Source organism: Chenopodium quinoa, unplaced genomic scaffold (genome assembly GCF_001683475.1).
Source record: "Chenopodium quinoa cultivar QQ74 unplaced genomic scaffold, ASM168347v1, whole genome shotgun sequence".
Classification (NCBI taxonomy): domain Eukaryota; kingdom Viridiplantae; phylum Streptophyta; class Magnoliopsida; order Caryophyllales; family Amaranthaceae; genus Chenopodium; species Chenopodium quinoa.
Window position 1 is genome coordinate 1832666 of NW_018744301.1, and position 72089 is coordinate 1904754.

At 38.0% G+C, this 72089-nt stretch overlaps 2 protein-coding genes and 1 long non-coding RNA gene across 3 annotated transcripts; 1 reads left to right on the forward strand and 2 right to left on the reverse strand.

Moving 5' to 3' along the window:
- Positions 1-18917: 18917 nt before the first annotated feature.
- On the reverse strand, positions 18918-27219 carry LOC110695508. Its single transcript, XR_002506084.1, has 2 exons — positions 26732-27219; positions 18918-19114 (listed from the first exon to the last, which is right to left on the reverse strand). It is a non-coding gene; the product is annotated as an uncharacterized LOC110695508 (long non-coding RNA).
- On the forward strand, positions 19250-22367 carry LOC110695506 (protein MAIN-LIKE 1-like). Its single transcript, XM_021872733.1, has 4 exons — positions 19250-19390; positions 20186-21523; positions 21604-22029; positions 22125-22367. Exons 1-4 carry the CDS (start codon positions 19322-19324, stop codon positions 22263-22265), a joined length of 1974 nt encoding a protein of 657 aa, XP_021728425.1. The 5' UTR covers positions 19250-19321; the 3' UTR covers positions 22266-22367.
- On the reverse strand, positions 22459-24443 carry LOC110695507. Its single transcript, XM_021872734.1, has 2 exons — positions 23231-24443; positions 22459-23142 (listed from the first exon to the last, which is right to left on the reverse strand). The coding sequence occupies exons 1-2, from the start codon at positions 24426-24428 to the stop codon at positions 22520-22522; spliced, it is 1821 nt and encodes a 606-aa protein (XP_021728426.1). The 5' UTR covers positions 24429-24443; the 3' UTR covers positions 22459-22519.
- Positions 27220-72089: the final 44870 nt, after the last annotated feature.

Here is a 72089-nt window from a genome sequence, read left to right on the forward strand (position 1 = left end):
AAGTTTGTGGCTATGGACTTTCCAATATTTAAGGTGACTAATAATCAACAAAATCATTTAATGTGTTTTACTGGCACTAAAGGGAGTTGATCCTAAGCTTTAGGCTTTGACTTTTACTTTATTACTACACCCAACCACGAGAGAGTGGTACTATGGGCTAGATCCGAAATTCAAGGCAACATGGGAAGATGTAGTTTCGGATTTCATTACCCAATATGAGAGTAATGTAGAGTTGAAGTCAACTTTACGTGATCTCGAGATGCTTAAGCAAGGCGACGATGAAGGTTTCCTTGCTTTCTATGGTAGATGGCGAGAAAAGGCGGCCCACCTTGCCCAAAGGCCTCCTGAACTCGAGTAGGTACAAAAATTCATTGAAAACTGTCATGAAAAGTACAACAAATATCTACGTTACCTTGATCTAGAAATTTTTCAAAAGGTCTATTCTAAGGCTACTAGGATTGAAGATGATCTTGCTAAAGAAAAAGCAAACAAACCTCATTATCATCATCAACCTAAGAATAACTACAAGAAGGGGAATGATAATGCATCATCCTTTATTGACGTATTTGCGACTTCCATGCAATACAATAACACAAATCGATATGATGATCCTAGAAAAAGATGGACAAAAGAAAGAAAATTTACTTCATTTCCTGTAAGCTATAAAAAATTGTTAAAAAAATTAAATGAAAGAGGTTTACTTGCGCCAACAGGGCCAACACCACCCACTCCTCCAGAAAGAAGATTTCCTCAATGGAATGGTAGTGCTTATTGTTCTTATCATAGAGGCGTTGGACATGATACTAAATGTTGCTATTTTTTAAAGCACAAAATAAAAGATTTAGTAAACGATAGGAGAATTCCCACGCCTAAACCTAACAATATTGTATCCCCCTTAGGGGTGTTTCACATCGATGAGGACCATAAGGGAAGTGATATGTTCAATCCTTTGGACTATATAACACCTATAGGAGAACCTCTATCAACAATACTCATAGGGGCAACTAATGAAGTATGTCGACTATGGGATGACGACTTTCAAGAGTTATATGTCTCTAAGTATGCCGCCGTCCCACCTCCATCTTGTTTACAAAATGAAACAAATGGAGCGTTTGATTGGGATCATTTCTTGGGGAAGTCGCAAGATTTATCGAATCTCTCCTTGGATGAACAATGACATCAAGCACAACTCATGGAACATCTTGAAATGGAGGCAAACCCAAAGCCTCTAGAAGAAAGTTGGTTTGTGAGCCCTATAACTAACCCAAACGAGATAGATCATTTAACTCGTTCTGGGCGAGTCTACCAAGCACCACCACGAAATGGATCTTCGACCACAAAAAATCAAACTCAAGGTCAAGTACAAAATCTAATACCACCTCAACTTGAGGTAGAAGATCCATTGGTCAAACAACTTCGCCAATCCAAGGCAAATGTTAGCATTTGGGAACTCATAAGTACTTCTAAAGAACGTAAGAATTCTCTCATGAACTCTCTAACGGCTTTGTCTGTAAGCATAGACACAATCCCTCAGGATCTCGTTAGCTTGCTTACTAGCGAGAAATCTGACAAATCAATCATTTTTACTAATGATGATTTTTCTTTAAAAGACACTACCCACAACAATGCATTATACGTAATTGTGGGATGCAAGGGATACAATATCCCTCTAACTTTGGTAGACAATGGGTCAGCTGTAAACGTATGCCCATTACGAACGACAAAATACATAGGCCTAAATCCAGAAAAAGATTTTCAGTCAACAACACAAAACATTAGGGCTTATGACAATTCGAGAAGATCGGTGTGTGGAACTGTTAAGCTACCAATTACCACAGGCCCAATTCAAAAGATGGTTAAATACCATGTTATAGACATAAAACCTACATTCAACTTTTTACTTGGACGTCCTTGGATACATGAGCTTGGTGCAATACCATCCTCACTTCATCAAATTATTAAGTTGAACTATCAAGGGCTTCCTATGACTATACATGCTTCTCCACTCAAAATAGCAATAAATGATCAATCACTCTTAGAAATAAACCATGATAATGATGAAGAGGACTTGTGAGGATTCGCCGTGGAGCCAATCTTCACAATAGAAATGGAAGAAGACTTTGAAGAACCATTCAAGCTTGATCCATATTCCGCTTGGATAGTAAACAATATCTTACTCAAGAGTAGTTACTTTCCTGGGATGCCTTTGGGATGGGAATGAAGAAATCCCTCTTACTTCCTATCCCAAAGAAAAGCTTCTCCTTTGGATTGGGATATAAACCAACCAAAGAAGAGTTGGAGTCTCACGATGCAAAAAACTAAGCACGTAGAGACAATAATAAGAAAGGGATAATCACTTTACTCCCATCCTATCAACAAACCCTTAATGGGCAATTCATTAGGGAGGGAGAAGATTAACCATGTTATGACTTTCCAGAACCCTTAGTTTTGGAAGGAATCAATAAGCCTGGATTTGAAGTATTTCATGATTTCTACTTCTTAGATGACGATTCTAGTATCGTTAAATCAAAACACCCAACTCCAGGGTGCTATGATGGGAAAGCTTTTAACTTGCTATTTGGATTAGAGCAAAATCATGTCGCTACAATCACCAATCAAAACGCCATTCAAGATGAAGCTTTTGACCCAACCTCGTTGATCAGCCATTCAAATGAAACTTTTCAGCATGGATGGAGGAAATCTTTCAAATGGACCAATTACAAAGGCGATAAGCTGAAAATCGTCACAGGCAAAGGGAAGATGTTTGAAGAATCGGACGATGAATCTATTATAGACTCTAGGGAAGCTGAAAATCTAAGCCTTGTGGCCATTACTGAGTCTTTATTTTCTAGTTCTAAGGACTAAGATCCCAAAAAGGATTCTTCTCTTGATGTTCTCTCTTTTGATTTTAATAATATGAGCTCTATTTCCGAGTATATGCCTTCTCTTGAATCTTTCAAATGCTGTAACAATCAATCTAATGAAGATGATAACAATAATAAATTGGTTGAACTAATGAATGAACGAGAACAAAAGTACCTGTAGGCGTCGCTCGAAGTGCGCCTACGTTAAAAAGCATGTTGTAAATATGCTTGGCACTCATAGGAAGTGGGAATTGACATTACAATTAGGGACAAATAAAGTAGGGAGCCACCAACAAGTTTTTAAGGAACTTGTAAACCGTTCACGGATCATAAAAGGCAACAACGAATAAGGGACAACGAAGGAAACAACGATTGACCCGTGAAGGTTACACCTCATTCATAATCCATGAGATTACTAACTCCATATGGTTCGGAACCACGAAAGGAGGATCGGGGATGATGGTACGAAGTGAGTCATGGAGTCACATTCGCCCGTATTGGCCTCTACTCGATTCTTATATTGAAAAACATTCCTGTGATCTCAAAGGCATACAAACAATAATTCAATTTTCTCCAAACTATTATTTAGCTAAATTGGTTTAAGATGAATGCACACATAATTCTAAAAATTTGGTGATCACTTCAATTAATAATAAGATTAAAAAGGATCCTAAACCGGTCGTCCAAATTATCTTATTAGTCGTGATTTTTAATTACATCTAGTGTTTAGGTTAATAGCATAGAGGAGAGAAAATAAGAATAATAAAATTCTGGTTGCCCCGTACATCAGAAATGAGGGGGTATTTATAGGGAAAATGTGTAGAGGGAGCACACGGAACCGTAAAATGATAAAAACCCTAAAAAAGTATCCCGTGACACGGTCAGACTGTACCATGTCACGGTCAGACTGTATCGTCAGACGGTACACTTTCCCGTGACACGGTACAGTTTTGGAGTGACGCGGGAAATTTTCAGAAAACGGAATGAAAAACGTGTTAAGGGTTTACGCGGAAAGGACACGGAATATCCCGTGTCACGGCAGACCTCCCGTGGCACGGGAAGTCCCACCGTCAGACGGGAAGGGTTCGCGTGACACGGTCAGACTGTACCGTGACACGGTCACTTCCAGTCCATTTTTCCGTCTAAATTCATTTTTAACCCTAATTTCTTTCGGCTTTTTAAGTGCCGATTGATAATTTCGGGCTTTTTTCTGACTTTTATTATTCAGGCCAAAATAAGAAAATAATAAAATAAAAATAAATAAAATGTTCGGGTCAAAAATAAATAATAAAATAATAAGGTTTGGGCTTAAAATTAAGGAAAAATGTAATCTAATAATCCCACCTTTAGTCAGTATTCTATAAACAATCCCACCTTTTGAAAATCCAGAAACAATCCCACCTTTGACATAAATCTTCCACTAACGATCCCATTGACCTACAACCTGTTAAACAGGTTGATTTTTTTTTTTTAAAAAAAAAAACATTCTTCTCAAGCCACCAGCCCACTACCATGGCCACCCCAACACTCACACCTTACCACCACCCCACCCACCAAGCCACGCCGGAATATTCTATAACCACCCCCAAAACCCAACCACAGCCCCGAAAACCCCACCCACAGCCCCAAAAAACCCCACTCAGCCCTGAAACTGAACCCTCAACCCCAAAATACTCTACCCTATCCCCGAAAATTCTACCTACAGGCCCGAAAAATGCCACCCATCTTGAAAACTCAACCCCCAGCCCTAAATACTCAACCCCGACAGCCCCAATTGCCTCTCAATTCGATTTTCGGTTTGAAATTAAAAGCAAATTATGATTTCAATCATCTGAAAAAATCGAATTGAAAGGAAAATTGATGAATTTAGAGGAGAGAGAAACGTACCCAAGAGAAGAGAGAAAGACAAGGAGAAAGAAGGGTTCTAGTGCTAGACTAGTAGCGTGCGAAGAATAAGAGCGAGATATGGGCTGCGGTTTTTGGGGGAAGCAAGGCGGCTACAGTAGGGGTTGGATTTCCGGAGAAAGTAAGAGCGGAGATGGGGAGGGGATACGATGGTTGGGATGGGGACGAGATATGGTGGCGTGGCTAAGGCTGGGGTTTTTGGGTTTTTTTTTTCTTTTTTAATTAGTTTTGTTTTTTAAATTATTATTAAATATTAAAATAAACCTATTAAAATCTAACACGTGTCTTATAACCTAAGAAAACCGGTTACTAAAATAATCCAACCAGTTAGGGACTGTTAGTGGAAGATTTATGTCAAAGGTGGGATTGTTTCTGGAATTTCAAAAGGTGGGATTGTTTATGGAATACTGACTAAAGGTGGGATTATTAGATTACATTTTTCCTAAAATTAATTAGGCTAAAATTAAAACTATGCTTTTACCAAACATCAAGACTAATCCATAGACCTTTCAAAAATATGAATTTAATAAAATACGATTTTTTAAGCACTCTCGGGATTAAATATTAAACCCGACCAATAGCGGCGGTGAAAGGTTATTTATCATCGGGTTTGGTTTTGGGGAGACATTTTTAGGTGTCTACAGAAGCCCCCACTTTGACTGAGTTTGTAGAAACATTAGTTTCGAAAACGATAGTCAAAGTAGTCGATAGGGACGGAGAATGATTTAAGACGTTCTGCGATCCTAAATCATTCTGTATACGCCGATACCTGCAGAAAAATGTTAATTCCGCAGATAAAAGAGTAAAGGGATAGAATACGTATCTAGCACCAGTGTGTCGGAGACAAACGAATTTGGCAGCTTCCTAAGCTTGAAGGAATCCACCGAGTGACATTTGTTGAAATGCTTCCCATGCTTGAGGAAAGCCGACTGAAGAGTTTGGTACCTTTCTAAGCCTGAAGAAAGCTACCGAATAATACTTTCCATGCCTGAGGAAAGTCGACGAACAAATTTGGTGTCATTCTATGCTTGAAGAAATCCACCGCTAATGCCTTCCATACTTGAGGAAAGCCGACAAAGGAATTTTGTGGTTTTCTATACTTGAAGAAAAATCCACTGATGATGCTTTCCATGCCTGAGGAAAGCCGACTTGGCGGTTTTCTATACTTGAAGAAAAATCCACCGATAACGCTTTCCAAACCTGAGGAAAGCCGACTTGGCGGTTTTCTATACTTGAAGAAAAATCCACCGATAATGCTTTCCAAGCCTGAGGAAAGCCGACTTGGCGGTTTTCTATACTTGAAGAAAAATCCACCGATAACGCTTTCCAAGCCTGAGGAAAGCCGACTGATGAATACGGTATCATTCTATGCTTGAAGAATTCCACCAATAATGCCTTCCATGCTTGACGAAAGCCGATTTGGCGGTTTTCTAAACTTGAAGAAAAATCCACCGGATAATACTTTCCATGCTTGAGGAAAGTCGAAAGATGATGAGATTGCAAGTCTCTGTGTATCGAGAACCTTGCATCATGAAATGATGGTGGTCCGCTTGTCCCAGGACGTGGGCTGTAGATGGTCCGCTTGTCCCCGGACGTGGGCTGTAGATAAGACCTGCAAAAATAAATTTGCCAATGGACTTGTATATACTGTGATTGACTTGACCACTAACTTGACCAAGTTTGACTTGATGTGACATGACATGTGTATGACTTGTGAGTGTGTGTGTGTGTATATGTGTGTGTGCAGACACAAGCAAACGAAGATGCAAAAGCAAAAATTTTCCGTCAATTTTTGTCATGAGTGGAGGGTACCGACTTTCTCCCGAAAAAGAAAGATGTGAAAACTAAACTTTTATTTTCGAACTTCCTTCGATGAAAACTTGGAAAAAGTTTTTTGAACTTCCCCAAAATTTTGAACTTCCTCCTCGAGCAAGACGAAATGATTCGTATGGATTAAATTGTTTGTCCTGAAAATAATGTATGCATGATGCATGTTCTTAGGCCAGGAGGCTAAGGACAATTACATCATGTGACACGATAGATGAATGAACTTAAGTCATGGAGCTAAGCATCATATATGGTGTAAAGAAGCGATTTTGAACGTCACTTAGGTTTGGAAGTTAAGCACGTATAGGGATTATTGCATAATGAATGTTTCTTAGGTCAAGGAGCTAAGCACGATATGCTTTGTATGATTAAAAATCATTGATATATAAATGTTTCTTAGCACATTATGCGAAACAATGAACATTGCTCAGGTCAGGAAGCTAAGCAAGTATGCAATGTTTCTTCTACTGAATGTTGTCTTTAAATATGATGAAGCATGCACAGTGTTGAAACAAGATTTCATGATAAAAGGCTCTTAAAGGGAAGGATGATTGATATGGATATGGATGTGTGAGTGAAGTGTGTGAATGTGATACTAAGGCTGACTGCAAGGGTTATGGCGATAGAAAGAGATGTAAGAAGAGTTAAAGATGATGACTCTTCAGGCTGGGTAAGCTAATGTGATTTGGGTTCAACCCCCCAAGTCTAGCTCTAAATGGGTAGGGATAAGCATTGGATATTCTTTGACTCGATCATGCATGGATATGAATATGAATGTGGCCGCACCTCGATGTGAGGTTGCCTACGTATCCGTTAGGAATCAGGCCGAACGTAGCTCTAACCGAACTTTGCACAAGTGTATGTACACCTCAAAGAGGTCTTTCAAGGGTTGTAATGTGGTTAAGTTGATGGTTTAAGGGAGAAAGGGGTTAAAGGCTCAAGACCCGAGAGAAGTCCCCAAGATGTGTAATTGTGAATTTGAAAATTTTGAATTTTGCAAGTTTATTTTCAACACATTTTTTTTTTGCTTTGAACTTTTTTTTTTCATTCTTTTGAATCAATGTAGGCAATCTCAGATCATGCGGTCCATCACTCACTTAGCATTCATGTTTCTCAGGCACGGTATCGAGCACTCGATGAGAGACACAATTTGAGACGTGTTCATATCAAAGACATTAGAACACTTGCCTTTAGACATTGTTTTATTTTTGCTTTGCTTCTTTTTTTTTTACTTGCTTTTTGAATGTTATACAATTACACATCTTCAAATCCCAGGGTTGAGTGAATGTGGGTTGAAGAAATGAAGGCCAAACGTTAGACGAGGCTCAAAGTGGTTGATGAAGAACTGGATATGTGATTGAGTGGTTAATGGGGAATGACAAGGTTGCAAAGGTGCCTCAAATCATTGGTGTACCTTGTGTTTAGTTCGGAAATTTTTTTTTTTTTTTTTTTTTTTGCTAATCACATGATTGAATGTAAGAAAGAGATGCTCATTTATGAAGAAGGTAAGAAATGTGACACATAGACACATGGATAATGGGAACCTATGCTAGACTTATTGGGGGAGAGGGTTGAAACAAAAGAATAAAAAAAAGCATGAAATCTTGCACGAAGGATCTGTGTGCCTTGTATTCATTACTTCTTGCCGCCCGGAGGGATAGGAAGTTTATTTGCATCCATCAAGTCTTGAATGGCGTCCTTCAAATTTCAACATTGCTCCGTAGTGTGGCCCCTCCCTTGATGGCACTTGCAATGGGCATTGGGATTGCATTTGGCGCTCCTTTCTTCAGGTTTTGGCCCTGGAAATGGCCCAATAGGTGTGATCAGGCCTTAACTGTAAAGGCGATCAAAGGTCGCATCATAAGTCATTCCTAAAGGAGTGTAAGTCCTTTTCTTCTTGGGCAATGGAGTATCAAGAGCTAACACTTCATTGAGATCAACTTGGCTTATATTGTTGGTAGTATTTTCGTGCTTAGAAGACGAAGAAGAAGGATGGTCGTTCTTCTTGTTTTTCCAAGTGTTATTATTGTTACTACCAGCAGTCTTTATTAGCTTATCCTCGATATTGATGCCGATGTCATATACAGCTTCGAAAGTGTTAAGTGGAAGAAATTTGAGATGTTCCCTATATTTATGAGTCAGATTTTGAATAAAGAGGTGAACCATCTCTCTTTCTTTGGGAGGATCTACCAAGAGTGAAGCCGTTTCCCTCCACTTGTTCAGATAAGCGGTGAAGCCTTCATTCTCTTTCTGTTTGAGAATGGAGAGTTCACATTCAGAAGTTTTAGTTTGAATGTTACACTTGTAACGATTCATGAAACTTTCGGTGACATCTTGCCAAGTCGCAGTACGCTTGGCATCTAGGGAATAGAACCATTGTTGGCAAGCATGTTCTAAGGAGAGAGGGAACACCGTAGGGAAGAGTGTTACGTCCAATCCCTTAAGAGCCATGGTTGCAGAGAACGCCTTCAAATGGAATATTGGATTGTCAGTAGGCTTGAACTTTGGAATATCAGCAATGGAGAACTTTTCAGGGATTATGTCCTTCACATTCAAAGGAGTGGGAGGCCGTTCCACATAAGTGAAATCCTCAGAAATCTTACTCATTTGTTCCTTCAGTTTGTCAAGGGTGGAAACAGTGACCTTGTTTTGTTCCATGGTAGTGACCCTAGTGGTAAGGGTTTGCATCATGGAAGACAGTGCCTCAATGGATTTGTTGATGTTCTCAATGTCTTCTTTAGTGGCCATTGAAAGGTGATGAGTAACGGAGATGACAAAGTTCTCTTTGAACGCCTATTAGATCTGAAAGATTGTTGCGGTAATGGCTCGAACCGTATTGATCTATCTCTGTTCCTTGAACAAGTACTGTGAAATAAAATAATTCACTTAATTGTTTGACTCATTGCTCAAGATAGGAAAGGAAGGAAGGAAAAAAAAAATAGACATTTGAAAACAGGTGAGAAAACTCCACTCATTTTTTATTATGACGAAAAAAAGGGTGCATGAACCTAATATACGATCATAAACAACCTGGTGCACGACTCGAGTCGGAACATAAAGAAAGTGTGTGGACTATACTTGACTCGTGAGTGACTAAGTGATGTTATAAAACTCGTGGTATGATCGTATGGCTAGACATGTGAACAATAACAAAAATGACTGACGCGAGGACCAAATTAACACGAAAAACTTGACTGATGCTTTTTTTATTTTTTGAAAATTCCACCGTGTCACGGTGGAAATTTGCCGTGACACGGTAGGGTTTCTCGTGGCGCGACAGCCATTCCCGTGCCACGGTAGATGCTGACGTGGCACGGGATTTTTTTTTTATAGGGGTGACGTGGCACGGGACACTTCTCCCGTCAGACGGGATAAATTCCCGTGTCACGGCAAAAAAAATAAATAAATTTTTTTTTTCATAGGGGGTGACGTGGCACGGGACACTTCTCCCGTCAAACGGGATAAATTCCCGTGTCACGGCAAAAAAAATTATTTTATTTATTTTTTTTTACAGGGGGTGACGTGGCACGGGACACTTCTCCCGTCAGACGGGATAAATTCCCGTGTCACGGCAAAAAAAAAAATTTGTTTTTTACAGGGGTGACGTGGCACGGGACACTTCTTCCGTCAGACGGGATAAATTCCCGTGTCACGGCAAAATTTTTTTTTTTTTTTTTTTTTCAAAAAAAAAAAATAATTTTGAAACGTTGCTTGTTTATTTTTAAAGGGAGGATACCATCCGACTTACTCTAAAAAAACGACACAAAAACAAGACTTCCTTAAAATACGGTCAAAAAAGTGGTGCACGACTTAAAGCAAAAAAGTGTGTGAACACGATATGTGAGTGATTAAGTGAGGTTATGGACGCGTGTTTTGACCGTATAGCTAGACACGACTCAAAACTGGACACAGCATTCGCACAAAAATCGAGAACAAGACTGACATGACACTTTCCTGGGCACCGTGTCACGGTGCAAACTGTCGTGACACGGTGCAGTCTATCGTCAGACGGTAGACTTTCCCGTGTCACGGCACTGTTCACCGTTACACGGCGGAACATGCCGTGACACGGTGCGCAGTTCCAGGTCAATTTTGTGATTTTTTTCATATTTTAATCAATTTTAAGTCTGTACTAATTATTATGTGAGAATAAAAACTCTCGGTCGTGGGATAAACAAAACAGAGCAAACACATGAGGGTTAGCACCGAACAACCACATAGAATTTAGGCACGATGATGTAAAAACGTTCGCAACCTAGGGTCGAGATCTATGTTCAACTATTGGTCAAGCTTTGGGTGTCAAAGGGGTACCATGGTTAAGAGTTTGGACACGTTAGCAAGGCAGCCTCCCTTGAGGGTGTATGCCAACGGGCGGCTCCGCGAGTTCGTGATGAAATCGAACTCGACTCCATGGTTTGGGTGGATTTAATGACTCGGATGAACCCTTATTGCCATGAGCGTTTTTGGGTCGATAGAGCTTAAATCCCCCGGGGTTAAGACGCATGTAGAACACATACGTTTTTTCAGAAAAATCGAAGGAAGTCGACTGTGAGAAAAGAAAATAGGCCACCGGACTGATTTTAGGACTGCCGTGACACGGCAGAAATTCCCGTGTCACGGTACAGTGTACCGTCAGACGGTACACTGTACCGTGACACGGCAGACTCTGCCGTGACACGGCAGTCAGAAAATCTGACTGGTGCCCTGTTTGCTTTTTCGCGCAACCAAGTTATCAAATTTTTCCTACGGGACAGACCTGAATGCGACGTTAAAACGTCTATGCGGATGCAAAAAATGCCAAATTAATCACAGGAATATTTTTTCAAGAATCTTTCAAGTCTCATCCACTCATCTTAATTAAATACCGATCACTCAAATCGATAAATAATTAAGAATCCTCCCTAGTGGAGTCGCCAAATTGTAGGCGTCGCTCGAAGTGCGCCTACGTTAAAAAGCATGTTGTGAATATGCTTGGCACTCATAGGAAGTGGGAATTGACATTACAGTTAGGGACAAATAAAGTAGGGAGCCGCCAACAAGTTTTTAAAGAACTTGTAAACCGTTCATGGATCATAAAAGGCAACCACGAATAAGGGACAACAAAGGCAACAACGATTGACCCTTGAAGGTTACACCCCATTCATAATCCATGAGATTACTAACTCCATATGGTTCGGAATCACGAAAGGAGGATTGGGGATGATGGTACGAAGTGAGTCATGGAGTCACATTCGCCCGTATTGGCCTCTACTCGATTCTTATATTGAAAAGCATTGTTGTGATCTCAAAGGCATACAAACAATAATTCAATTTGCTCCAAACTATTATTTAGCTAAATTGGTTTACGATTAATGCACACATAATTCTAAAAATTTGGTGATCGCTTCAATTAATAATAAGATTAAAAAGGATCCTAAACCGGTCGTCCAAATTATCTTATTAGTCGTGATTTTCAATTACATATATTCCCTTTAAACATGCAATATGGTGATCATAATAAAAATAATAATAGAATCAACATTAATATAAAAACCAATTTAATCACAATCCCAACAACATATAAATCGTTAGAAAAATAATAAAAAGAGCTTGATCCTTACTTTGAATCTGTTTGTGTGCAACTACAAAATAATAAACGAGTTAGTAAATTCAAGGAAATAATAAAACAATAATTAAATTAAATTAAATAAAACTAAAGTTGATTTTGGGGCCAAACCCTCAAACGATTCTACCTTTCACGCCTTGGGTTAAGGACAGAACCTCGAGTAGAATATGGACTCCTTTGAGTGCTTGAAGATGGAATTTTGAAGTGAAAAGGGTAGGCTAGTGTTTAGGTTAATAGCATAGCGGAGAGAAAATAAGAATAATAAAATTCTGGTTGCCCCGTACATAAGAAATGAGGGGGTATTTATAGGGAAAATGTGCTGAGGGAGCACACGGAACCCTAAAATGATAAAACCCTAAAAAAGTATCCCGTGACACGGTCAGACTGTACCGTGACACGGTCAGACTGTACCGTCAGACAGTACACTTTCCCGTGACACGGTACAGTTTTGGAGTGACGCGGGAAATTTTCAGAAACAGAATAAAAAATGCGTTAAGGGTTTACGCGGAAAGGACACGGAACATCCCGTGTCACGGCAGACCTACCGTGTCACAGGAAGTCCCACCGTCAGACGGGAAGGGTTCCCGTGACACGGTCAGACTGTACCGTGACACGGTCACTTCCAGTCCATTTTTCCGTCTAAATTCATTTTTAACCCTAATTTCTTTCGGCTTTTTAAGTGTCGATTGATAATTTCGGGCTTTTTTCTGACTTTTATTATTCGGGCTAAAATAAGAAAATAATAAAATAAAAATAAATAAAATGTTTGGGCTAAAAATAAATAATAAAATAATAAAATAAAAAGGTTTGGGCTTAAAATTAATTAATAAGCTTGGGCTAAAATTAAAACTATGCTTTTACCAAACATCAAGACTAATCCATGGACCTTTCAAAAGTATGAATTTAATAAAATACAATTTTTAAGCACTCTTGGGATTAAATACTAAACCCGACCAATAGAGGCGGTGAAAGGTTATTTATCATCGGGTTTGGTTTTGGGGAGACAATTTTTTAGGTGTCTACAGTACCCGTTGAAGAAACTGAAATAGTTAATATAGGAACTAACAAAAATAAAAGAGAAGTCAAAATTGGCTTACCTCTAAATCCGGAAGAGCGATTAGCCGTCATATCGACGCTCAAAGAATTCGAAGACGTGTTTGCTTGGTCATACAAGGACATGCCTGGAATAGATAGGGAAATTGCAAAACATACCTTTCCCTTAAGACCTACCTCTAAACCAGTAAAACAAATAATTCAACAAATGAAACCTGATGTCGCATTAAAAATAAAAGAAGAAGTACAAAAACAGTTAGATGCAGGTTTTATTTGCGTATGTAATTACCCAGAATGGGTAGCGAACATTGTCCCAGTCCCTAAAAAGGATGGACGAGTTCGCATGGGTGCGACTTTAGGGACCTTAATAAAGCTAGCCCTAAAGACGATTTTCCTCTACCACATATTGATATATTGGTAGATAACACGGATGAACATGCGATGTTATCCTTTATTGATGGATACGCAGGTTACAACCAAATTTTAATGGAAAAAGAAGACGAAGAAAAGACATGCTTTATTACCCATTGGGGTACGTTTTGCTACACAGTCATGCCATTCGGTTTAAAAAATGCTGGAGCTACGTACCAAAGAACGACTAAAACTCTCTTGCATGATATGATGCATAAAGAAATATAAGTGTATGTGGATGATATGATCGTGAAGTACAAAGATAGAATGGGACATATAGAAGCTTTACACAAATTTTTCACTCGTATAAAAGAATACAAAATGCGATTGAATCCACAAAAATGCGCCTTCGAAGTAACTTCTGGTAAGTTACTCGGATACGTAGTAAGCACACGTGGCATCAAGATCGATCCCTCTAAAATAAAGGCAATTATTGACATGCATCCCCCTTAAACAGAAAAAGAAATTAGGGGATTCCTTGGCAAACTACAATACATTAGTCGATTTATCAACAAATTGACTATGAATTGTGAGCCAATATTTAAAAAATTGAAAAAAGAGGAGAAACATGAATGGGACAATCAATGCCAAAAGGCCTTTGAGAAAATCAAAGATTATCTCAAAAGTCCACCAAGTTTAGCACCACCAGTACCCAAACTACCTCTTAGGCTATACATTACAATTACAGACACAGCCACAGGCGCCATGTTAGCATAAGAGGTAGAAAAAGTCGAGCGTGCAATATATTACATCACCTTGGAAAATACAAGCCTAACATTAGTGTGGGCAATAAAAAAATTACGATATTATATGTTGCCACACACTACTCATGTGATTTATCAACAAAATCCGATAAAGTATTTGTTTGAACAACCACCCATACAAAGAAGGATATCTAAGTGGTGGGTGATGTTGGCCGAATTTGAGTTAAAATATATTCCTGAAAAATCAATGAAAGGAAAAGTAATTTTCGACTTTCTAGCACAACATCCAATTTAAACAAGTCGTGCAAAAACTACTCATCTTTCGGATAAAGAGATTCTCATGACACAAGATGACAAATGGGTAATGTACTTCGAAGGTGCGTCCAATCAAAACGGATGTGGCGTAGGAGTATTACTCATAATTCTGGAGGGAGAACATACTCCAATCTTTGTTAAACTAGACTTTGAGGTTACTAATAATACCGCAGAATGTGAAGCGTGCATTATTGGACTAGAAACAGCAGCTAGCATAGGTGTGCAAAAATTAGAGGTATATGGAGACTCCAGTTTGATTATAAATCATATACTAAAAAATGGAAAATAAAGAACTCCACAATGATATTATACCAAGCACACCTAGAGCAACTCATCGAGCATTTTGAACATATTAATTTTAAATATCTCCCAAGGGACGACAATCAATTTGCCGATGCTCTAGCAAAATTAGCCTCAATGATCAACATTCCAAATCACTTAAATATGATGCCATATTGCGTTGATAGAAGAGAAGAACCAGCGTATTGCAACGCAATAGAGGAAATAAATGACATCGAAGGAGACAATCCTTGGTTTGATCATATCCTCCAATATATTACTCATGGCACATATCCCGAAAATACTTCATCGAAAGACCAACGAGCCTTAGGAACACTTGCGGCCCAATATGGTCTATTAAATGGTCAATTATGCAAAAAAGGATCTAATGGTCAAAGTTTATTATGTATAGGCCAACCGCAAGCCATACGCCTTATGAAAAATACTCCACAAAGGTGTTTGTGGACCTCACATGAATGGTAAAATGCTTTAAAAAATATTTTCACGACAAGGGTACTATTGGTCCACTATGGAACATGATTGCATACAATATGTTAAAAAATTTCTAGAGTGCCAAATGTTCGCTAATTTACAACACCTTCCACCATCCGAACTATACAATCTCACTTCCCCTTGGCCTTTTTCAACTTGGGAAATTGACATAATAGGAAAAATCTCTCCAACAGGAGCAAGAGGGCACGAGTACGTATTAGTAGCCATCGATTACTTCACTAAGTGGATTGAGGCTGCTTCTTACGTGAATATCACTTCTAAACATGTCGCAAAGTTTCTCGAACGAAACATATTTTGTAGATATGGAGTTCCACATGAACTAATTAGTGATCAGGGATCTCAATTCAAAGCTGAAGTTGAGACCCTCTTAACTCGTTATAAAGTAAAACATCATCACCCATCCCCATATAGACCTCAAATGAATGGAGCTGTAGATTCGGAAAATAAAAATATAACAGTCATCATTAAGAAAATGGCAGAAAATTATAAAGACTGGCTGAATAAACTACACTTCGCATTATGGAGTTATAGAATGTCTATACGAACATCAATAAGAGTAACTCCATACTCTTTAGTTTTCGGAATGGACGCATTTCAACCAGCCGAACTGGAAATACCAACCCTACGCATCGTACTTGAAAGTAAGCTATCAGAAGCTGAATGGGTAAGAGCGAGGTATGAAGAGATTTTATTCCTCGATGAACAACGATTAAGAGCTTTGCATCATGTACAAGTCTACCAAAGGCGCATTGCGCGTCATTTCAATAAAAGAGTCAAACCTAGAAATATAAAAGAAGGTGACTTTGTACTAACGGAGGTTAGGGGTCCACAAATCGATCCAAAAGGGAAATTCAAACCTAATTTGATAGGTCCCTATCGTGTAATTGAAATCCTATCAGGAGGAGCCATCAGATTAATGTATATTGGAGGAGATGAAATTCGCCAATTAATAAACATTGATCGACTTAAGAAATATTACATATGAAATCCGAATAAACTCGTTCACTCATACAACCAATTTTAATTAGCATTCAATTGAAAGATTCTAAGTGTTATGCATTTTACCGAATAACACGGTAAAATACATAACACTTGGGGGGGTAATTTAGAAATAACAATCCGTTCTAAATGTTCAAATTTTTTCGAACATCACAAAAAAATCTTCACACTTGGGGGGGGGGGGTAATAGTACAGAATTTTAAAAAAAAATTTGAGACATTCGCAGCACAGGTGTCACGCGCAACAGATTTCGTTGTGCGCGACAGGTTCGCCCAACTACAGTTGTTGCGCGCAACCTGATGACGAATTGCGAACCTGAATTTTTACGTTTGAAGGATGTTGCGACTTCTACTTGCGACAAAAAGAGGGTTTTTCTTAAATATAACATATACTCAAAAAATAAAAATAAACTTTGATTTAATTCTTTTTAAACAAGGTTTGATTAGTTTTTCATTTAATTTCTACCTAAGAGATTAAAGAAAAATAAAAAAAATAATACATAATAAAAAAAAAACACAAACACGTTATAACTACGCAAAGACCTGATTTCGTAATGCGAATACGTAGGCAATCTTTATGATTCGGTCATATCAAAATATAAAAATATAAAGCTCGTTTTTATTTCATTCAAATTTCAAAAGAGAGACATTGTTGAACTAGATTGTAAACGAAAAAAAAAACATAGTAGTGATTACACTTTATTCGAAATAAACTAATGATAAAATTGTGTAACACTCTAAGGTTTTACTATGTCCTCGATTGTCACAGAGGATTGGGGAGTAGTTTCCATCCCAATATTTTCAGAAGCCTTTGAGCACTCCCCTAAAACTCTTCTTTTTCACCCAAACATTGTTTTTCAATTTAGGGATTGGGGCCTTTGCAACTTGTTTTCCTTCCCCTTTGACTATTGGAGCTTTCTTGCGAGTATTGGGTGAAGGTTCTTTGATTTTCACACCTTGTTGCGCGGGTTTGGAGGGAACTTTCCTTTTTTGTTTCCTTCGAATGAGCCTTAGGGTATGAGAAGTCTAATTTTCTTCTCACTCCTTTGTTTTGGCCACTAGGAGAAGTATTAGTGGTTGAATGCATCAAAGGCTTAGGTGGATTACGAGCGGTGGCGGCTTGAAGTTGAGATCGAGCCTTGTTTAATTCACCTTTATCTGCCACATTCATCCAAGCTTTGTAAAAGGAAGATAATGCAATACTCGCGGTAGGATTTTGTATTACCCACCTAGGAACACTTGACCAATATTCCATCCAACGAGGAATTCTTTCGGGTATAAAAGTCACATCTTTTGGGGCATCACAATCATGCGGGGAAATAAATTGTTTCACCCCGTATTGTCTCATTACCCTACAAGGAAAAATATAAGTCGTACTAGATAGGCCTAAAAGCCTAATGTAAGGGCAATTGACACTATTCCCAACCATACCATTTATGTTCCACCAAGGAATCACAAAATGTATGTTAGGAACCCCATGATAGAAAAACGACGTCCATTCCTCTTCGTTCTTATGCTTATAAAGGATTCGACGTCCAGGGAATGTCCTTACTCCATTAGCCTAAAGGTTTTGTGGCTGATCAATAATTTGCAAGCGCTCCATGAGCCAAATCTGAAAAAAATAAATCATTTTGCGATTTTTACACAAGCAGGTGGGCATGCAACCAAACCAGTTGTGCGCGCCCTTCGCGCGCAGCAAAGAAGATTGCGCTGGTCATGCCAGCGCAACTTTGTAACTTACGCTGATAAACGCCAAAAAAAAAGCGTACGAGTAATAGGAGTGGACTTCCCGTGAAACCGTTTTCGTTAGGGTCTCCTCTAAGGCAATTCAAACATAGAACGGTTTTTGCCAAAACCAAAGGAGCGAGTGAATGACATCCCTCTATTTGCTCTACTATGGACACCATGGAACAATCTTTGTATTCTTTGCCTGTCCTAATTCAACAATTAACAACAAGACAATAGCATAAAGAGCGAATTTTAAAGCGTTGTTTAGTCATGTTGTCATGAGGGGGCGACGAAATGTTTAATAAAATGAATGAAGTTCACGCCTTCTTCAGTTCCAATGTTGGTCATATCATTGTCGGACAAGCCAAAAAATCTTTGGAATATAGGTTTGGCACTACTACAAAATTAGCCAAAGAGACCCGTCCAAATTAGCCAAAGAGACTGCCTTAGAGGAGGTCTCTAGCTCAGCGGTCTCTTTGGCAAAGAGACTGCTTTATAAAGGCGGTCTAAATTGAGAAAACTGAGACCGCTTATCTAAGATAGACAGTCTCTTTTTTGTGAAAAAAAGATACCGACCGCCTATTTAATATAGGTAGTCTCTTTTTTGTGAAAGTTGAGACTGCCTATTTAACTTAACAGGTCTCTTATGTCGCATTTAAAATAAAAAAAAATAGCATATTTAATTTGATTTATGCGATATTTAAATCAATAGTACTAAAAGAGAATAACAATGCCACATTAATGTTTAACTATGATACAAAGAAATTTAACAAACTTTAATTAAATTCCACTAAAATTATAATACATCAAATCTTGTAATCTATACGTAAAATTATGTCAAACATGTCTCTTAAGTACTCCAATTTCTTCCTCTCTCCTTTGTTTCAAGATCTTGTGTGAAAACTAGCATATCTGTCAAAGATAAAAGCACACAATATGCAATCATAATAATTGAGAATAACCACAAAATTAACTCAATTGCTAAACATCGCCCGCGAATCTCCACATAAAGCCCACAAAATTAGAGTGAATTGTCACTTTTGCCCTCAAAGTAAAAAACACAATTTCTTCTCTCAATTCTCTACTTCCACTTTCTCTCTCTAAAAAACTTTCCGAGCGATGTCGAGGCGGCCCGGCAAGGAAGTGGCGGCACAGGCGGCGGGTGGACAGCGGTTTTCCGGCGAGAAGGTATTTTTTATTAATTTTGTGTTTAAAAATTAAAAAAAAAAGGTCGGAGGCGGTGGCGGCGCCTAGGCCAGACGCCACCACCACGGCGGCGGCGTCTAGCCCAGACGCCACTACCACGGCGGCGGCGCCTAGGCCAGACGCCGTGACGGTGGCGGTGGCGTCTGGCCCAGGCGCCGCCGCCTTTTTATTTTTTTTTTTTTAATTTTTTTTTGGTTTTAAATTTGAAATTTAATTTTCGAAAATAATTATTTTTTTTTTGATTTTTTTTTAAATTTGTTTTTCTTTTTTTTAATTTTAAATTTTATGTTTCTGATTTTTTTTTTATTTTGTTTTAAATTTTGTTGGTTTTTTTTAAAAAAAATTTTATGTTCCTCTTTTTTTTTTTTTAATTTTTAATTTTATGTTCTTGTTTATTGTTCTTGTTTTTTTTTTTTTTTTTGAATTAGTTTTTTTACTTAAAAAAAATTTTATGTTCCCTTTTTTTTGTTATAAATTTTTTTTAAAATTTTGATGTTCTTCTTTTTTTAAGTTTTTATAATTTTATATTTTTCACTTTGTTTTTTCCAATTTGTTTTTTTTGGGTAATTTTTTTTTTTGCTTTGTTTTTTCCAATTTTTTATTTATTTATTTATTAGGTTATTAATTTTTTTATTTTTAGGTTGTTAATATTTTGTAATGTTTTTAATTTATTTTCCATCATATGTATATTGTTTTATTTATTTATTTTAATTACTTTTTTTATGTTTATATTACATGTTTATATTGCATATTACATGTTTTGTTATTTTGTGTTAGGCATCGTATTTTCGTTCTGGGGCTGGGAAGAGTATGGACATTATGAGAAGTACGATGAACTCAATGGAGAGCTCGGGGCCCAGACACGTTAGATCCCGTGGTATTTCGGCCTCGGCTCGTAGAGAACGGGTGCACTATTCTGAGGATGATGAAGATGATGATGGTGATGAGGAGGAGGAGGAGGAGGATGCAGATGAGGATGTGGACGATCAGAGTGGACCATATGATGATTACGGTCCATTCAGTCAGAGGCTTGATGATGTGTATGAGACGCGTAGGGTAGACGTGCGTAAGGGTAGAGATGGTAGATTTGTTAGTAGATCTGGCACATCATCTGCGTCCACTGTGTCTGCGGTTAGCAGAAAACGGTCGAGGGCCGTTAATGATTCTTGGGTGGTGAGGGGCGAGGTGGCTGGGGGACCTATAGACGGGAGTGTGATTCCTAGCTTTCTAGGACACATCGCTACCCGTATTTGGGAGGACCAAGAGCGGGCTTTGGATAGCGGCATTTTGAAATGCCAAACCCGGGAGAGGACTTGTAACTTCTTGTGTAGTTGGGCTGAGGCTTGGCCGGAGGAGAGCGAGATGGTCGGCCGATTGAGGGCCACTAGAGTGAGCCACCTTCCTGCCACCATGCATGAGAGGATTGACTCGACGCTGATCACGGCTTTCGTTGAGCGATGGCAGCCGGACACGAACTCTTTCCACCTTCCGTTCGGTGAGATGACGATCATGTTGCATGACGTCGAGGCCATCCTTGGGATTCCCGTAGAGGGAAACCGAGCATCTGTTGTCACAGATGCGGATCAGGCAGATTTATTGGCGGAGCTGTTGGCGGTGGATAGGGCTGCGCTGTACACAGCGGCACTTGGTGTGTGGGATCACGGCGGTGTTAAGATCGCAGCAGTTTTGCAGCGATGTTTGCACCCCACTTCACGTAGGACGCAGGACACACAGCTGGCTGCATATGTTTTTCTTCTTCTCGGGTGTACCTTGTTTCCGGATAAGAGCGGAAACAAGCTCAGGCCACGCGACATAGTTGACGCGTGTGAGCCCGACAGAGTAGGCCAGTTTTCTTGGGGGTCGGCTACATTAGCGTACATGTATCGCCAGTTAGGATTCTCGAGCCGGGCTGATGCGGCAGGTATCACTGGATGTATGACGTTGTTACAGACGTGGATATACGAGTATTTCCCGGCGTTTCGACCACACCGCGACCCGGTTCCTATTGGGGATGGCCAGCCACGTGCCTGTGCGTGGAGTCCGCGTGTCGAGAAGAAGTCCATTGACCGCCTGCGATCGATACGGTTATTGCTTGACAGGATGTCCCCATTAGAGGTAAAGTGTTTAAATTATTTCTACTTTTATAGTTTGATGTGTTTATTGTATGAATCTTACTAATTTTAAAAAATGTGCAGGTGAACTGGATGCCTTTCGGCCAGAACCCTAGTAATAGGGTACCCAGGACCCTCTACACGGGACTGATTCAGTATCGTGAGATCGTAGAGGCGTACATGCCGCAGCGCTGTCTTCGCCAGCTTGGATATGTCCAAGTTGTTCCTCCTCCACCAGCATGGCCCAGTAAGGCCGTCCGATCTGCGTCGTTGAAGGAGTACGTCGTCCAATGGCCGGCAAGCATGATTGGCACGTGGGAGCAGTTTCCGATGGTTGCCCGCATATGGATTGAGCAGTTGCAGCGGCCGCCAACTGGGGTGGCTGCCATGTGTGACCAGCACTACATGGAGTGGTACAACCGGCACTCGCACCCGAGGTTGATCAGAGACGTCCACCACGGCGACGACGCCGATGATGATGATGTGCCACCGCCCACTGCCGTGGATGCGGTACGTCTCATAAAACATTTGTAGTTGTGTTTTTTTTCATATAATACGTCTCATAATACGTCGTTATTGAATTTTATGTGTTTTGTTATGTGTAGTGGATGGGAAAGATGACGCAGTTGGGACACAGACTTTTTGAGGAGAGGGACAACATGACGACTGCAACAGGCAGAGCTGTTATTGATGAACTGGAACGGGCCCTTGAGCAGTGGCAGTGGGCGTCACAGAGAGATTATTGATATGTCGGCAGTGCATTTATAAAACATTTTCCTAGTTGTTTGTAAAAGTTAACATTATCTGTTCTTATAATTATTATTTTAAGTTCTTAGAATTTGACATTATATTTTTAGTTTTTATAACTTTTATTTTAAGTTGTAATTAGTGGGCATACGAAAACTAAATACAGGTTCACATTTAAATGGGAAAACTAAATACGAAAATTAGAATCCGAAAATTAAATAAATGGGAAAAACATAGCAATAGCAATATTAGGTCACATAGAAAAGGCAACTAGATTGTTCCACTGCTGCACCCGGTCATGATATAACGCATCCCAGCCCTCTACGCTTGCTGTACGAATGGTGTACCACGTTGGTATAATCGGTGGGACCGGAAAATCGGGTGACAGGTCCAGTCGGATGAAATGTCTGTATGACGGCCCCAGAAATCCAATAGCAACCTCTCTTACCGGTCTGGTGACGGTCTCACGCGAACACCAAGGCAGAACCGTGGTACACGGATAGTAAGCTCGACCATGCAAACCAAGGCCGAAATGCATCACTGCACACTTGTAGATGTTTGCAACGGCGAAGAGATCAAGGGGCGCGTCGAACCAATGATTTTGACCGCAACGTCCTCCTCCCCACCGGATACGCTGCAGAGACCTATCCAAGTCCTGTCCGTACACGTGGCGATAAACAGCTCGGTTTGAGGCGATTTCACTGTACATCAACTGACGCACTAAACCGTAGTTGTCTTCACCCATCTGAAACACATCAGCCACAACCCGAAATCCACAGTTACCATCTGCAACCACATCATTCCACCCGTCCAGGAACGGCATCATGATGTTAGGGATCCTGTCTTTATATGGAAAATGTTCAATGTCCATTCTGCCTGTTGCACACATCAAAAAACACAATTAACAAGTTAGCAGAAAACTAAACAAACACTCTAAAAAGTAAATTAAACTAAAGTACCGTACCGGTGCCGGGCATATTCACCGACGAAGATGTTTGACTACCACTTGATGACGATGTACGACCACGGCCACGACCACGACCACGACCACGAATGTACTCAAACGCACTCCTTTCCCGCCGTGGTTGTCGGCCCCGTGGTCGCTCGACCCCCTCAGGTTCCTCATGATCCAAGCACGACGAGTTGAACATGTCATGAAGTACGTGGGTAGCACTACGAATGACTGAAGGGTGGCTGGAGGACACTTGGTCAAACATCGAACGAAACTGCTCCAACTCCTCCTGTTCACGGTTGACTGTCTGTGGAACAGCATGCTCTCCGATAACGAGCGTCCGCCAGAATGGATGAACCTGATCAACATGTAACGACGCCCTATCTTGCGTAATTACGCGGTGAATGGTGCATGCACAAGGTAGTCCATGAGTCACCGATATAGCACATCCGCACCGAATAGCCACTTCATCACCCAACTCCCTCATCCTGGTGTGCTCGCTCAGAATCAACCCCAAGCAGTAGTGTGACACACGACCATGGAGAATCTTAAATATGAAATGGCTATACATCGTGCCATGTCGCCGTCTGGAGTCCTCGAGAGAGTTCTTGATGCCGTTCCTCTGAGTATCAATAGCCTTGTTTATTCTCTCGAACAGTGTATCCAGAGCAGAGGTGGAAGAATCAATCCAGTCCTTCAGAGCTCTATGAGCGCTCTCAACTCTACATGTAGTAGTGTTTCCAAAATGAAGAACTTGGTTTGTCCAATATTTGACAAACTTTTCCCTCTGAGGCACCCACTGCTGCATCACATAGTCTACGATTGCCGGGCACCATTGGTATGCATCCTTGAAGTTATCCAAGGCTCGGTCGTACTCTGCCTCCGTGGTAGCTTGCAGGATCTTCCGCCACTTACCATTTACCAATCTCTCTGCTGAATCTAAGTTCTTGTTGAAAAGGTTGTAGGCTTTGACTTTCACGCATTTGTTGATGTGCCATGTGCACAGTAAATGGCTCGACTCCGGAAACAGCTCCGCTATAGGGACAAAGAGACCTCCCTCACAATCGCTGACGATGGCCGATGGCTGAACACTTGGGCCGATGTAATTTCTCAACTTCTCCAACACCCAACGGTAACTCGCAACCGTCTCATCCTTCATAACTGCATAACCAATCAAAAAGTTCTGGTTCGTTGGAGTCATCCCAACCATCTCAACCAGTGGAAACTTATACTTGTTTGTCTTGTACGTTGAATCGATCAGAATCACAGATGGTCAAGACGAAATCATATCAGCACAATCAGGATGCACAAGGAACAAATGAGTCACCTCCGATGTGTCTTCATCAGATTCAAACCAGTACAGGTAACCACGTGCTTGTGCCTGGTGTAGAAGCTGCTGTATAGGGTTCCTTCCCTCTGACCGTTCAAACCTCAATTTATGTCTGACGTTGTAGATGTGTCTTCGGTTTGGCTGGTCTTCAGGAAATTTCTCCAACACAGATGCTAATATTTTAGCAGGCTTCACTTGAGCATCACTCATTTCTTTTACAATTAGTTTCGCAGCAGGACTTAGGCCACTTAACTGTCGATGACCCACTTCATATGCGATCATCTCATGGTTGTGATACCCCCATTTACCGTAACTCTTCACTTCCCAACCGTCACCCCTTTGCTGTTGTCGAACCTTTACTCTGAACTGACACCCACAACCTTTCCGCTTTGTATCAAACCGAATCGCTTGACTGAAATCTCGTTCCTCCCTTTTGCGATAACGGTCGCATCTCAAAATGCGATCCATTCTACCATCCCGTTGAGATTTATGAGTTGCTACTACTAAACAAAAACCTGATCTAATTGCAACCTGTTTCGCCCAATCAACCGCTTGTTGAGCATCTTCGAACAGACCATCGTGTACAAAAATCCCACTATAATCATTTCCGTCTCCACCATAATCCTGCAACAATAACATATAAATATAATCACATAAGAGTAGATTAAATTAATACATTTGACACAACATTAGCACAAAAGCAAAAACAATAATAAATTATAAACAACAAACAAAGAAATAAACAAAAAGTATTCAAAAAAAAAAAAAACAAAACACAAAAATAAAAAACATAAACAAAACTTTAGATTAAATAAATAAAAATAAACCAAAAAAATAAAAACAAAAAAAAAACATAAAACGAAAAAAATTGTAAAAAAAATAATAAAAAATAAATAAATTAAAAACAAAAACAAATTAAAACAATTAAAAACAAAACAAAAAAAAAACCAAAAAAAAAAGAAAAAAATTGTAACACAAAAAAAAAAATAAACAAATTTTAAATTAAATTAAAAAAAAAAAAAAAAAAATAGTGGTGGCGCCTAGCCAGGACGCCGCCACCGTGGCGGTGGCGTCTAGCCAGGACGCCGCCACCGTGGCGGTGGCGCCTGGCCAGGACGCCGCCACCGTGGCGGCGGCGTCTTGGCCAAACGCCACGGCCACGGTGGCGGCGTCCTGGCCAGGCGCCAGAGCCACGGTGGCGGCGTCCTGGCTAGGCGCCACCACTACGGTCACGGCGTCCCGGCAGGACGCCAGCCGCCAATTCGTGGTTTTAGATGGCTTCGTACCTCCTTTTCCGGCGTCAACGGCGTCTCTCCGGTGCATCTACCCGACGTTGAGGGCTCTTCGGTTTCACTCGGCGATCCAGTCCTGCTCCACATTTTTTATGAGTGAAAAATTTTATTTTCGGTAAAAATTAAAACAAGGGCAATAATGTCAACATTTTTAAAAAATGTGGGCTTTATGTAGAAAAACGCGGGCGATGTTTAACAAATCCCAAAATTAAACATTCATTTAGAAAACTTAACTGAAAAAATAAACTAATAAAATAAAAAGATTAACTCATTGATAAAAAACAAAAAAACAAAAAAAAAAAAACCTCCCCTGCCATTGAACAACCCCCTCCCCTAATCCCCCTGCCATCAGCCCCGCCGGCGACCCCGTTCGATCTAACCCCAGCAATTCAAACCCATATCTCTTCAATTTCAATCTTCATCTTCTTCCCTCAAGACAACAATCCAAACAGAAATTTATTTACTTGTTCACCATATCACAACAACTTAGAAATTAAGAAGCCTAACATTCACTGAAATCCATAAAATCAATAATTCGAAAATAAACACAAACAAAACAATCCAAAAATCGAAAAAAAAAATTGATCAAACATTCAAATCCTCAGATCCGGCGATAAAAATTCAATTTTCATACTCCATTCTAATATATAACAACCAAAACCATACAACACATTATCAACCAGACTCAATAATCAAATCAAAATTCTAGCAACGAAATTACAAGTTAAAATTCTTAGTAATCAAATCATAACAAATAGTTCAATATTCAATCGATCTTAGAAGAACCCTAAATCAAACAAAATCATCGATTTAACACTAGATTGTAAAATTGGAATTCGACGATTAAAAAACCAAAACAAAAAAATAGAAATAAAATATAAAAAATCAAACCTTAGAAGCTGCTTCAATGGAGGAGAGAAAGATGAAAAGCCGCTTCAATGGAGAATTTTAGAGCATACTAGATTCAAGAACACAATTAAGAGAAAACGTACGTTTTTTCCCCTGTATTTTCTTGTGTATTGCCTTAATCGCTCTTTTGAGATCTTGAATTCGACGATCTGGGAAAGTTGAAGGTGAAGGAAATTCGTTTAAAGGAAAGGGAGGAGAGAGAAGGAGAGGAAAAGGAAGATGAAGGAGATGGAGATTGAAAGTTGGAGGCGGAATTAGCATAGTGAAGTGTTAGCTTAGGGTTCCATTTATTTAATTTTTTTTAGTAAGGGAGACCGGTAAACTCACATACTGGTCTCTCCGGTTTTTTATTTCAAAAAAAAAAAAAAAACTAAGAGAGACCGGTTATGTTGCATAGAGGTCTCTCCCTTTTCAATTTTAAAATAAAAATAGTTACGAGAGACCGGTTAAGTTACATATAGGTCTACCCCTGTTATATTTAAAAAAAAAACAAACTATGAGAGACCTATTATCTACAATAAATGGTCTCCGTTAAATTTTTATCTCATAACACAATATCAAAGAGACCGGTTATTTGTAACATTGGGTCTCTTAAAACAAAGAGACCAGTTATTTGATTAACGGGTCTCTTATTTTGGGTCTCTTTAAGCATTTTTGTAGTAGTGTGGGATCCAACAAGGTAGGCGAATAAGTCACAGGGAGAGTATTTGTAGGGAAACCTAGCAAGGCCTCAAACTCACCGGGAAGGGAGACAATTTCTTCCCCTTTAAATAAGAAAAGATGGTGATTAGAGTCCCAATGGTTGACTGCGGCATGAAGAAAATCAAAGTTAACCACTAGTTGCATATAATTCAATAGAGGGTCTAGGTGGTAAATTTTGAAAGCTAGTTTGTCCTCGATTGAAAGAGAAGTGACCCATTGCTTCAAACGTTGTTCAAAGGTCTTTACCATTGTTCAAAAAAAAAGAGAGAATGAGAATTTAGAGAGATTAATTCTTTTTAGTTTCTTATATTACTAAGAGAATTAATGCGAGATGATCAAAAGCCTACATGAAACCACGTTTAAAAAGACCCAAGAGGGGCAAATATTCGAAAAATTCGGCTTAAAGGAAAGTTTACCAACAGGTGGTGTGTGCCACTAATTCACATGCGCGCGACAGCCGCGCGCAACTCACGTTGTTGCGCGCGTCTCCCCTGACATGACATGTGAATTGGATTTATTTCCGTATTTTGGTCACATAATGACGGAATCTTCATGAAATCATAAGACGAATCATACGCTTTGTTGATCTTATGTTTTGATGATGACTCAAGAAACCTAAGCAAACCCATATAAGTTTAACTTTTGCCTTTAGCTTTGATTTATGACTAACAGGTTTATGCTATGAAATTCTTGAGTGAGAAGGGAGCATGTGACGAGGGTTAAATCGGTCGCTACAATCTAACTCTCAATCAAACAATACTTATACGAACACCCTATAACCAAGTACAATGGAAAATAAAGGTTCGGTCCACGAGGAACGAGAGTAATTGCAAATCAATCTTAAACCTAAGCTAGTTCGAAATCAATGGAAAATGGTGTTCTAAAATACTAATAATAAGATGGGATAAACCAGATAAACTAAGACACTAGGGAAGACGGGAATTCACCAAACCATCGGTAACTACGCAACAAGGAATCACAGAGACAAACGGGATATGCAAAGACTATATGTCTGATCAATATCATGAGGTAGGAAGACAACGGGCAATATTAAGCTTGGATTTCTCATGCACTTAACATTTTTACTCGATACATAATCAAACCACATTCAACAATGAAATACTCAATTCACAATCTCTTGTTCAAATCAAGGAAATCATGCAATCAAATTCAAGATTCTAGGTTAGCTACTCCTATTATAATGAATTAACATGCAATCGCATATAATCAATTTAATCACAATCCGTTTATCAAAATCAATCCTCAATTACATAGGTTACCTAGGCCGGGTTTCATCCCGAAACCCTAGCTAGGAGACTACTCACACATATTCATAATCAAAGCAATAATGAATTCCAAAAGCATAATAAATATAAACATGAATTCTGATTAAGGAATAATAAAGCTTGATTAATAAACAAGAATGAATAATACCAATTGTATTGATGCGAATCAATGGAAAAGTTCAGAACTTTGATATCCGTCGTCAATGAATAATACAAAGAACCTTCGCAAATCTTGCTTCAAATCAATCCAAGAAAACTAAAATCGCTAGAATAATCTCTAAGAAAACTAATGAATCTCTAATACTAAGAACGTTCTCCAATAACTCTCTACAAAAGCTCTCAAAAACTATCTCTAAATCTCTCTAAATCCGTCTCCTCTTAACCCTCACCATAGGGTTATATATATATATATATATATGTTTTAATTTAGAAAGAAATTGTGCAGGCTGCCCTTCGTTAATCAGCACAGCCGTGCTAGAAGTGGCACGGCCGTGCAAGCATGGCAGTAGCTGATCCGCAATATATTCAATTTTGGCACGGCCGTGCTGAATTTGGCACGGCCGTGCTAATGCCTGGCACGGCCGTGCTGAATCTGGAAAATGGCAGGGCCGTGCTGAATTTGGCACGACCGTGCTAATGCCTGGCACGGCCGTGCAAGCATAGGCAGGAAGGTTGCAGGCACTTTGGTATTCTTAAAATAGTCACAACTTCTTATCTAGAGCTTCGTTTGAGGTGTGCAATATATCGTTGGAAAGCTCTTCAAGTCTACTTTCTAATGCAATTAGAATCACTCCATTATCATTTGTATATAGAAAGTTATGAGCAATATAGTGAACAGGTGTCATATTTTTGAACTGTTCTGCCTTTCCTGCTACTTAACTTGCCTTTCAAGGCCTTCAGAACCGCAGCAAAGCCTTAGCTTGGTGGACTAGGATCGATAATAGCCTGATTACGCACCAATGGTTTGGGACTCGACATAACTTGGTCAACTATACCTATTAACACACCAAAAACAGACCGAAACCCGTGAAGCACGTAATATGAAGGAAACGAGTGTAACAAGGCAATAAACGACCAAAACGGGCCTAAATACGTCCAAAATCACCCATTTATATGCCTTAAAGCGCGCCCTAATGTGCGCTTGTCAAAATCCCCCAAGCTACACTTTTGCTAGTCCTCGAGCAAAACTAAGGGATACACACACACAGGATCAAATAAACTATTGCCATTACATATAAATCCAATTTAGCATGGAATGAAGTCAATGGATCCTACTTAGAACAACCATGCACGGAATGAAAACTCACTCAAACAAGCAACGAGACACACAATTCAAGGTATCGTTGATCAAAATGCAAACAAAACCTAAACCAAGCATAGAGAACAAAGAAGTCATGCTTCCCTCTTAACCCAACCAAACCGGCCACGTCCTCCCCTTTTGCTTCAAATCACCACCCTAATTGGCCCATCGTGATTCCTCGAAGGAACCGGAAAAAGTGATATTTTGAGGAAATAACAAAGGTATCCCGACATCTCGATTACGCATAATCTTTCCATAGGGTTGAAAGGTATCTCCCTCCACCGTTTGAAAACCGAACACCTCTAAAGTCTAAGGGTCTTAAAAGGTTGTAATGTATTGGCAATGGGTAAGGTGGTGAAAACAATTTAAAATGTGGAGTTAAATCCTACATGAAGCGCAAGAATCACGATTCTCAAAAACAAAGCTCAAGAGATGCAATTCACATTCCACAATAAACATTGATCACACTTTTACACATCCCAAACTCTCTATGTTATACACACTCAAATCACTTTTTTCAAACTTCAAAGCTTTTATTCATATGTCCTCGCCTTTTTCACAATTCGGATGGCTTTTCTCCTTTTTTTTTTATTTTGATTTTCTTTTATTTTTTTTTCTTCTTTTTTTTCAAAAACAAATTTTCATATTACATCTTTACAATTAAGCTCACTTTAAAACTTGCTCAAACCAACTATCGATCATTATTCTTGATTTATACACAATAAGCTCAAACAAACCTTGCGAGGTAAACGCTTCACAACTAAGGGTTGGTAAAACATTGGCCATCGGGTTTGTAACATGGGTAACCAAGAATGGAATTAAAGGCTCAACATGGTTAGCAAGTAAGATGATGTAAAAAGAAAATTAATTTGTAACAAAACAAAAGGAACAAGAATAAGAAAAATGAAAAAGGTGCCCTCTTCCTCCCTTAAAAGTGTCAAGTCGGTCTTGGGAGCTACAAGTCAACACAAAGATCGAAACATGCGTAATCAAGGATCCAAATATGCCACTCAAGAAGAATGATGAAGGCTAGAACAATAAAACCTCACGGGATTCAAAAACAAAGCAACTACCAATTAAGGGGATCAAATCCACAAATGGGAAGCGACTCCATCTTACCACAGCCCAAAGGCATAGAGTTTCACATGACAAAAGTATTCTAACCAACTACCTTCGCCTAGACTCGTCTACATTGATCAACAATAGACTCAAACTGTGTATTCATCACTGGCTTAAGTAGAAATAGATATTCCACACACATTCATTCACATTAGCATTATTCCAAAAGTTTATGCAATTAGAGAAGTTTATCACGATCCAAAAATATAGGAAAAGACTATGAGGCAAATCATATAAACTAGACTACACATTCTCATAACATAATCTTTTCTTATATTGCACACATATATAAACAACTAAGTAATCTAAACAAGCTAAATGGCTCATAAAGAGGCATGAAAATCACATAATAATCCCAATCGACAAACAAGTGATCAATTGATATCAACATCAATGATCCCAGGTTCTTTAGAACCGATCAAACATCCTCGAACCATTCAACTTCTTCCTAAACTAAACTATCCTAAGCACACAAAAACAAAAAAAACTAAAGGAAAAAGGGAAAGATTTCACCAAATGCTTCTTGAAAACACACTAAGACAACATGAGATGCGGCGAAGCTCCTAATGCTACCTCCATGAGTCTTCATATCTGCACAGGTTAGATAGAAACAAACCAAAACGAAACCAAAAGAAACTCGTTTTTTTATTTTTTATAGGAATATGAAGAAAAACAAGGGAAAATCAACAAGGAAACCATTCACCCCCCCAAGCTAGTATAGACATTGTCCTCAATGTCAGGCATCGAGAGACTACCTAGAAGGCAAAAAGGGAAAGAGAAAAGTATCTCATTGACTGGGTCTCGGGTTGCTTCCCGGAAGCGCTTCTTTAACGTCATTAGCTTGACGCAACACATGGATTACAGGTTACCCATAATCAATACTTGCCATTGCAGTGGAGATAAGCTCACCATTCTTATTCTTGACAATAGTCACCGCCCCTTTCTTAGGTACTACAAACACAGGGGAAACCCTTCCTTGATGTGTTGGAAGGGGTTTAAGCTTTACCTTTGGTGCTTCATTAGCCTCCTTTGCAGTGGCCACATCTAATGCATCTAGAAATTTCTCCTCCATGTCCCTGTTTTCCTTGTTCTCATTCAACTCAAAATCATGATTAGTATAGAATAATTCGTTACGCATATCAGAGACAATGGAATCAACAGTGTCAACCATCATGCAATTATCAGAATTAGAACAAGGATATTTCATAGTTTTATTTAAATCAAAATCTAAAACCTCCTTTCCTACTTTCAATGAAATCTTGGCACCCTTTACATCAATAAGGGCCCCCGAAGTAGCTAGGAAAGGACGTCCTAGAATTATAGGTATATGAACATCCTCATCCATATCTAGGACCACAAAGTCAACAGGTATCACAAACTTCCCCACCCTTAGGGGAACATCTTCCACTTTACCCTTTGGAAATTTGATCGATCGATCGGCTAATTGAAGGGATATGTTAGTGAGAAGAAGTTCTCCTATATTTAATCGTTGATAAAAAGAATATGGCATGAGACTAACACTAGCTCCAAGATCACACAAAGCATTATCAATATTCATTTTGTTTATAGCACAAAGGATTGAAAAGCTACCCGGATCTCCTAACTTAGGAGGCATTTTGTTCATTATTATAGCACTACAGTGTTCAGTGAGGTTAACAGTTTCTACCCCTTCACAGTTTCTTCTACCACTCAATATATATTTTAAAAACCTAGCATAGTTAGGCATTTGCTTGATAGCATCAGTGAATGGTATAGAAAGGTGGACTTCTCTCAAGGTCTCTAAAAACTTCCCGAATTGGGCATCTAGCTTATGTCTCACATATTTTTGGGGGTAGGGGAGTCTATGTAATAGGTCGGGTTCATTGGTTTGTGCTCCCACCTGTTCCTTTGGGACCTCATTAATTTTATCTTTTTCTCTGGTCCTCTCATCCTCACTTCCTACAACATTATCAGTGATAGGTGGAGTCACAGGTTGACTCCTAGGGGGTACTACTTCATCGCTCCCCCTCAATGTCTTTCCACTCCTAGTGGTGATAGCATTTACAGAGTTTTTAGGGTCAATACCTTGAGGCGGTAGTTTTGAAACTCCAACCCCATCTTTTATAGCACTAGCCAACTGAGAAATCTGGGTTTTAAGCATCTTATTATGTGTCATCACTTCACTAAACTTTTTATCAGTGGTGGACATAAAAGTGTTGAACATTTTGGCCTGGGACTCCATCATTTCCTCCAAGCTAGATCTCTGTGGTGGTCCATGAGCATAATAATTATCATTTGTAGCTCGGGAACCACGCACATTAGATTGTTGGGGAATTTTATTAGAGTACCCCTTATTATTATTCCAGTTTCCCCTGTTATTAATGCCGTTTCCCCCTTGATTGAATTGCCCTTGGGAATTATGATTCATTTGATTACCCTGTTGGTATTGGTTTTGATTTCCAAAACCACCATGTTGATTATAGGGTCCTTGGGAATTTTGGTCCCTTTGGCCCCTATTTCCCCACTGGTTTTGATAATCAAAATCATTACCTCCCTGATTATAATTGTTCCCTCTTTGATTAGGTGGCAGATATCTATTATTGTCATTCCTAGGTCCGTTATCATAAGACATAGCATTGACCTGTTCATTATTATATCTATTACCATCATTATTATTAGGATTATATGAGGGATCAAAATTACAAGCATTAGTATAATGATCATAAGACCCACAGTTTTCACAGAAAATACATCCTACAGGCATATTAGAAACGGAAGGATTAGGATTCATACCTCTCCCCTTAGATTGGGAGGGAAGATCTTGCAATGGCACGGAATCGAGCTTGGCTTTATTCACTGACATCTCCTTCCCGAGGTTCGTAATTTGTGATGTCAGGTTGCTAATGGCATTGAGGTGGTCCACTGAATAGACCGCTCCTCCACTCTTGTTCACAGCATCTCGCTCGCCGTCTTGCCAATCCATGTGGTGTCATACCACATCTTCGATAATATCTATGACTTGCTCTTCAGTTTTGTTCATTATTGGGCCACCTGCTCCCGCATCCAAACTGGTCTTCCCTTGAGGACTCAATCCTCCATAGAAAATCTGTAAAACTTGATATGTTGGGATTCCGTGGTGTGGGCACTCTCTTTGGTACTCCTTGTACCTTTCCCATGCTTCATAGATCGACTCCCCACTCCTTTGCCGAAACCCTTGAATCAAGGCTCTAGCATCGGCCGTCTTCTTTTGAGAATAGAATCTTCCCAAAAATGCTGTCGTGACATCATCCCAAGTGTGTAGAGAGTTCGGCTTCACCTCCTTCTCTAACCATTCGAGAGCTCTCCCAATAAGTGAAAAGGGGAAAAGCTTCAATCTCACGAACTCTTGATTCACCCCATTAACCTTGATGGTATTGCAGTACTTCTCAAATTCGTTCAAATGAGCCAAAAGGCTCTCATGCTTGGCACCACTAAACTGCCTTCTCTCGATGAGGGTGATCATAGCTGGCCGGATCTCGAAATCATTGGCCTCAGTAGTGGGTGGAGCAATCCCACTTGAAGCTCTATACGCCCCAGGAGTTCCCAACTCCTTAAGGGGTCATGGTGCTGGCCGATTAGGTTGGCGCGGTATGTCTTCCATTGGAACCTGTTGTGTGTTGTGTTCCTTTCCTTGAGAGTTTGATGACGTCAATCGAGATTTACGATTGCTCTTCAAAGTTCTTTCGATTTCTGGATCGAAGGGTATTAATTCTCTCTGTTTAGACCTGCGCATACACACTAACCAAACCAATTAAATAGCAGGGCTACAAGTGTAGCCAAAAGGGAAAAATCTTTTTGTGCTTTTTTTTTTTATGATGAACTAGACTCAAGAAATCAAAAAGCAATTAACAAACACCGCTCCCCGGCAACGGCGCCATTTTGACGAGGGTTAAATCGGTCGCTACTATCTAACTATCAATCAAACAATACTTATACGAACACCCTATAACCAAGTACAATGGAAAATAAAGGTTCGGTCCACGAGGAACGAGAGTAATTGCAAATCAATCTTAAACCTAAGCTAGTTCGAAATCAATGGAAAATGGTGTTCTAAAATACTAATAATAAGATGGGATAAACCAGATAAACTAAGACACTAGGGAAGACGGGAATTCACCAAACCATCGGTAACTACGCAACAAGGAATCACAGAGACAAACGGGATATGCAAAGACTATATGTCTGATCAATATCATGAGGTAGGAAGACAACATGCAATATTAAGCTTGGATTTCTCATGCACTTAACATTTTTACTCGATACATAATCAAACCACATTAAACAATGAAATACTCAATTCACAATCTCTTGTTCAAATCAAGGAAATCATGCAATCAAATTCAAGATTCTAGGTTAGCTACTCCTATTATAATGAATTAACATGCAATCGCATATAACCAATTTAATCACAACCCGTTTATCAAAATCGATCCTCAATTACATAGGTTACCTAGGCCGGGTTTCATCCCGAAACCCTAGCTAGGAGACTACTCACACATATTCATAATCAAAGCAATAATGAATTCCAAAAGCATAATAAATATAAACATGAATTCTGATTAAGGAATAATAAAGCTTGATTAATACACAAGAATGAATAATACCAATTGTATTGATGCGAATCAATGGAAAAGTTCAGAACTTTGATATCCGTCGTCAATGAATAATACAAAGAACCTTCGCAAATCTTGCTTCAAATCAATCCAAGAAAACTAAAATCGCTAGAATAATCTCTAAGAAAACTAATGAATCTCTAATACTAAGAACGTTCTCCAATAACTCTCTACAAAAGCTCTCAAAAACTATCTCTAAATCTCTCTAAATCCGTCTCCTCTTAACCCTCACCATAGGGTTATATATATATATGTTTTAATTTAGAAAGCAATTGCGCAGGCTGCCCTTCGTAAATCAGCACAGCCGTGCTAGAAGTGGCACGGCCGTGCAAGCATGGCAGTAGCTGATCCGCAATATATTCAATTTTGGCACGGCCGTGCTAATGCCTGGCACGGCCGTGCAAGCATAGGCAGGAAGGTTGCAGGCACTTTGGTCTTCTTAAAATAGTCACAACGTCTTATCTAGAGCTCCGTTTGAGGCGTGCAATATATCGTTGGAAAGCTCTTTAAGTCTACTTTCCAATGCAATTGAAATCACTCCATTATCATTTGTATATAGAAAGTTATGTGCAATATAGTGAACAGGTGTCATATTTTTGAATTGTTCTGCCTTTCCTGCTACTTAACTTGCCTTTCAAGGCCTTGAGAACCGCAACAAAGCCTTAGCTTGGTGGACTAGGATCGATAATAGCCTGATTACGCACCAATGGTTTGGGACTCGACATAACTTGGTCAACTATACCTGTTAACACACCAAAAACAGACCGAAACCCGTGAAGCACGTAATATGAAGGAAACAAGTGTAACAAGGCAATAAACGACCAAAACGGGCCTAAATACGTCCAAAATCACCCATTTATATGCCTTAAAGCGCGCCCTAATGTGCGCTTGTCAGCATGGACCAAGATCAAAGTCAGCTATGGAAGGATAAAGAAGTCAATCTCAAGTCGTGTTTGTTTAATAAGGAACTTAAGCTCCAGAGTTGAAGCTTCGAAGACAAGATCCTTGTGCAAGGAACTGAAGTTTCAGAGTCGAGGCTTCTCAGAGTATCAAGGAGTCTAATATATTTTATCTTTATGTTAGGCATCTTGTATTTATGCTAAGTACAATGATAATATAAGGTTTAAGTGGATTTAAATTTATTTATGATAAAAGATTTTATTTTCCATATTTTAACTTGTTAATTTTTCGAAAAAATCTTTTAAGTTAAAATAACTTTTGGGAAAAGATTTTCTAGTTTGATTTCATCTTATTCTCTGGAAAATCTGTTTTAGAAAATTTTCTTTTAACGTGCGTTTTACTATGTCAAAATCAGTTGAGATATTTTAGGAGCAGTAAAACTGATTTCCTAGTATTTCGATTTACTTGCTGCCCAAGATCCCACTCCTTACACTTCCTAGTTTCAAGGAGGTTGTGGTTGAGTGGTGATTGTGGCAACGATTATTTCAACTGCCTAAATCTTCTATAAATAGCCTCGATTTTCAGTTGGAAAATCACACTTGAGCATTACAGTCTTTTAGTTTTCAAAAGAGTCATAATCCACTTAAGTCCTTGAGTGTCTTTGTACTTAGAAATTTAGAGTTTAACCTTGAGTTGTATTAGGTAAGAGTTTGGGGAAACTCTAAGAGTGTTTTATTGCTTTGTGTGAAGCAAGGAGAAAGAGAGAGTTAGAGAGATCGACTGATTGAGGGATTAGCTGAAGGGAGCTTAAGTTTGTTGAGGAACTTAAGTTTAGAGTCTTAATTTGTAATAGGTTGTTTGCCCTATTATTATTAAGAGTTGAGTTTGAAATCCCTTGTAGTCGTGGTTTTTCTTCTTGATTAGGGCCAAGAAGTTTTCCACGTAAAATCTCTCTTTGCACTTTTAGTTTTTATTCGAGTTCCTTTATAAATTCCGCAAAAATTACCCTAATTCCTCTACAATAAAATTCACCCCCCTCTTGTATTGTTCATTTGAGTCAACAATTGGTATCAGAGCCTGTTCCTCGAAGAAATCAGGAAACCCTGACGAGTTAAGTTCCTGGAAGAAACATGAACAATCACGAGAAGCTGGAAGAAGGTTACTCTACGCAGCGTCCTGCTATGTTCAATGGGAAGTTCTATACCTATTGGAAGAACAAGATGGAAATTTTTATCAAAGCTGACAACTACCAAGTTTGGAGAGTTATTGAAGTTGGTGATTTCGAAATCACCAAAACCGTTTGTGAAATGAGGTAGTACCTAAACCCATGTCTGAATTTAATAAGGAAGATTTTAAAAAAATGGAAATTAATGCAGTTGCTGTTAAATTACTTCACTGTGGTCTTGGTCCCCATGAACACAATCGTGTTATGGGATGTAAAAATTCTAAAGAAATTTGGGATTTATTGCAAGTAACACATGAAGGAACTAATGAAGTGAAACGCTCTAAAATTGATCTGCTTATGTCCAAATATGAACGCTTTGAAATGCAATCTAAAGAAACAATCCAGGAATTGCTAACAAGGTTTACTAACATTATTAATGAGCTTATTTTTCTTGGAAAGAAAATACCTATTGATGAGCTGATAAGAAAAGTTCTAAGGAGCCTCCCTCATGATGAAAGATGGAGAGCCAAGGTGACTGCCTTACAAGAAACTAAGGACTTCACGAAATTTAACATTGAGCAACTTGCTGGTTCCCTCATGACTCATGAGTTGCACTTAGGAACAAGCAATAGTGAAGGGAACAAAGGAAAAGGCTTAGCTCACAAAGCTGGTGATCAAGAAGAATCTGAGGTGGATGAAGAAGAGGCGGCTATGTTGGTGAGAAGGTTTAAAAGAATGTTTAATCGAAATAATAGAACAAGGAACGTCACCAAAAAGACCTCTAACTCAAAAGCTGATTCTGGATGTCACAAATGTGGATCCCTAGATCACTTCATTCGTGAATGCCCTTTGTGGGAAACTGAGAAAGGAAAAGGGATGGCTAAGGAACAAAATAAGAGCAACAAAAATCCTTACATCAAAGCAGACATTATGAAGGCTATGATTGCTGCTTGGGGAGATTCTGAGAGTGATGATGAGGAGGAACAACCGGAAGAAGAAACAATCAATCTATGTCTAATGGCCAAATGTGATGAAAAGGCCTACAACGATGAACTGGCTAAAGAGGTACATGTTGATCCCAATCACCTTAGAACTCTTCTTAAAGAAGTACTTATTGATTTCATTTTAGAAATGGAAGATGACTGGATAATTGATATTAAAAAACTTAATGAATGTGAAAAAGCTCTTAAAGTCTGCAAGGAACACAGTACTTGGATTTAGAACTCGCGTACTGATGTTCAAGGCAGATTCTTTGATCTTTATGACAAGAATATTCTTCTAAAAGAAACAAATGAAAAACTCAAGTATGAAAATATTATGGTTAATGTAGAACTGAGTCAATACAAGCTTGCCAGTGCTGACTTTAAATCGTCAAGTTCCTCTTCTGAATCATTGCCTAAGTTTAATGAAGATTTTGAAAAATTAAAACACAATCTTGATGAGTTAAGAATTGAAAAGGAAAATTTAGAAAAGGAACTTGCAATCAGAAAAGAAAGAAGCACTGGTCAGCTTGGTATACCTAAATGGATTGAGAATGCTCAAACCAAAAGACCTGAAGGACTGGAATACATTCGATCTAAGAATAAAGGTATAAAGAAATGTGTTGATTTACCTAGCTATAAAGTGTGTTCCTTTTGTTGGAAAACAGGTCCCTTGGTGGATACTTGTTATAAGAAGGAACAATCTGTTAGTAAGAATGTTAAGCAAGTTTGGGTTAGAAAATCTGATATTGCTTCAACGTCCAAGGAACCCAAGGAAACCTGGGTTCCTGAAACTAATAAATGAGTTCTTTTGCAGGTCCTAGTGAGGGGGAACAACACGTGGTACCTCGACAGCGGTTATTCAAAGCATATGACAGGAGACAAATCAAAATTCCTCTCACTTGAGACCTATCCTGGAGGAACTGTGACCTTTGGAGACAACAAGAAAGGAGAAGTTATTGCAAAACGAAAAGTAGGAAGGACAAGTTCCCATTCAATTGAAAATTTACTTTTGGTCGAGGGTTTGACGCACAATTTGCTAAGCATATCACAATTTTGTGACAAAGAAAACTCTGAACAAGACTCTAATGATTATGAAATTGGAATGGTTAGAAACAGGGAGGATGATGAAGAGGAAACTAGTCATTCCGAGGAAAAGCAATTTGAACCTGAACAAGATCTTCAAGAAAATGCTGAAGTTCCTTCACCTGAAATTCAGGAGGAACAAGATCATGAAGAAACAGGCAACGAAGAGGAACCAGAGGAAGCAGAAGAAGAAGTCCCTCAAATAGGAGTTCCAGCCAGAGAGTTTCATCCAAAGCCCTTCAAATATCAAGGCTCTAATCCTACCGATCTCATCATAAGTGACATTGGCAGAGAAACTCAAACCAGATCACAAATGAGGAACTTCTGTGCCTTCCAAGCCTTTCTATCCATAATTGGGCCAAGAAATCATAAAGAAGCTCTCAAAGATGCTGACTGGATAATTTCCATGCAAGATGAACACAATGAATTTGAAAGGAACAGGGTCTGGCATCTTAAAGAGAAACCCAAGAACAAAAAGGTAATAGGGCTCAAGTGGGTTTTCAGAAACAAGCTAGATGAGTATGGAACTATTGTGACGAACAAGGCCAGACTTGTTGTGAAAGGCTATAATCAACAAGAAGGTATTGATTTTGGAGAAACTTTTGCTCCAGTTGCTAGATTATAAGCTATTAGAATGTTAATTGTTTTTGCTTCATTTATGGGTTTTAAATTATACCAAATGGATGTTAAGTGTGCGTTCTTAAATGGTTTTATTGAAGAAAATGATTTTGTGGAACAGCCACCTGGTTTTTAAAACCCTCAGTTTCCTAATCATGTCTTTAAGCTTGATAAAGCTCTTTATGGGCTGAAGTAGGCACCTAGAGCCTGGTATGAAAGGATCTCCAAGTTCCTTCTTCAAAATGATTTTAAAAGATGAAAAGTTGATAAAACTTTGTTTTTAAAATATGAAGGAACTAACTTATTAGTTGTTCAAATATATGTTGATGATATTATATTTGGAGCAACTAATGAAATCTTGTGCAAGTATTTTGCTGATTTAATGAGTGGTGAATTTGAGATGAGTATGATGGGAGAACTCAACTTCTTTCTTGGACTTCAAATCAAAAAAACTGAAGAAGGAATTACAATTCACCAACAAAAATATGTCAAGGAACTTCTGAAAAAATACAACCTTGATCAAGAAAAAACTAACCATACACCAATGGGAACTGACACAAGATTGAATGTAGATCTACAAGGAACTAGTGTAGATCAAACCAAGTATAGAGGTATGATCGGATCCCTTCTCTGTTTAACTGCTAGTAGACCTGACATTGCTTTCAGTGTTGGTTTGTGTGCTAGGTTTCAATCAAATCCTAAAGAATCTCATCTTATAGTAGTTAAAAGGATTCTAAGATACCTCAAAGGAACTGATAATCTTTGTCTCTTCTATCCTAGAAGTGATACTTTTGATTTAAAAGGTTTTGTAGATGCTGATTATGCAGGAGATTTTGGTGAACAGGAAAAGTACTTTCGGAATGGTCTAGTTCCTCGGACCATGTCGAGTTTCTTGGGGCTCTAAGAAACAAAATACAATGGCCCTATCAACTGCTGAAGCTGAATATGTGGTTGCTGTAGCTTGTTGTTCCCAAGTTCTTTGGATAAAACAACAATTAAGAGATTATGGTATGAAATATAATTGCATTCCTATTTATTGTGATAATACAAGTGCCATATGCATTTCAAAAGATCCAATTCATCATTCTCGTGTGAAGCATATTCACATAAGGCATCATTTTCTTAAGGATAATGTTGAAAAAGGCTTAATTAAATTGGATTTGTGTGATACGGAAAATCAAATTGCTGACATTCTTACTAAGCCTTTGAGCAGGGATAAATTTGAAAAGATGCGCATGGAACTTGGTATGATACAATTGAGTTAAGAAGACATCAAGTTCCCCCCCCCCCTAAAGGTATAAGTCAATTGTGTATGCAATGTATGTCTTACACAATCTGAATATGTGAAAACATAGTCCTGAGCATTAGAATGTATGGCATTGCATATGGGATTGTGGTTGTATGTGAAGAAACCAAATTGCATTAGGCATGTCTATGTTATAACAAACTATGTTGATTTGTTCCTAGTTCCTTTGAAATATTCTATCAGATTTTGTTTTATCCTTTTATGAATTAATTAGCTAGTCAGTTAATTAATTTTATCCTTTTGAAAATCTTATCTCTCTATTCTAATTTTGAATTATTTTCAAGTACTTCTCCTTAAAATTCAAATCAAATTTTTATTTAAATACCCAAAGCTCTTCGAATTCAATTCAAAGTTTCTAATCAAAGATTATCTTCACTTAACCTAGACCCTTCATTTCAAATCACATTAAATTTTAATCTGACCAAGTTAAAAGTAATTTCTCTATCCTTCACCAACCGACACCTACACTATTCAATTAACCTTCCACACTCTTCCACCGACTCTTTTACCCCTTGAGATTCCCATCCCTATAAAATGACTTCAAACCCTACACATTGTTCCTCACCTCCTCACTCCGTAAAATACACCTTACATTTTACTGATTCAGCTAATTCACCCATGGATATTTCACCAAAACCTCAAGTTACCCCTCAAAAGGATTCACCCATGGATATCGAGCAAGAAAATCAAACAAAATCCTCTGTTGAAAAACCAAAGAACTTGCTTGCTGAGTCAAAGAAACGAAAGCTGGAGGAACTCGAGGATCAAGGCTGGGAGGAATTGGGAGAAAAGATTCAGTTGGAAAAGACTCCATCACTTAAGAAAATCGAAGCAAGCTCTGAACGCTTCATTCATGGTTTTTGCATCAACTTACCTTGGTGTGAAGTGAGTAAGTACTCTGAATTACTTGAAATTTTAGAGGCTCAAAATTGGGTGCAGTTGTTTAGTGAAAGTTACAATAATGTGCTTGCTCATGCTCTTTTGAAAGAATTCTGTGCAAATTTTAAGAATTTTGATGGTGTTTGTGTGTCAAGAGCTAAAAATAAGAATATTAGTTTTTATGCTGATTATCTATGTGCTATCTTTGGAACTCCAAATGAGGGGTTTGGTGAGTATTTTAAAGGTGCTACTAATAAAAGTGTTGGTGATGTGTCTATAAAAGAAATTGTGGAATCAATTGGTGGAAAGGTGTCTAAAGTTCAAACCAATCATAACCTATTTTCTCCCATTCAGAAATTGCTGTTTATTTTTGTGCACTTAGCCATTGTTCCTATAACTCAGCATAGGCATGAGGCTAATCACCTTGATGATATGCTGATGTACTGCCTTGAAAAAAAAGTTACAAATCAATTTTCCTTTCATCATGATAAAACACCTCACCCATTGTCTTGAAAACCATTTGAAAGTGGGATACACAAATCTAATCATTACCCTCATAGAGAGTTTTGGTATTTCAGTGGAGAACTGTGAACATCTCAAACTACAAACCAATCACTTTGTTCAACCCAAAACCCTTGAAAGCAGAAACTTGCATGTTGTTGATGGTGTTACCCAATTTCTTCCAAAACAAACCCCTAAAGCTAAGGAAGAAGTTAGGATTCTGACTGAGGAAGAGGAGCTGGATAAATGGCTGGAAGGAGAGGACAATGAGGGAGAAGAAGAAAAGAAAGAAAAAATGAAAGACAAAGAAGAAAGTTCTAAAAAGAAGGGCAAGAAAAATAGTGCTCCAAGTACTAGGAAGAGGAAGAGTACTAGATTGGCTATAATGCCAAAGATGAAAGTTGAGGCTCCAACAGCTTTTGTTGATCTCAGTGAGGAGAAAGCATTTTTTCAGGGGGAACAGGGCACGTTTGTGCAAGAAACTATAACTCGTTCTGTTCCAGTAAGTGCAGGTTCAGGATTTTCTTCTTTTAGTTCTGTTAGTTCCACTTTGGAACTAAAGGCTCTCAAAGATGCTGTCAAGCTACTGTCTGATGCTCAACCAGCACTGCTTCTCAGGATTAAGGCTCTTGAAACACTGGTAAGAGACCTGGTACAAGCTTCTAAGGAGCTAACCTCAGCACTGAAGGAGAACACCTCAACTCTCTCTCAAGGCCAGGCAAATTTATTGAAGGAGCTGGAAGAAATAGTTGTTGAAGAAGAATCAGCTGAGGATACTAGAGAAGAGCACCAGTCCCCTGCCCCTGAAGCCTAGTCCCATTTTCTTTCTGTCTCATCTATTAAACTATCTTTTGAACTTGGTCTGTATTAAACTTGGTTTCATTTGGTTTCTTTTGGTCTGTAAACACTTAAACAAGGTATTTGCTTTTGTTTTTGATTTTCTGGAGGAACATCAGTTTGTTTATATGGACGTTGCTTGCTTGCTTTATGACTATTTGCATACTATTTTTGCCTATATGTGATTTGTTCTGTGCTTTGGACAAAAACAATTAAAATGGTGCTGTGTTTAAATATATATGTGCATTAATTTTGATGAAAGCCAAAAGGGGGAAAAGAAAGGCAAACTCAATTGTTGACAAGATTCTCCATCCATCTTCATGCTAAGGTTTATTATTCAATCTCAGTTCCTTGTTGTAGATATTTGATATTTCTAGTTCAATTTTTTTTTAGTTCTGTTTTCTCTTGATTGTTACTTCTTTATTTTACTGAGTTTGCTTATGTTTTGATGATGACACAAGGAACCTAAGCAAACGCACATAAGTTTAACTTTAGCCTTTAGCTTTGCTTTATGACTAACAAGTTTATGCTATGAAACTCATAAGTGAGAAGGGAGCATGGAACAAGATCAAAGTCAGCTATGGAAGGATAAAGAAGTCAATCTCAAGTCGTGTTCCTTTAATGAGCAACTGAAGCTCCAGAGTTGAAGCTTCGAAGACAAGTTCCTTGTGCAAGGAACTGAAGCTTCAGAGTCGAGGCTTCTTAGAGTATCAAGGAGTCTAATATATTTTATCTTTATGTTAGGCATTGTATTTATGCTAAGTACAATGATAATTCAAGGTTTAAGTGGATTTAAATTTATTTATGATAAAAGATTTTATTTTCCATATTTTAACTTGTTAATTTTTCGAAAAAATCTTTTAAGTTAAAATATCTTTTGGGAAAAGATTTTCTAGTTTGATTTCATCTTATTCTCTAAAAAATCTGTTTTAGAAAATATTCTTTTAACATGCGTTTTACTATGTCAAAATCAGTTGAGATATTTTAGTAGCAGCAAAACTGATTTCCTAGTATTTCGATTTACTTGCTGCCCAAGATCCCACTCCTTACACTTCCTAGTTTCATGGAGGTTGTGGTTGAGTGGTGATTGTGGCAACGATTATTTCAATTGCCTGTAGACACCTATTTGTGTCTCCCCAAAACCAAACCCGGTGATGAGTACCTTTCGCGTCGAATCATAATCGAATAAAGTGAAAGTGTGGAAAGTCTAGTGTTGCGGATAGTTTTAATTTCTTTTCTCTTCACTCTGTTTTTGAAAACCTATTTTAAGAAAACAGCCAATCCAGTTTGGTTGGTCCGATATGGGTCCAATAGTAGTGTAGTTGGATAGGGCTTGAAAAGAGCTTTCCAACGATATATTATAAGCCCAATTCCGATAAATATTGAGGAAGTTATGGCCAAATAACTGAACTGGGCCTGGTTTGAGCCTTATATGCCGCCCAATGATCTAGAGGAAGGCCTAATGTAGATTTATCATTCCTAATGCAATTAGGAATGGTTTTAGTCTTCTAGATTCTTCTAGAAGGTTCTTTTCATTCCTAATTCAATTAGCATTGATAAATTAACTTTTGTTGACTTTTTAGAGTTTTAATCAGAATAAAAGAACGTTTTTGAGGAAAATACGATTTTATCCTCTTGTACGACAATTTCTATCTGATTTTAAGAAAACGCGTCAATTTTTTAGTCAGCGCCAAACGCCAGCTTTAGCGCCTGACGCTACGCTTGGCGCCTGGCGCTAAGGTTAGCGTTTGGCGCTAACCTGGTTTTACTCGCCAGAACTCTGTTTTTGATGTTTTATCTTTTTGGCTGATTTTCTCTATAAATAACTTGTTAAAAACTCCGTTTTTATTCATTAATTCTCATCAATTCTTATTCACCAATTTTCACCAACTCTCATCAAGATTTTCTTAATTACTTTCTCTATCTTTTCTAAACTAGCTTCTCTCAAATACAAAATTCCGCACTCATTAGACTTAGATACACCTAGCCATATTCGAAGTTGCCTTCGCCCTAGACGTGAAAGGTTTAATTTCTGAGGGTTTGGTCCCAAATCCCTATTTCAATTATTTAATTTAATTGTTTGATTTTATTATTTTCCTTGAAGTTACTAACGTGTGTATTTTGTTATTAGAAAGAGGTACGAGGCATCCAAGTAAGTGCTTTAATGGTTTACTTGATATTATGATATAGAAATTATGCTTAGATTGTTATTTTGATTCCTAGTATCATGTTAGGATGTTTTTCTTAATTTGATGTTTAGGGTGACAACAATAAATTCCTAGTATCATGTCTAGGGTAACTTTAATATCAAGTATGATTAAAAGTATGATGTCTTTTATATTCTTTCCTAATATTCATGTTAGTATCATGTTAGGGTTAAAGCTTTGATTTTTATTGTTTAGTGACATGCTAGGGTTTGTTTTTAATCTTGTTAGTATCATGCCTTAGATCTTGCTATTATTATGCTTTAACATGATTATGATTATTTTTATGATTCATGATTATTATTGTGATGATAATCATAATTTATTATTATTATGTTGCTTGATTTATATTATTGTTATTGCTTGATCACGCCTTTTTATGCATGTTTAAAGGGAATTGGTACTTGTAATCACGATTAATAAGATATTTAATAATCTTGTTTAGGGTCAATTTGATTATAGTTCAAGTGATCGCCAATAATAGTTTATTTGTGCATTAATATTCAACCAACATAGATAAACAGGTTTAGGGTTAATCCTATTGATTGCATGATAGTCAGAAAGCACACATGAATACGATCAGAATAAAGAAGAGGCCTATTATTAAGGCAGGTTCAATCACTTTTAGGTTGGATTTGTACCTTCATCCCCGAACCCTATTTGGTTCAAGACCTTATTGGAGTTTACGATCTCCTAGATCGTTAAGGGGTGTAACTTTCACCTCGTGAACGGTAAAGTTCCTAAAAAAGAAACTTGTTGGAGACCCTTTTTCTCTATCTTCTTTCCCTTTGGACGCCACTGTACTTTAGTGTATGATCACAGTGGGGTTCAATCTAGGGGATTACCGCTTGAAATATTCCCTACATTTTTTGGCGACTCCGCTGGGGAGGATTTCTATCTTAATTCCCGAAATTTATTTCGGCAATGATTTAGAATGAGTGGATGAGACTCGAAAAATTCTATGTATTTCATGTGCGTAATTTTGATTAACATTATTGTCATATGCATAAAAAAAAGATCTCATTGGAAAGACCATCCGTAATGAGTTAAAACATAGGATTTTACGCGTAGGAATTTTGAGGAATATCTTTCACAACTAGGACCGGAATAACACTGCGCGATGATCGAGGGTTGAAGTAGGTCGTTGGGACTACTAACCCTAACCAAATTAGAAATTTATAATACCTAAACTTACACTAAACTAGTTAGTGGCAAGTAAAGGGTCGAACCCAAAAGGACTAAGTGTATCAATTTGTGCTAATTAGACTACTAGGAAAGCTTGTGAGATAGAGAGAGGTTCAACTAAACACAACTAAGAACAAATAACTAAAACTAGGGAAAATGGAATCCAATTACATCAATACATTCAATAACATCATACAATTAGATGAAAATGACCTTGATTAGGAACAATCACCACATTTAACTCACTCTCGCACAATTAAGCATGTTAATTATCCTACAAAACTAATTCACTCTCGTGCAACTAGACTAGCAAAGGTATGGAAGAAATTAGGGCTCTCAACCAACTAATTCTCGCACAATCGATTGAAAGCACAATTAAGAACATAGAATCAATTAGCTAGAAAGATTCTAATCCATAAAAGCATCATCCATACACAATAATCAAGAAACAATTCCATACTAATCACAATCAATCATTCAAATTATTAACATAACCTTCATCCATTTCTCTAGAACAAAATCTAAGCTAACATAATGAAGAAAGACATGGAAAACAAGGTAAAATAAGAATAAAAACAAGATTAAACAAATAAACTAATTAATCTACTCAAATCAATAAACAAAAAGCAAAACTAAGAATTAAGCAAGAAATAAAGATGAGAGAAAGTTAGAAAATTCTCATTGAATAAATGAGAAGAAGTTCCACAAAGTTGCTTCTTCAACCTCTCAAAAACTCCATGGAAATCCAAGCTTTCTCTCTCTACACTACTCCTAAAACTAACCCTAAGAGAGAGGAAATAATAGGCTAAACTAATCTAATCTATCTAAAATAAAAATGTTGATTGATAGTCCTTAGAAAATAACCCCAAAAAGGGTATTTATAATACAAGCTAAAATAATATAAAAGAAATTAAAAAAGAAATAAAACTAAACTAAAACAATTAAAATACTAAACTAAAAACCAAAAAAAAACAAAACTAAAAATAAAATAAAATAAAATAAAATGAAAAGGAAAAGAAAAACAGAAATCCCAAAACCCACTATTCCCGTCCAAACCCACGAAATCCCCACCAGACTACCAATTTCCCCTTCTCCCTTTCGAATTTTGGCTGCTTCCATTCACCATATCAACAACAAACAATCATCCTCACCGTTCATCAACACTATCATCATCTAGCATCAAATCGTGGCCGTCCGATTTTCATTAAAATCACGTGAAAAGCTCGTGATTGACCCACAATTGCGCGCCCGCACAGAAGACGTACATCAAGTCACGCAAAGCTACTGCCTCGACTATGATTTTGGATTCTAATTGCGCGCTTTCTGACAGGGTTGCGCAGCCGGGGTGGAGGCTTGAGATGGTGAGTTTGGGTGTTGTGAGTTGCGCGGCTATTAGGTGAGTAATTTGGTGGTGATTTGGGTGGTTGATTGTGGGTGAAGAGCTGGTGGTTTAATTGGTGTTGCGAGGGTCGAATTAAAGGTGGTAATTGCTGGCGGTTTGGTGGTGAAATGGGAGGTGACGGTGGAATAGGGGGTATGAAATGGTGATTAATTGGTTGTTATGGGTAATTGATTGGGTTGCTGGTGGTGTGAGGACGCGGTGGTTTTTCATGGCTGTGGACTGGAGTTGAGGTGCTGGGTTTGAGTGGCTGAAGGTGGTGCGCCAAGGGGTTTTTCAGGTGTGCAGAATCGAGGTTATTGGTGGGCTACTGTGGTTGATTGTGGTGGTGCGAGTAGGGTGAGATTGGTGGTGGTTTGGTGAGTGTGTGGCTATTGTTGTTGGTGTTGGTGTTGTTGGGGGAAAGCAGGGCTGCTGTAGGAGGCTGGTGGTTTGTGTGGTGGTGGTAGTGGCTTCTGTTAAGGGTGGCTAAAGGTGGTGATTAATGGCGGTTTTGGCGGTGGCTAAAGGTGGTGGTGTGCGGCTGTTGCTTGAGATTGGTATTTTGTTGAACTTGATTGACTCGGGTCCCGAACTTCCAATGCAAACCATTTGACTTTGAAATCCGTGCTTCAACCCGAAAACATACCTACACAACCAAAAAAAACCAAGAGAAATAGGGACAAAAACTAAAATAATAAAATAAAACGAAGTAAAATAAAATAAAATACGAAACTAAAATAAATAAGAAAACGAGATAAAAAGAGAAATTATTAAAAATAAAAACTAAGAACTTAAACTACAAACATTAAAAGTAAGAAAAATAAAATAAAACACGAAAATAAACTAAAAACTATTAAAAATTACAAAAATACTCAAAATAAAGATAAAAGACGAGAATAAGAAATAAAAGAAATAAAGAACAAAATGGGCTAAATTATTGTAAAATAAGCCGGAAAGCGACTCAATAAACACCCTAAAAGTGACATAAAAGTCACTTATCACGCAAAACTGGAAAATTTTATCGAGCACAGAAAGCTGCTGAGGCATGTAGGAATTAGCATCAGCGAACAGGAGTTAGCGCCGGAAATTTGACTGTAGCGCCAGACGACAGCTCTGTCGCTAGGCGCTACAGCCAAAATCCGACGCCAATCTCTGTTTGCTGACGCCAAATTCTTCCAATACCGAGCCAGAAATATGCGTTCTAATTTTGACCAGTTTTTAGCACTGTTTGCTCGATCCTACTTCCTGATTGAGTTTTTCTCACTTTTCTGAAACCCATATGTGTTCTACATATGGACATAACCCTCTGGGAATTCATGCTCCATCTACCTAATTGAACGCTCTGAGCAACAAAGGGTACATCCAAGATTGTTGAATTCACCAAACCATGTAAGTGAGTTTTTTCTAAAACTCGCGGTGTCCCATCCACTCGCGCGAACCCTTCACGGTTAGGCTTCCGGGCTGTGCATCCGGACAATTAACCATGGACCCTCTATTAACTAACCTATATCCCTAACTTTAGAGAACTAGAGCCATGGTTAGGTTGCAAACTCATTGCATCATATCGTGCCTACTTGACTAATTGTGCATTATTTGTTGTGCATATGGTATATGTTTTTCTTAACCGTTTGTTTGACTTGTGCTATGATTAAATAAATTAATGACTAAATGAACTTTGCCTAATTGATTAATTAATTTGATTAAATAAAGGCTAATATTTTAACCAGAATTGACCTAGTACGACTTTAGGCATACCCCTGTTGATTAATAACACCGAAAACATTCTCATGTCGAAGCTCCAGCAATGGCGCCAAAGTCTGAACTGTAGCGCCACTCAGTGGAGTGTAGCGCCTGGCGAAAAATCTGTCGTCTGGCGCTACACTGCAAAGAGAGGCGCCAGTCTTGTCGTTTTGGCGACAGTTCGGTTTATTGCTCGAGTCATCACTTTGTGTCTGATTAAACAGTTTTCTAATTAATTATGTTAATTATACCTTGTTAATTCATTAATTGAGTCTAGTCACATAGTCTAGCCACATGGTCATGACACGAGTCTTAACATGTCACCTACACTCACTAGTCTTAGCACACACTTTAAGTACATGTCACCATGACCATGTCTTAAGTTCATGCATGAGTCGATTTTTTCCGTCATTTGAGTTGGGGGCACATTCTATTCCTAATTATTCTTATCCCTCCATCTACGTCATCTTTCTTCACTTCCTCCATCCATTGCATGTTGAATAAAGTTTTAGTCAAACAATTAACAATAAATATCCCCAAATTCCTTTTCCACAGTACTTGGTCGAGGAGAGAAGGGCGATTAATCAAGGACAACCTCTTTATTCAAGTCTCACTTTTTGATAAACCAATTTGTCAAAAGAGGAAGGCTAAAAAGATAATGGCAAGTCAAGAAGAGGTCAATGAACTTAGGAGTCAATTGACTAACGTGACTGAGGTGTTAAAGGCTTTAACCCTCAAAATTGATGACCCTATGAAGCAACAACAAATGAACCTCATGCAAGAAATCTTGAGCAAGCTATCTAGTGACTATAAATTTCAGGGCATTAGTTCACAAGGGGTCTTGGTGGATAAAAAACTTCTTCCGCATAAGTTCAATGCCAACGACATCCCGAAATTCAAGGCAACTAACAACCCTTATTTTCATTTAAGAGCTTTTGAAACAATAATGAGTGTTAAGGGTATCGACAAGAAAGTGTTCCCCTCTCTGTTCTCACTATCTCTCAAAACCGTTTTCCAGCAATGGTTCTTTTCTCTCGAGAAAGAAAAAACCTCCACCTGGGAGTCCATAGGAAACGTTTTCGTTGATAGATACAAATGCAACATCCAAGTCGAAACTGATTATAGACAACTTGAAATGCTAAGGCAAAAAGAGAATGAAGGCTTTACTTCTTTCTTCAACAAGTGGAGGGAAACTTCCGCTAAGATGATTGAGGTCCCCACCGAAAAGGAGTCTGTGAGGATGTTTATCAAGAATCTCCAAGAAAAGTATTCAAAGCACTTAAAATATCAACACAACTTGAATACTTTCAAAGCCGTCTTTGACATAGGTATCGAGATCGAAGACGACCTCGCAAAGAAAAAAGCTACTAACAATAGTAACCACGGTGGCTGGAAACGAAAGAAGAACGACAATCCTTCTTCTTTCGAAAACACCCACTCTAGTAATAATGTTAGTACCTTTGACCATAATGGTATCTTAGCCATAGACAATCAAGGATATAAAAAGAAACCCAGGAGAGAGTTCACACCCATTAGAATGACCTACGATGCTGCTTTCGATCGTCTCTATGATCGAGGGTTAATCAAACCTATTAGCCCTACCGAGGATCCAACGCCTGAAAATCGATTTTCGAGATGGACTCCCAACTCTTATTGCAAATACCATCGAGGACGCGGTCATACTACTGATGAATGCTACAGGTTTCAAAATCTCATTCAAGATCTCATAGAAGCAAATAAGATCCCATTGCCTCTAGCTAACGAGAAGAGCGAGTGATGACAAAGAAAACAACGCAAGACAAGAGGAGAGCTTTAACGACAAGATTTCATGACCTCTTTATCTATTTATTTTTTATTTACTCTTTCCCCAATAAGTCTAGCATAGGCACCTTTTTATTCCCCTTAGATTCATTTTGTAGATTCTTTCTTTTTTCCTTATAATAAAACGAGCATTTATTTTCTTGCATATAATCATTTCATTACATTGCAAAAAAAAAAAAAAAAAAAAAAAAAATCATTGTCGAACTAAGAACAAGGTATACCAATGATTTGAGGCACCCCTTATAGCCACATCATATCACCTTTCACCCTTCAATTACACATACTTTTTTGGTAAACCACTTTGAGCCTCGTCTAACGATAGACCTTTCATTTTTCAACCTACATCTACCTAACTTTGGGATGGGATGGTGTGTAACTTATGCAATTTTCAATTTTATAAAAGATTGAGTGACTTCAAAAGATTAAAATAGCAAAAAAAAAATAAATAAATAAATAAAAGTGTACAAAAAAGGGCAAGTGTTCCAATGTCTTTGACATGAACATGTCTTCGATATGAACACGTCTCAGATTGCGTCTCCTATCGAGTGCTCGGTACCGTGCCTGATAAACATGAATGCCAAGTGAGTGATAGACCGCATGATCGGGATTGCCCACACTTATAAAAATAAAATAAATGCTAAAGCAAAAGAAAGAGCTAAAAAGAGTAGAAAACCGCAAGCATGAAAATACAAATATTCAATAGCAAAGTTGCACACCTTGGGGGCTTATTTAGGGTCTTGAGCCTTTATCCCCTTCTTCTTCAACCTTTAGCCTAACCACGATACAACCCTTAAAATGACCTTTTGAGGTATACACACACTTTTGCGAGGTTCGGCTAGAGCTACGTTCGGCCTGATTCCTAACAGATACGTAGGCAACCTCACATCGAAGTGTGGCCGTAATAAAAATGCATTCATATTCATATTCACATTCACATTCATACATCATGGTCATATCAAGGGATCTCCAATGGTCATCCCTATTCACTTAAAGCTAGACTTGGGGGCTTGATCCTTACATCATTAGCTTACCTAGCTTAAAGAGTCACCATTATTTGACTCTTCTAAAAATAATATTTTCTCCACACACTTAGCCTTTGCAGCCTAACTTTAGTGTCACTTTCACACACTACACAGATACATGACCAAATATACCTCCCCTTAGGAACCCTTTGTCATGGAATCTTAACACAACGTTGAAGCATCCCTTGTCATATCAACATCACTCATCAATCATAATTATCATTGCATCACGAAGTATGAAGTGCTTAGCCTCCGTGCCTAAGTTACCAAATACTTTCATCATTGAGTCAACTATTGAAATAGCTTAGGATGGATTAATCCTTGCACCTTGAGAGATAGTATCCAACAACATTTGACTATGTTCATTCAACATGCATTCGAAAACTTTGATTCTATTTTTGCGTCTTTCTTTTTTGGGAGAAAGTCGGTACCCTCCACAAAAATGACGAAATTTTTTTGCTTTTTTGCATTTTCGAGTCGCACGATCACATTACAATGCACACACAAGTCATGTACACATTGAGTCATGTCGTGTCATATCACCTTGATTTAAGTCTAACACATGTGTCAAACACTTTGAGTCGAGTCAACTTCGAGTCAATCACAGCGAGTCAAGTTCATACCTTGAGTCACGACAAGTCAATGAGTCAAGCAACACTAAGTCTTAGGTCAACCCTAAAGAAAGATAAACAAAATCCTATGGTCAAAGATATAAATGCAGGTGCATCCCAGCAAGCGAGGACATTCCCGGATTTTTTTCGAAAAACCGCGAATATGATACAGGAGATTCCTCCAAGATAAGAGGAGTTACATGGATCAGTAAATTAGAGATGAAGAGCTTTAATTTAAAAAATATTTGAGCGGATTTGGTTGAAAGGAAACGACCAAGCTCAAAGTTCGGAGCAAAACCAAGCAACAGCGGCAGCAAGAGCAGAATAGGGAAGACCCTACTCTAGCGCCAGACGACAACATCTAGCGTCTGGAAATAGATTTCAGCGCTTGGCGCTAGATCCCAGCGTCTGGCGACAGAGCCAATTCTTGGCGCCAGAGGTATTTCAGCAGCGACAGAGCTCGAAGCCTCTCAGAATGGTTATTTCGACCTCATACAACAATTTCGGGTTCCTTGGTACGCTAGTTATCCCCTATAAGAAAATTGACATGTTTAGTAGTCAGCTCGACTACAATCGTAGTAAGTTATTGACCTGACAAAAAATCGTCTCCCTTAGCTTAAGCGCCTAAAACACTAGCTCATTACAAGCACCAACGTATCGGTTTAAAAGCAAGCACTTAAACGACAATATTTCCAAATATGGATTGTCGCGCATTCTTCTTAAACGACAATATTTCCAAATATTGGTTGTCGCGCGTTCTTCTTAAACGACATTTTTTCCAAAAATTGGATTGTCATCCCCAACTGACAATATTTCTGAAAATGGATTGTCGTGCAACTACTTCAACGACAATTTTTCCAAGATTGGATTGTCATCTCTGGCAAAGTTTCCAAGCGTGGATTGTCGTGCTCCTTCTTTATTTGGCAATTTTTTCCAAGTTCGGATTGTCATCGCTAGCAAGTTTTCCAAGATTGGATTGTCATACACCCTGTTCCCTATGGAAAAATTTCCCAAAGGATTGTTGTAGGTCTCTATTCATCAAAAATTTTAGCAAAGGTACTTCAACGTGGATTGTCATTCATTTCAGTAAGTGGCAAATTTTCCCGAAGTGGATTGTCGGTCGACTCTTTTTTGCAAATGTTCCAAGACGCGGATTGTCAATTGAGGCAATATTTTTCTAAAAGGATTGTCGCATAACGTTGGAAAATTTCCAAGGTGGATTGCTTTCAAGAGTTATATTCCAAGATGTGGATTGTCGATCGTAGCAAATTTTTTATGACAGATTGTTACGAAGCATTGGCAACTTTTCCCAAAATTGGATTTTGGCAAATTTTCCAAGATACGGATTGCCGCTTCATCGTGGCAACATTTCCAAGGATGGATTGTTACGAAGCATTGACAACTTTCCCTAAATCGGATTATCATACATTATACAAGAGTTGTGTGAGCAACTATTCCCAAAGAAAAGAGGATTGTCATCGCAGCAAAAGCACCGACATACTGGTTCACAAGCAGCAAAGCACCGACGTAATGGCATAGCAGCATTAAGGATCAACAAGCAGTGATCTTTTCCAAGTCTATCACAGCAGAAATTGGAGGCAGTTACAGGCATAACAGTCGTCAGGTGGTATTCTCTAGCTTGTAGAAGATCGTCACAACAAATCGGTTACCTCTAGAGACGTGTGCTCGACGGTGCAAGATACGCGTTTCTTAACTCTTTTATACGTTTAACTAACGCTTGTTTTGCAGGTATCGGTGTTACAAGACTGATTTGGGATCGCAGAACGTTCTGAATCATTCTCCGTCCCTATCGCTACTTTTACTTTTGTTTTCGAAACTTGTGTTTCTCCAAACTCAGTCAAAGTGGGGCTTCTGTAGACACCCATTTGTGTCTCCCCAAAACCAATCCCGGTGATGAGTACCTTTCGCATGGAATCATAATCGAATAAAGTGAAAGTATGGAAAGTCTAGTGTTGCGGATAGTTTTAATTTCTTTTCTCTTCTCTCTGTTTTTGAAAACCTATTTTAAGAAAACAGCCAATACAGTTTGGTTGGTCCATGATATGGGTCCAATAGTAGAGTAGTTGGATAGGGCTTGAAAAGAGCTTTCCAACAATATATTATAAGCCCAATTCCGATGAATATTGAGGAAGTTATGGCCAAATTACTAAACTGGGCCTAGTTTGAGCCTTATATGCCGCCCAATGATCTAGAGGAAGGCCTAATGTAGATTTATCATTCCTAATGCAATTAGGAATGGTTTTAGTCTTCTAGATTCTTCTAGAAGGTTCTTTTCATTCCTAATTCAATTAGCATTGATAAATTGACTTTTGTTGACTTTTTAGAGTTTTAATCAGAATAAAAGAACGTTTTTGAGGAAAATACGATTTTATCCTCCTGTACGGCAATTTCTATCTGATTTTAAGAAAACGCGTCAATTTCTTAGTCAGCGCCAAACGCCAGCTGTAGCGTCTAATGCTACGCTTGGCGCCTCGCGCTAACCTGGTTTTACCCGCTAGAACTCTGTTTTTGATGTTTTATCTTTTTGGCTGATTTTCTCTATTAATAACGTGTTAAAAACTCCGTTTTTATTCATCAATTCTCATCAATTCTTATTAACCAATTTTCACCAACTCTCATCAAGATCTTCTTGATTACTCTCTCTCTCTTTTCTAAACTAGCTTCTCTTAAATACAAACTTCCGCACTCATTAGACTTAGATACACCTATCCATATTCGAAGTTGCCTTCGCCTTAGACGTGAAAGGTTTAATTTCTGAGGGTTTGGTCCCAAATTCCTATTTTAATTATTTAATTTAATTGAATTGTTTGATTTTATTATTTTCCTTGAAGTTACTAATGTGTGTATTTTGTTATTAGAAAGAGGTACGAGGCATCCAAGTAAGGGATTTAATGGTTTACTTGATATTATGATATAGAAATCATGCTTAGATTGTTATTTTGATTCCTAGAATCATGTTAGGATGTTTTCCTTAATTTGATGTTTAGGGTGACAACAATAAATTCCTAGTATCATGTCTAGGGTAACTTTAATATCAAGTATGATTAAAAATATGATGCCTTTTATATTCTTTCCTAATATTCATGTTAGTATCATGTTAGGGTTAAAGCTTTGATTTTTATTGTTTAGTGACATGCTAGGGTTTGTTATTAATCTTGTTAGTATCATGCCTAGGATCTTGCTATTATTATGCTTTAACATGATTATGATTATTTTTATGATTCATGATTATTATTGTGATGATAATCATAATTTATTATTATTATGTTGCTTGATTTATATTATTGTTATTGCTTGATCACGCCTTTTATGCATGTTTAAAGGGAATTGGTACTTGTAATCACGATTAATAAGATATTTAATAATCTTGTTTAGGGTTAATTTGATTATAATTCAAGTGATCGCCAATAATAGTTTATTTGTGCATTAATATTCAACCAACATAGATAAACAGGTTTAGGGTTAATCCTATTGATTGCATGATAGTCAGAAAGCGCACATGAATACGATCAGAATAAAGTAGAGACCTATTATAAGGGCAGGTTCAATCACTTTTAGGTTGGATTTGTACCTTCATCCCCGAACCCTATTTGGTTCAATACCTTATTGGAGTTAACGATCTCCTATATCGTTAAGGGGTAACCTTCACCTCGTGAACGGTTTACAAGTTCCTAAAAAAACTTGTTGGCCACTCTTTTGCTCTATCTTTTTTCCCTTTGGACACCACCGTACTTTAGTGTATGATCACAGTGAGGTTCAAGCTAGGGATTAACGCTTGAAATATTTCCTACACTGCCTAAATCTTCTATAAATAGCCTCAGTTTTCAGTTGGAAAATCACACTTGAGCATTACAGTCTTTTAGTTTTCAAAAGAGCCATAATCCACTAAAGTCCTTGAGTGTCTTTATACTTAGCAATTTAGAGTTTAACCTTGTGTTGTATTGGTTTAGAGTTTGGGGAAACTCTAAGAGTGTTTTATTGCTTTGAGTGAAGCAAGGAGAAAGAGAGAGTTAGAGAGATCGACTGATTGAGGGATCAATTGAAGGGAGCTTAAGTTTGTTGAGGAACTTGAGTTTAGAGTCTTAATTTGTAATAGGTTGTTTGCCCTATTATTATTAAGAGTTGAGTTTAAAATCCCTTGTGGTCATGGTTTTTCTTCTTGATTAGGGCCAAGAAGTTTTCCACATAAAATCTCTCTTTGCACTTTTAGTTTTTATTCGAGTTCCTTTATAAATTCCGCAAAAATTACCCTAGTTCCTCTACAATACAATTCACCTACCCTCTTGTATTGTTCATTTGAGTCAACACGCTTGCCTTCTAACCCTTTGTGTCCCTTTTCTTGCCTACTTTCTTATTTTCTTTTTCTTTTTATTTTTTATTTTCCTACCTTTCTTATTATTTTCTTTTTATTTTCTTGTAACACCCCCAAATCTTCCTCTACGGAAATACTAGTATAATACGTATAATTATACCGTAGAGATAGACTTAGGCGTATTACCGCCGCGTGATTACGCAAGGCTGCTCAACTTACTAAAAATAACAATACTTTGCAGCGGAAAATTCAATACTCTTCTTTATTAATAATAACCATAATAGTAACCAATGTTATGAGTACTCAAAATAGATACAAGACCAAATTCCTAATTTAGTGAAAACCAATCCCGGGACTCCAATGCATCATTTATTGACTCCAACCTGAAAATAAGCAACACTGCTTACCATTACGGTAAACAGGGCGAACCAAAACAAATAAGAAGTACGAGTTAGCAAAATATACTAAGTACGATAAGTGCAAGATAATTAAACTCAATTTATTCGTAAACATGCTTTAAAACCAATTTCCAATAAATAATCTAATAATTCCAAACTCATGGTTTAAAACCAATTCTCAATAATTCCAATATCAATAATCAATAAAACCAAATCCAATTATTTTAAAACCAATTTCTCATATTAAAACCAATTCCTCTCCCAAGTGTGCACACCCTCCAAGCTAGTCTCCTTATGTTACAAGGATATTTTTGAGGAAAGACCCAATCATGCAAAGTCCAACGCCTTATCAATAAACCAAATCCGCATAGTGGGATTACCAACATGCTTATAAAGCATAAATAATAATAAATCCATTCAATAAATCCTCTTTTAAATCCAATAATTCAACCTTTAATGAAAACAATCCAAACTCCTTTTCCATAAATCCAACTTACTTTCAAAATCAATCCTTTTTAAACATGAATGATAAATTAATTAATCAAAACATGTTATAAAAATCAATACTCCAATTTAATTATTAAAACCAATCTTTTAAACATACTTTTATTTCATAAACCATAATTCAATTCAATTTAATTCATACAACATAAATCATTCAAACATGTTTCATTCAAATCGATCACTTCCAAGGTATCTAGCCACCTAACGTACCTTGATATTCACTCAGCCAACAACACTTCAAAAGAACTCTCAAGTAGCTTGATCAAAAACACCCTACAAGTAAATATAACCTTAATCAATATAAGGTTAACAAATAATCACAAATAATTAAATTAAACCCTCCCAACTATATGTACATGAACCTCTTAAATTAATTCAATATGAACATTATTAAAATCTGATTTTATATAATTAAAACTACTCATAATAATTTTATATTAATCTCCCATAATAATAATAATAATAATTGAATAAAAGAAAAGAAGAAGAAAAGAATTGGATTTGCGTAGGAAATAAAAGGCATAACTTTCAGAGGCTATAGCTCCTTCGATATAGCTCCTAATTGGGTGATTCTTGAGCCTAACCTCAAGTATTTTATGAGAGGAACAACTTTTTGTGAAACGTCACTACCCCAAAAACGGAACAGAAGTGCCCGAAAATTGGCTTCAAAGATGAATGAGATGATTTGTGTAAAATTGAGGAGAAGAAAAGAAGAGAATTGGTGTGAAGAATGTGAGAGGTATGAAGGGGTATTTATAGGCTAGTATGAGCATGAATTATGGTAGAAAAATGTAGGAAGAATTATGGTAATTAGGGTTTAAGAGATTACTTGGAGAAGTGAGCAATGATTTAAGGAAAGTTTTGATATTTGAAGGGATTGTGTATAATTGAATATTGAAGGTATGTATGTCATGAAAAATGTTAAGGAAATTGGAATTGCTTGGGGAATAATTAAGAAGAATGAATGGAAAGAAAATATAATAATTGGATATCAAAAAGATGGAGAATTAGAATTATGGAAAATAGGAGATTTTAGGGAGATAATTAAAAATTCAAATTACCAAAATATTTTCCCAAAATCTTTATGGGATGGCTGAAATTATTGAGCTTTCCTAAGCTCATATTTTCGGCCTTCCTATTTAGTATTTAGAAATACATTTTGCTAGTTTAAAGGAATTAAAAATAATTGTGTAAATAATATTTATTGTCATAAATAATTAAATAATAAAATACCAAATATTCACCAAATAATTTAACTAATAAAAATCAGATTTTATACATAAGAAAATCTGAAATTATTAGCTTAATAAATGGGATTTTCAGACTTATTAAAATAATAATAAAATATAGCTTTTTCCTTAATTAAAATATCCGAAATATATAAATAATCCGGTTTTTAAAATAGGATAAATGGATAATAAATCTTATCCAAAATAATGATTAGTTTTCAAAATACTTTTGGGGCCAAAATTCAAATATCATTTTGGCTCCAAGATTTAAATAGTAAGTTGAATTACTAAAATACCCTTTTTAGAAAATATTAATTAATTAGGAAAATATGTATGAAATACGGGGTATTACATTTCTTTTCCTACTTTCTTTTTCTTTTTATTTTCTTTTTAATTTTCTACTTCCTTGTTTTCTTTTTTATTATTTTATTATTTTCTCTTTTTTCTTATTTTTTTTCGTTTCGCCTTCCTTTTTTTTCGAGGGGGATAAGTCGGGAAGCCTTTCCCTCCCTCAGAAAATTTTTTCTTTTAATTATAAAAATAATAATAATGTACACATGGAAACAAAAAATATAATAATGATGACATATATACAAATGTTTCATATGTACAACAATGCAAAAAATAATATATGTATATATAAATGTTTCCTAAAAATGACAATATGTGTACAAGAGGAATTAGCGTGCTCGACGACTACTAGACGGTTGCTGCACATCCTGCAAAATCCAAAACAAAGATTAATACATGAAATGTAATAACTTCGTTAAAAAGAAAAGAAATAAAACTTACCGCAATCATCCGATGATCACGGCATGATAAAGTCACGAGGGCTCTCCGATAAGCTGCTCGGAAAGCACGTAAAGTCCTCACCATGCCGTACACGGTTTTCCGCGGAACCTGTACCAAAAATTCAAGGACAGTTAGTAAACAAATGTATATGAAACAAAAAATAAATAGAAATGTTTAAGTACATAAACACAAAAGACATACCGATTCAACTGTCTCAGGTATAAACGGTATCCCCTCAACATCCTCCGCTGCTGGAAGGGTCTCACGAATTACCGATCCGATAGCATCGGTATACGTGATCTCCTCTGTAGGAGGCACCCAACCACCTAGCTCGATCCGCTAAAATATACATGACAAAAAATGATAAAAGGGTCAAAGTTCCGAAAAATAAATAGAAACAAAGAAAAAAGAGATCTCCAGGATGCTATAAAAGCAGGATAAGAAACCTTCGGCAGCACCAGCTGCTCCGCTGGATAACCAAGGATCGCCTGAGCTCGATCCTCGGTAGACAGCAAGTCAAGACGTAGCATCCGGATCGGCGGATCCGCAGGAACCAAAGGCTCCTCGGACGAAAGCTGCAAGAGAACACGCTCACCTAAAAACGAAGCGTCTGTCCTCTAGAGCACCGAGAGTCCCAGATAGAGGGCCCGGAAACGACAACGAACCATGCCAGACCGGATAGCCTCAGGGACTCCGACGATCAAACTCCAAGGACGGAGATCGGTCTATAAAACACAACCACATGAAAAATCGTCAGAAAATAAATAAAATAAAAAAATGCACATGTAGTTGGAATACTCACCGACGCACGAGTCGCTGAAAGGATCCTCTGGCGAAAGTCGCTGGCCGAAGTGGCTTGTCTCTTCTTAATCACGGCTAATCGATGGCCGATAGGAAAACGAAAGCCCCAAGCACCCTGGGGGCTAAGAAAGGCATGTACGAGTATCCCAAAGCCTGAAATTGAGAAAGCATAAGCCTAAAGGAAAAGGAAAAAGTAATAACCAAAAGAAGCTTAAAACACGTACCACGAGGAAATGACCATGCCACGTAAGGGAGATCCAAGGCACCTCAGTAGCTGCCGCAGAATCCATCACCCGTGTCGCCTTGCCCATAGCTGTAAGTATACGGGCATACGACACCTCCGCCCAACTCAGGTCACCTACTTGCCCCTAATCGCTGAGGCAAATAAGTAACCCAATGGCGAAACGCCTTCCTTGATCACTCAAGATGGTGACGAAAATAACGTGAGCAATGTATATCCGAGTCAGCTGCTCAGGTGTACACTACCGATCAAGCTCGCAGCCGACAACTTGTCGGCAAGAACCGATTACGGACAAGACTGCGTAAACACGTGAAGGGCCGACGCAAGACGGTCCCCCACAAGGTCGCGCAGTCTCTCGTCTGATCCCTTAACGAACTCTATGACTACGGGCTCGCCTCCGAAAGGAAAACCCGTAGTCATAGAGAAATCGAAAAGGGAAACCGTCATCTCTCCCCATGGAAAGTGGAAAGTTTTGGTGGTATTCCACCAAAACTCAAGCAATCCATGGAGGAAAGCTGACGATGCAGGTTGACTCGATAAATCCCGAAGAGCCGCCAGCTAGGAGTTAATCCCGGAAAGCGCTAAAATCTCCTTTGCTACCTCGGGCAAACTCTCAAAACGGGCTCAAAGGTCACCAGAGTCGTATAAACGCATGCTAGGCTTACTCTAAGGAAAATAAAAGAATAGAAATAAAAAAAACGGTTATGGTTTAAAAAGGAGAAGAAAAAAAAGAACAAAAAGAAAGAAACAAAGGCACAAAAAACTCACGATGTCGCACCACCCTCTAATCGAAACATGATGGTTTGGGTCCCACTTAAGGACCCTAGGGTTCCAGTTGGGAGGAGCCTCCTAAACCACATCCTCCTGGCGACGTCGATCGGCCACAATGCGTCGCTCTCGAACCTCCTCTCGAGGACAGGTCACCCTCTTCCGAGGGAGAACTACCTCGTCCGGACTACCGAGAATCTCCTCAACATCGACAAATGAAGGCGAGTCCATGCTATGATGGATAAAGTTTCTTTAATTAGTTTACTTTATTTCCTAAACTAAACTAATATACTTATTCTAGACCCATTTTGGCAGCATAACGGCTGCCGATAGGGAAAAACACGAAAATCGAATGCCACCCATACTTGGGGGCTACGATAACTACAGTTAAACTCGGTAAATGGGGGCTCCTAACACCCACAAAAGCCATCTTATACCAGTTTCAACTAAGTATTCAAGGGATTGTATTTCAAAAGTCTCAAAGAATCAACTAATTCTAGACGAATAATAGTAATATAAACATGGTTATCGTCTACCAAACAATTTTGAAGTTTGAACATTGCAAGAATAAGCTAAGAGTATGTTTCGCGCAATTTTCCAACAATTCAAAATTCGTAAAAAAAAATTATGAAAGTAATATTGGTTCAATTACTATAATCTACTTCATAATCAGCAATTATAACCAAAATGAGCAAGAAAAAGCAATAAAATCAAGCAAAATTCGTAGAAAAATTGCAAAAAAAGCACTTGAACAAAGAAATGCTCATACAAGGTATAACATAGTATAACAACATGGAACAAACAATTTCAAATATAATGGGTTGAATAAAAAAAACCCCAAATTCGAAATTTCGGGTTTAACGATTCGAAAATCGTTCAAATTCAGCTGGGGAAGAACAAGTTCTAGCAAAAAACTTACATTGGATTATGGAAAATATGAATTAAGGACGAAATTTGCTTCCTTTAGCTTTGAAAATCGAAAAAATTCGAGCTTCCTAGAGAGAGAAAGGGGCGAAAATGGCGAAGGAAGAAGAAAGAAAGAGTGAAGTGAAAATCGCGATCAGCGATTTCACTTTACTACATGAATGTCGCGCGCAACTAAATCTATTGCGCGTGACAGGCCAACACAACTCAGAACGATGCGCGCGCATGGCCAGCGCGACCCACTGAGTTACGTGCGGATACTGGTCACTAAAATGACCGGAATCTTTATTTTGATCCGTTTGTTCATTTTTCAACGGTTTTTGCTCGTTATTAGACGTAATGGCGTGCAAATTATAAAATTATTTTTAAATTTCTTTGCATATTGTAGTTGTTTTCTTCTTTGTTAGTTTTTTGCATCATTCTTGTATGCACACCGTGCTTTGTGCCTTCCCTAAGCATACGTTTAGAACGTTTTTCGTAAGAGTGCCTTAAGACGTTATGTGGTGGTGCTTTACGTAAAAGCACCCATAGACAGGTTTGTCATTTTACTGTACTGACATTACAAATGTCCGGGTTTTCTTCTTTTTTTCACGTCCAAAGCAAAAAGGAAGGCATTTGCATGCAGCGCAAAAATGCAAATGGCGTATCGTACGGCACAAAATTGTACGGCGTAAGTGTAGGCGTCGTTCGAAGTGCGCCTACGTTAAAAGCATGTTGTGAATATGCTTGGCACTCATATGAACTGGGAATCGACATACGATTAGGGACAAGGAAAGTAGGGAGCCGCCAACAAGTTTTTAAGGAACTTGTAAACCGTTCACGGATCATTAAAGGCAACCACGATTAAGGGACAACGATAGGCAACAACGATTGACCCGTGAAGGTTACACCGCATTCATAATCCATGAGATTACTAACTCCATATGGTTCGAAACCACGAAAGGAGGATCGGGGATGATGGTACGAAGTGAGTCATGGAGTCACATTCGCCCATATTGGCCTCTACTTGATTCTTATAGTGAAAAGCATTCCTGCGATCTCAAAGACATGCAAACAAAATACTCAATTCGCTCCAAACTATTATTAAGCTAAATTGGTTGAATATTAATGCAACATATAATTCTAAAATATTGTGATCACTTGAATTAATAACAAGATTAAAAAGGATCCTAAACCGGTTGTCCAAATTATCTTATTAGGCGTGATTTTCAATTACATATTCCCTTTAACATGCAATATGGAAATCATAAAAAATAATAGAGTAAACATTAATATTGGAAGCAATTTAAAAATAATATCGTTAGTAAAATCAAATCATAATCATGATAATAACAATATTAAAATAAGAGTAATTAAGCGAATCAATTACTCACTTTTCCGTGTTTCCTTGAATTGCTACATCATGAATAAACTGTTAGTAACTTCAATTAAAATATAAATCAAATTGAAATAACTAAATTAAATAAATGTAGAGTTTATTTGGTCCAAACTCTCAGTTAATTCTACCTTTCACGCCTTGGTTTAAGTATAAAACTTTGGGTTAAGTATGAACTCCTTGGAGTGCTTAAGAGATGTATTTGGAAGAATAGGGAGGCTAGTGTTTAGGCTAAAGAGGGAGAAGAGAATGATTTTGTGATAAACCTTGTTGATCATTGGAAAAGTGGTGATATGAACTCTATTTATAGAGAAAAAAGAAGGGTTGAAAAAACAAGATAAGATCCGAATTAAATCGGAATAAAACTCGATAGACAACAGTTTTTGCGGTTTTTGTTTTTATCATATCTTTTGATCCAGAAATTGGAATAAGATAAAAAATATGTCGTTGGAAATCTACTTTCTAAAACAATTAAAATAGTATTAAAATATATTATATAATAAAAGATATGGCCGAAATAGCGAGACAGTGTCAGTTTTGGATAGAGTTTGATATTTTATTCATATCTTTTCCGTTATAGCTCGGAATTGATATTATAATATATCATTGGAAAGATAATTTCAAGGGATATTCAACCATATAAAATTTGGATAAAAAATATGAGGTACGAAAATAATATCTGTCTATCTTTGAACGTCTTTCAATGCGAATAGAATTAGGACTTTAAAAAATAAAGAAAAGTTTTATTCAATATCAAACTCTTTGATCTTATCTTTTCAAAAAGGATAATTAGGATCTTTTAGAAAGTTATAGAAGTTTCTAATTAATCCTAATTGGTTTAGGAATTGGATTAAATCATTTGGACCCTCCACATGATCATTGGGTCGTAGGTAAGGTGGGCTTAGGTTCGGTTTGGGCTCAGTTTAATATTCTGGCCATAACTTATTCGTTATAACTCGTATTTGGGCTTATAATATATCGTCGGAAAGCTCTTTTAATGCCCCATCTAACTATTCAATCATTGACCCAGATAATGGACCAAAATAAACTGGAATAAACGTTTTTATAAAAAAAGACACGAAATGAATTATTTTGGGTTTAAAGGCACGAAAAGAGGAAAATAAGTTATGGTTTGGGGGAATGATCTAGGAATTGGGTTGCTTTATGAAATGAAAATATGGATTTAAGCACTCCAAGATTAAATACTCAACCTAATCAATAATGACAGTGAAAGGTTGTTCATCTCGGGTTTGGTTTTGGGGAGACATTTTTAGGTGTGTACAGTAGGTGTTGCGTAAAATTTCACTTACTTGAATGGTAGAGAATCATTGTAGGCTTTAGCTCACAAGTTGACAGGCGTGTCGAACCATCAGGAACAAGCACTTCTTGAATGGGAGCAAATACGGTAGTTAGTGCGCTTACTAACTTACCTGACAGTTAGGGTGTCAAAATCATCCCCTGTATAAAGAAGCGACGAGACGATGTCGCGCCCATGTAGCCACGTGCCCCTAGTCCTGAGACACGTGTACTTATCTTGTGGAAAAAACTGCTGAGAGAGTTGTTGACTTTCTTTCCTCTCAATGGATTTGGATATATGCCTCCAGTCCTGAGACATGTATTTCTATCTTCTGGACATCCGGCTCGAATACCGGACCATTTCGGCTCGAATACCGAAAACCCCTTTTTAGATTTTACTTTGTTAAAGTCAGGCTAAAGTTACAATGACATATCAAGGGACTTTAGACCAACGATGACATGATTGAGAGGAAATCTTCCCCTTTTATCCTTTTAAAACCGATCTCTTTTCATGACTTGACATCACCTAGAACACCTTTACTTGTAAAAGTATTCTACAATTGCAAAGGATCAATCTAGATTCTTTAGCGCGTTAAGACTAGGAAAAACTTTTTCTAGCCTTAATAGCTACTTGTTTCAAACACTTAGCGAACCAAGGAATGTTTCGATATCCTTAAAAATTACTGAAAGATTTTCTATCCTTAGAGAACTTCGCAGAATGAGTCTCGAATTTATTTCCTTGACTACTTTGATCATTGTCTATTCCAGACTCGATCAAAGTGGGGGCTAACTGTAGACATCTACTTTTGGCCCCCTGTCCTGTCATGAAGTGCAATGACGATAAATAAAACCATGTTCATGTTGGATCAAAGTGAACAATACTTAAGAATAACTAGTTAAGCCACAAAACACAAAGGACTAGCCCAAATTAAATATAAAAGCCAAAACAAAGGTCCAATTAACTAAACTCGGTCATAATTAGGCTTAAGCCCGTGCTTAAAACCTAATCATGACGGATTTAGGAGCGCCTAGGTTAAATCTTAGTGCTGTCGCAGAAAAGGCCGCGCGCATCTCAAACAGTCGCGCTGGGCTGCCGCGCGCAACTAATTTAGTTGCGCGCCACACCCAGCGCAACCTCCAAAGTTGCGCTGCGGAAGATTCAGAATTATACGGAAAATATAAAATCGAATCTTACCATAAAGTCGCGCGCACGACAATTAGTTGCGCTGCCTATAGAAGTGCAACCTAATCACTTGCGCTGGGATACCACGCGCAACTCATCCTGTTGCATGCGACACCTGCTGCGGCAGAATGTTCGAAACCCTAAATCTAATCATTCCCTATGACTAAGAGCTTAAACCGAGGCTTAAACAGACATAAAATAACCTAAAATTGTGGCGAAATACTTCTGAACTTGTTCAACCTAGCCCCTCTTGTCCTAAACACTCACCCTTTTGATATTTTGTTACTACGGTGGAGGTTCCCCAACAAGTAGGAGTCCATAAGTGTTCTAAACGGAGATCTAGCAAAGAGAAGTGGTAAATTCCCAAGCACTTAGTTAAATCACATTTATTTTTTTGTTTAAAAGAACCTGAATTAATTAATTAGTGTTGTTTGATCACCTTTACAATAATTAATTAATCAATCTCACAGAGTATCTTGTGTTAAATAAAGATTAGAATTGAAATAAATAATTGTTGGTTGATCACTTAAGCCAAGGCGAATATTGTTTATTTTCTTGTCCTTTGCACGAATTTGATTAAATAATAATAACGACATTACGATGTAATTCCTACGTGAATCAATGATGGTAAATAAAATCAACTAACATAGTTTTAGGTATCGCGTTGCATATATTTGTTTGGTGATGAAATTGCAAAACAGGAAGAGCAAGTAGAGGCCGCACTAGGGCTAGGATAACGATTCCCCTCTAAAAGGAACGTTATTTTTGTACCTTCGCTCCCGAACTCATTTCTCGTTTATAGGCCAATTTGGGCATGGGTAAACTTATGATTCGTGCTAATTATTCCATGAACTCCACATGGAAGAAAGGCATGAACGAGATTTATGAGTTGTTCCTAAAACTCATTGTCGACTCCCTACTTCTTTCTTAAAAAAAAACTGTAATGATAGAATCAATTCTAATTTAAGGTCCCCTAAACAGTCAAGAATTCAAATCCTACTACACCTTTAACAAGTGTAAAGTCATAGGCTTTTATGTGGCCATGGGCATTTAAGGAGAGTACCCCTTTACGATGGGATCACCCTTCTTATAAATGGGTCATTCTTTTTGGGACTAAAATTAGGCCAAATGGGTCGTTCTTTCGGGGACGGAGGGAGTACTACTGTATTGTATAACATTGTAAGCATGGGGTGGGAAAATTTGTGTGATTTTTTGCCTCCTGATGACCGTGTTAAAAGTGTGTGGTCTGTGTGAACCAATGGTTGTATCAATGCTACAGAAAAGTTAATGATGATTAAATTGTGGTCTCGATTGGTTGATTGTCATTATTCATAAAAGTGAATGTATGTACAACAAGGCAGTGTGAGGGGCAGGGGAATTGTGTTGGGGTTTGGTGAGTCCCACTCACCGCGGAAAAAACCAGAGCCAAGGATCACGCTTGCAATAAATAATGTCACTAATGCATAAATAAACAAAAAAGGGCAAAATAGAAAATTTACCTTTGGCGCGTGCTTCCCCCCATAAATTGGGCTCTTACTTGAGAAGTTAAGCCCCGAAATTACGAGAGCCTCCGACGGAGATCCACTCGCAAAACAACTACCAACTTTTAGGTCCGTTACCTCGAGATTAGAGAGGTCCGACCAAAACTCGAGTATTATGTGAGTTTAAAAGTTTTTGCTAATGCAATGCTCTATTGAACTCCTACTCAAGCACTCTTCCCAAAAACCCAAGATGGGTATTTATAGGAAAGAGGGATAGTGGGAATTTCTATCCCATCAATGTGGGAGCATGAAATTCCACAATTTATTTTAAAGCTAAATTAAAATAAATAAGCAAACTAATAATAAATCTACAAGTGTCACTATTACATGTAAAGGGAAGTGAGGACCACTTGGAGATTAGGGGACCGTACTTGTTCCCCACTCCATACTCTTCTTGTGCCACATGTCCCTTACCCACTTGTTCCCATTTTCTTCGGCCCTACTACCCGAGCCTTAGGCCCAGCCGAAGCCCAGCCCCCGCACTTGGAGTTGCGGGCTGCTCCTGTGGCTAGCAAGGCACGCACTCCAAGTTTGGGCTGCTTTTAGCATGTTGCGCACACTATGTGCGGGCTGCTAGCAGCTGCTGCCTTAGTGTGCTTGCGGCTGCTAGCTAATGATATGCACGGTGCGCTAACACGCACCAGCCAGCCACCCTTGGCTCAGCATGGTGTGCTTGCTAACCACCAGTGCTAGCATATTATGCCCCTAGCATTCGGATGCTCGGGGCATTCCGATGCTAGGGGTATTTTTTGAATATTGTCGATTTATTATTATTATTTTGCGCGTCTCGTCATTTAATATTTTAACTTGACTTCCGACACTCGGTTTCGACGCTCTAAGCTCGAATTTCCAACGTCTAAATATTTAATACTTAGGCGACTCATTAATTTCTTCCGAATTAATTTGTCGAGTTGGTTTGTTAATTGCTTGGGTGTGACTCGAAGTGTTCAGTCAAGATTAAGCTGTAATATTAATTATAAATTAATATTATTGATCGAAAGCGGCCTCCACCTAGGCATTTCGATCACTTAACCTTGTTGAATATATTAGATTTATAATAATTCTGAACCCACCATCAGAATAATACACTTGTTCGAAGGACACCATTCCTTTCAATCTCCCACTTGTCCTTCCGAATAAGTGCGCATTCACTGTATAGCCCCTTTCTTATGTCTCTTCATGAACTACAGGGTAAGATTATTCATAATCCTTGTTACGTCCAGAAGTGTTTCTCAAAATCCGAGTTTGACTGTCAATAAGCAGATGATTTCTAAATCCATTTGAGCACGGCCATGCATTTTCACAGTCCCGCTCTTCGAGAGGTCTTGTGAACAACAAGACATGTTCCCTATTATTAATACGGGGACATTCCCAGTCTTGTAATGTAGCTTCTCTTACTAAGAGGACATAACCGCCTGATAACTGTCGTTATAATCCCCAATTACGGCAGACGTTTGACCAACATCAAAAACGGACTAGTACTCAAACAAGAGACCTCACAGTACTCATTGTCAAGGAAAAGAGTTCCGATAGCAATAATGAGAAATATACTTATGACGATTTTGAATCTCTTAAAGTATTCTCATAGGTCGATCCAGTATGGTTCTAAACCAATATCTGTGCAAATGATTTATGTCCTTATAGCACAAGAAACGGTGCTATAAATCATACTACACACTAATCTCTATTTGTCAAAAATGGTCCACCATATAAATGACCTTGATTAGGGATAGTTTTCGATTAAAATATTCAATGTTCACTCAATAGGTGTTTCTTTATCCAAGACATTGTCTTGATACCCTATTTTGAATATTCTTGAAAATCGAATGGACGCATTATTTAATTCTAAACCACAATTAAATAGTTTTGTGGAATATTTAGAAAATTTTTTATTCCACTATGAAACTTCACAATTTTTCATCTTATGATAATTGGTTTTCCCAAATGTTTTAAGAGTAGTACTCTTCATAAAACATTTATAGAAATCATACTCATATCTAATATGCTTGATTTCTTTCACGCAATTTGTGAATGTTGTGTTCACTTATTGCATAGGTTTAGTTATAATAACTTTGCAAATCTTAGCATCTTCATTATCGACCATTTCCATAATAAGATGATAAAATTTTGAGAGTGTTAATGAATTACATGTGATTTAGGATTTATTTTCCAAGCAATGGCTCCCACTCATTTTCATGATTTGCGACCTTCAGCTTGACAACCTACAATCATCAACGTTCAACAACAAACTTTCCATTTAACATCTTCTTTACTATTGCCTTTTAAGGCAGCAATATTCTCATCATATACTTTAGTAGACTTCTTGATGATGCCTTGCTTGGGTTTCACTCCCAATGGCTCACAATAATTTGGAATACCCTAATCACTTGTGATCATGGAAATTTACCTTAAATTTTCGCACATTATACATGAATGCACATCCATATTACCATTTCTCCAGCCATGACGCTTATTAGCACGTGCTTACAAATGGCTTCCTTATTAAGGATTTCATCCTTATTTAAGGCTTGTGCTTGCATCATCAATGCTCAAATTATATTTTTTTCCATGCGTCAAGAAATCATCCTCTAACTCATCCAAGTGTTTTGGATGTTCTTGACTATAATCTAATACTTAGATTCAAGTTGATTGGTACTATATACGTACTTCACATGCTCTAA

Excerpts from the sequence above, each read along its gene's own strand:
- LOC110695506 (XM_021872733.1), top strand. The coding sequence starts at position 19,322 with ATGTCGAGGCGGCCCGGCAAGGAAGTGGCGGCACAGGCGGCGGGTGGA. Across the intron at positions 19,391-20,185 it reads AGCGGTTTTCCGGCGAGAAG|GCATCGTATTTTCGTTCTGG; the intron begins GTATTTTTTATT and ends ATTTTGTGTTAG. Across the intron at positions 22,030-22,124 it reads CGCCCACTGCCGTGGATGCG|TGGATGGGAAAGATGACGCA; the intron begins GTACGTCTCATA and ends TGTTATGTGTAG.
- LOC110695507 (XM_021872734.1), bottom strand. The coding sequence starts at position 24,428 with ATGGTTGGGATGACTCCAACGAACCAGAACTTTTTGATTGGTTATGCA. Across the intron at positions 23,143-23,230 it reads GGTGAATATGCCCGGCACCG|GCAGAATGGACATTGAACAT; the intron begins GTACGGTACTTT and ends TGTGTGCAACAG.